Source organism: Oncorhynchus kisutch, linkage group LG9, assembly GCF_002021735.2.
Source record: "Oncorhynchus kisutch isolate 150728-3 linkage group LG9, Okis_V2, whole genome shotgun sequence".
NCBI classification, from domain to species: Eukaryota; Metazoa; Chordata; class Actinopteri; order Salmoniformes; family Salmonidae; genus Oncorhynchus; species Oncorhynchus kisutch.
The window spans coordinates 8428248-8500336 of NC_034182.2; the positions used below are offsets into that span (position 1 = coordinate 8428248).

Sequence of the window (72089 nt, forward strand, 5' to 3'; positions counted from 1 at the left end):
CAGGATACTCCTGCTCCGCCCTGAGAAGGACAAACCGCGCTCAGGTACATTATCGCTTCTGACACATTACGCTGGCTGATAAGATCCCTGGAGCTGATAGCGTCACCTTGCCACAGAAGAGGTCAGCTAAGCAAGAGGGAAAACTAGCAAAGACTGCCGCTAAGCGACTTTTCTAAAACACACTAACGTGACATTCTGGAAGGAGGAGCATTGACTGATTGACTGGTTATATATATGTTTATATATTTATTTATTTGAAAAACTAAAATAACGTTGTGCTCAGAGGAGGATGATGGGAAATAGATTCTGAGACAGCAATGCTACGGAGTGTATAAAGTGTGTTTTGGCATCTCCACAAGCCCCCTTTGTGTGAAAATCAGTGGCACTGACGTGAAAGCCACTATGGTGATGAGCTACAGCACAAACAAAATATATATGATGTAGTATAACAGTAATGATAAACTGGGTGGTTCGAGGACTGAATGCTGATTGGCTGAAAGCCGTGGTATATCAGACCGTATACCACAGCTACAACAAAACTTTTATTTTTACTGCTCTAGTTACGTTGGTAACCAGTTTATAATAGCAATAAGACACCTCAGGTATTTGTGATATATGGCCATTATACCACGGCTAAGGGCTGTGCCCGGGCACTCCGTGTTGCATTGTGCTAAGAACAGCCCTTAGCCGTGGTATATTGGCCATATACCACACCCCCTCAGGCCTTATTGCTTAATTATACATAAACGTGTACAATCATTTGTCATTACTATTTAACAAGCTCTTTTCAGTCACCATAAAATAAAGAATCTCAGCCCCAACACCCACTCCTTCCTGTCAGCGGTGTTGAGTCAGCGGAGTCAGCGGTGTTGAGTCAACGGAGTCAGCGGTGTTGAGTCAGCGGTGTTGAGTCAGCGGAGTCAGTGGTGTTGAGTCAGTGGAGTCAGTGGTGTTGAGTCAGCGGAGTCAGCGGTGTTGAGTCAGCGGTGTTGAGTCAGCGGAGTCAGCGGTGTTGAGTCAGCGGAGTCAGCGGTGTTGAGTCAGCGGAGTCAGCGGAGTCAGTGGAGTCAGCGGTGTTGTGCTCTACAGCACCAGTTCCAGATACTGTAATTGGTATGTCTCTGTCTCACCTCTCCAATCACACCTGACTGACTCGTCTCAGTGAAGAGACAAGAGAAGAGGTGATGAGTTAAGAGTCTTTCTAAGAGTCTACCTACAGTTCCCCTTTTACATTTCTAAAGAAGAAAATAAAATAGGTTTGGATGAATTAGGGGGGAGCGTGCTGAGGAAGGGTCGGTTTGTGAGGTGAGCCTGTGACAGAGAGAAAAGTTCAACTGTTCTGTTCAGCGGTTACAGGACAGGCTCTGTCTCAGCCTCGCTGCTGTTGTTCATGTCAAATCTTGCCTCATCGGTTACACCACTTATGGTATGGAATGTTTCTCGCTGAGTGTAGTGTGTGTGTGTGTGTGTGTGTGTGTGCGTGCGTATGTGTAAGTGTGTGTGCGTGTGTGTGTGTGTGTGTGTGTGTGTGTGTGTGTGTGTGTGTGTGCGCGCGCGTGTGCGTGTGTGTGTGTGTGTGTGCGCGCGTGCGTGTGTGTGTGTGTGTGTGTGTGTGTGTGTGTGTGTGTGTGTGTGTGTGTGTGTGTGTGTGTGTGTGTGTGCGCGCGTGTGCGTGTGTGCGCGTGTGCGTGTGTGTGTGTGTGTGTGTGTGTGTGTGTGTGTGTGTGTGTGTGTGTGTGTGTGTGTGTGTGTGTGTGTGTGTGTGCGCGCGTGTGCGTGTGTGTGTGTGTGCACGCGTGCGTGTGTGTGTGTGTGTGTGTGTGTGTGTGTGTGTGTGTGTGTGTGTGTGTGTGTGTGTGTGTGTGTGCCGTGATGGAGAGTGAGTAAGTAGTGAAATATTTTTTTTGTAACAATGTACTAGTATGATTCACACAATGCAATAGTAAATCAAATCACAGTGTATTGGTCGCTACACAGATTTGCAGATGTTATCGCAGAAATGCTTGTGTTTCTAGCTCAAAACAGAGCAGTAATACCTAGCAATACAAAACAATACACACATCATCCAAAAAAGTAAAAAGAGAAAGGAATTAAGAAATATCAGAACGAACAATGTCAGAATCCGAGGAGCTGGAAGACAGAGTACATTACTTACTAAAGACATTCTAGAGAGTTTGTAGAGAAATGGGTATTGTTGCTTTAAAGCTGGTGTGTCAAACTAATTCCATGAGGGCCTGTGTCTGCTGGTTTTGGGATTTTCCTTTCAATTAAGACCTAGACAACCAGGTGAGGGGACTTCTTTACTAATCAGTGACCTTTATTCATCAACGAAGTCCAAGGGAGGAGCGAAAACCGCAGACACTCGACCCTTCATGGAATGAGTTTGACACGTGCTTTGAAGTAAAAAGAACACGCTCCATTTTTTTCCCTTCTGATTACAGTTTTTAACAATCCCTTTGGCACTAATTTCAGAACCTTGTGGTCCTTTTTCAAAACACTAGACACAAAACTCAAAACGGTCATCACTTGTAACACAGGCTGTCCAATGTTCAAAACATTGCATTGTGCATTCATATCTTTAAAGAAACCTTGCACTTGCAGAATCATTGGGTCAAATAACTCATTTATCATGAAATACCATAGGAACATTAATTTAGATCACCCACACACAAGATACCGATCGTTTCACTGTGTAGTTGTTCATACAATCATTAAATATTGTAGTATAAAATGTGATACATGTTTCATTATGCTACTACATGTAAATACATCACTGTAAAAGGACTAGTAGAGAGAATACTACAGACATAGTGGAATCATTGAACAAAATATGAAATATTTTGATGAAATACTATAACATCACAACATAGGTTTCTTTGAATCAAAGCAAAAACAATTAGCTACAAAAAAAAGAAAAAACAGTTAAAGGTCAACTGCAGTGTTCCTCACCTGGCTTACTGTAAAACATCCCTGCAGTGTTCCTCACCTGGCTTACTGTAAAACATCCCTGCAGTGTTCCTCACCTGGCTTACTGTAAAACATCACTGCAGTGTTCCTCACCTGGCTTACTGTAAAACATCCCTGCAGTGTTCCTCACCTGGCTTACTGTAAAACATCACTGCAGTGTTCCTCACCTGGCTTACTGTAAAACATCCCTGCAGTGTTCCTCACCTGGCTTACTGTAAAACATCACTGCAGTGTTCCTCACCTGGCTTACTGTAAAACATCCCTGCAGTGTTCCTCACCTGGCTTACTGTAAAACATCACTGCAGTGTTCCTCACCTGGCTTACTGTAAAACATCCCTGCAGTGTTCCTCACCTGGCTTACTGTAAAACATCACTGCAGTGTTCCTCACCTGGCTTACTGTAAAACATCACTGCAGTGTTCCTCACCTGGCTTACTGTAAAACATCCCTGCAGTGTTCCTCACCTGGCTTACTGTAAAACATCCCTGCAGTGTTCCTCACCTGGCTTACTATAAAACATCACTGCAGTGTTCCTCACCTGGCTTACTGTAAAACATCCCTGCAGTGTTCCTCACCTGGCTTACTGTAAAACATCACTGCAGTGTTCCTCACCTGGCTTACTGTAAAACATCCCTGCAGTGTTCCTCACCTGGCTTACTGTAAAACATCCCTGCAGTGTTCCTCACCTGGCTTACTGTAAAACATCACTGCAGTGTTCCTCACCTGGCTTACTGTAAAACATGACTGCAGTGTTCCTCACCTGGCTTACTGTAAAACATGACTGCAGTGTTCCTCACCTGGCTTACTGTAAAACATGACTGCAGTGTTCCTCACCTGGCTTACTGTAAAACATCACTGCAGTGTTCCTCACCTGGCTTACTGTAAAACATCACTGCAGTGTTCCTCACCTGGCTTACTGTAAAACATCACTGCAGTGTTCCTCACCTGGCTTACTGTAAAACATCACTGCAGTGTTCCTCACCTGGCTTACTGTAAAACATCACTGCAGTGTTCCTCACCTGGCTTACTGTAAAACATCACTGCAGTGTTCCTCACCTGGCTTACTGTAAAACATCACTGCAGTGTTCCTCACCTGGCTTACTGTAAAACATCACTGCAGTGTTCCTCACCTGGCTTACTGTAAAACATCACTGCAGTGTTCCTCACCTGGCTTACTGTAAAACATCACTGCAGTGTTCCTCACCTGGCTTACTGTAAAACATCACTGCAGTGTTCCTCACCTGGCTTACTGTAAAACATCACTGCAGTGTTCCTCACCTGGCTTACTGTAAAACATCCCTGCAGTGTTCCTCACCTGGCTTACTGTAAAACATCACTGCAGTGTTCCTCACCTGGCTTACTGTAAAACATCACTGCAGTGTTCCTCACCTGGCTTACTGTAAAACATCACTGCAGTGTTCCTCACCTGGCTTACTGTAAAACATCCCTGCAGTGTTCCTCACCTGGCTTACTGTAAAACATCTCTGCAGTGATTCTCATCCACATCACAATGGATGTTTTCATTAGCCAAACATCTTGAAAGAATCTTGTGGCATGGCGAATCCAGGCCTGACACTGGTCTGCCGTGATGTCATTGCATGCGTCATCCATGGCCTAGAGAAGGGTGGCTTGTTCGTGAGGGCGCCTATCATATACCTTCCACCTCCATGTGGAGACAAATTCCTCAATCGGGTTAAGGAAAGGAGAGTATGGGGGTAAGCACAGGGTGGTAAATTGTGGTTGGGCCTGAAACCATGCTTGCACCATTTGAGCACCTGACATTATCCCACACAATGACACAGGTCATGCCATCAGCTCTACAGACCTGATTTAGCTCATCAAAAACAGTTACATTCGAACAGCGATTCATGTGGCTGCCTGCAACTCAACATATTGAGTATATAGTGTAGAGAGCTTTAGTTGTTGTTCGACCAAACATTAGAACGGACAAGATGCATAAGCTAAGCAACTTTGACCCTGGTATGATTGTTGATGCCACACATGGTGATTCCAGCATCTCAGAAACAGCTGCCTTCCTGGGATTTTTATGCACTACAGTCTCTAGAGTTTACAGAGAATGGTGCGAAAAACAAAACACATTCAGTGAGCTGCAGTTCTGTGGGAAAAACACCTTGTTAATGAGAGAGGTCAGAGGAGAATGTCCAGACTCATTCAAGCTAACAGAAAGGCCACAAACGTTCAACTAACAGCTGTTTAAAACAGTGGTGTGCAGAAGGGCATCTCTTAACGTACAACACCGTGAATAATTCAGGCTGTTGTGGAGGCAAAAGTACTAGATAGGTGTACCTAATAAAGTGGCCGGTGAGTGTACAGTAATGTAAAATCTGAAAACATGGTCTGGAAAAGTGGTACATGGGACCATAGAAACAGTGTCTGATAAAGAATGATGATGGAATATTACATCCATAGATAATGTAGTCCAATTGGTTCATGTTCCACAGTAATTGGTGTCAATGGATCTCGTTATCCTGAAACTTTCATGATCTAAACATGGAATATTGTTTGTCAGTTTCCATAAAATTATGCATTAAGAGTAACGCAACAGTTACTTATCATTTTGAGCAGTTGTATCAATTGATAGTGAGATCATTGTAATGACATGAATAGACAGTCATCTCAGATGTAATGTGTGAATTGCATTTTGAAATGGTAATACTTTGATGTCAAGTTGTGTCATTTTGAACAGGTGATTTTAGTTTAATGAACTAATGATCTTAGCTTTATGTGTATTGTATCCAAGCAATTGGAAAAAGTGTTAAGAGTTTTGAAAAATGTGCATTTTGATCATTGGTTGTGAGTTTTGTGTCTAGAGTTTTGAAAAATGACATCAAGGTTCCGAAATTAGTGTCAAAGTCATTGTAAAAAACTGTAATGGTCATTATAGATGTGATTCAAATCCTCTTGGCGGATGTATTGGCGCTCTACAGACATGGTCCCTATAGAAACTAGGCTGTCTACCATCATCTGTATGAAAATGATCCAAATATACACAGGCCAAAAATCTGTCCCCATACACTGCACAGTGTGTGTGTGTGTGTGTGTGTGTGTGTGTGTGTGTGTGTGTGTGTGTGTGTGTGTGTGTGTGTGTGTGTGTGTGTGTGTGTGTGCGCGCCAGAGGACCTATAGAATGTGTATGTGAATGGATTGTCTGTGTGTGAGCGTGCATGTGCCTAAAACTGGAAGGGAATAGGTCATGCTAATGGTGCATTTACCCTCCAGCGAATGGGAAGCACATCAACCAATGACTCCTATTTTAGCATTCCAGTACGTACCAGTAGCTTACTCTGCTCTCAGAGTCCCTTTTCCCTCCAGCACACCTGTCTTCTCCTCGCCAGGTGTGTGTGTGTCTATTCTTCCCTTTATCTTGCAAGTCACAAAGGGCCCGGATTCCTCCTTTTCTTTATGTTCCCTTATTCCCAACGCAGCAATGCAGATTGAATCAGGTTTGGTTTGCTTTGCTAAATATGAACAAGCGTCCCTCTATAGTGTCACTTCCCCTGCTGGTAACCTAAATCTGAGTCACAGACCACCAAACCCACTACCACCAACCACCACCTGCACTCCTCTCACCTGACCCCTGACCCCTCCCCTTTTACACCTGTCTCCACATCGACAGCGAACAGGTAGCAGGTTGAGTGATTGTGGTCATCGTCGTGGTAGAGATTTAACTACCGGCTGGTGTTCAGTGCCCGGCGACCCCCCACGACCCCAAAGCCTCAGTCCCCAGCTCCAACCTGCACTGTGAATGGGGCCTTAAATGGAGTCATTATCCAGTTGCACAACCTCCAACTAGAGGGTCCCAGAGGGGCTCCCCTAAGGGATAGAGGGGGTGTCCATTATGGGTCCTCAGCCAGTGTGGAGGGTTGAGGGGGAGGCGTCCATTACGGCTCTGGGGGACCTAATGGGCAGATGGCCAGATGCTACAGGACCTGTCCCTCATATCACATCAATTCCACCTTTCATCCCTGGTCCCGCTAACCCTCACGAGCTCAAACCTCTTCGGTCACTCTTACACAGAACCGGTCAAGCAGAGAGAGATGAGTTGAAGAGGAGCGGGAGCGGGGAGGAGGGACCCCCCAATGCTACTGGCCAGTCAGCTGTCCAGGCTGGGCCTCTAACTCACCTGTCCAGGTAGATACTCCATCTCTCACAGGTACCCTTACAATGGCTGAAATGACATTCCGAGATACGATGCTGAGTTCAACCAGAGAGGTATATCAGGCCACAGGAATGTAAGACTAGATCACTGGGATGTCCCTGAGACAATTAATGAATCACTCTGTCATCCCATCTAACTGTGCCTTCTGCCTACCTATGTGATTCCTGACTGACAGAGCTTTAGAATAAGCTAGAATGTCCGTTGTTGATTTTACATCCTGAATACGATCACGACTCTCTTCCTGGAAGCAACAGGAATTACCCCAAGTCAAGGAGGTGTGGAAAAATCCACTATGTTTTTAGCTGTTGGTGTGTAGTTAACGTGTGTGCCCGTAGACGCACACAGGCCCTATTGCTCAAGAGGTTAGCAAGGCTCAGACAGGCTGTTCACTCATACAACCATCCATGCGCACACACACGCACATACACAAACACAAACACATACTCATCCCACCCACACACACATACACACACATCCCACCCCTGCACACACAGGCCTATTGTGAAGCCACAGAACAGAGACAACAAGCTGCTCAAAAACACCCAGGGGACACCCAATTTACTAGTCAATCAATTTTACTCCCTGCAAAGAGACTGAGACCTGCCACACACACTCACTTCAACAGACATTATTCACACACACATACACACACACACACACACACACACACAGGCATATAAACACAGACGCAAAAACACACTTTAAGACACACTTTAAAAAAACACACATGCATGGTAAATACACAAACACACAAGCCACACACGTACACATTAACGTATGGAGCTGTGAGTCGCATGGCCCCCAGGGGACAGGCCAGCCAGCGTAGATATAGGATTACTAGGATTGACGTTTCAGTCTTTCCATGGTGGATGTTAAAATCCAATGAGGGGCCCCTAAGTGGATGCACTCACATGGAGAACCTGCTCTGGGGCCACTAATTAAATCCAAACAGCCTCTGACATTGATTTGAGAGACCATTACAGTCCCCATATGGCCATAAGACTCCCATAACGTTCCACTGCCGTTTTGACATAGTAGAATAGAGTAGGATACTACTATTTCAATGGAGGAGACACAACACCATGAAAAAAAACTTTCAGCCAACAACATCAAGGAATGGGTGAGGGGAATGAAGAACACGTTTGTGACATTTTTTATTTGATTTAATTTAAAGTCTGACACAGATGCCCTAACCCCACAACCCTAGTCAAATCTAGGCCTATAGGCACGTCGGCTGTATTTCTATTGGAAAGACATGATAGACAAGCACTAACAGGAGAGTCAATGGTGACCAATGAGGCCCAGTCACAGAGGTCCACCCATTATCATTAAGCAGGCTAACCATCCATTAGAACACATCTCCACCTGTATTTAAAGAGGAGGGCGGAGACTAAACAGACAGTCTTCCTAGAAGTGGAGTCACAGAGGTTCACAAGGTGAGGACTGAGGGTTGAGTATCGTTTCACAGAAAGAAACTGTAACTACCTGTGTATATCCGGGATCAGGAGGGGTGGGCGTGAGATGGCGCAATATACGTGTTAACACTACAGGTAGTTGGTGGATTCCATAGAATTACCATGAGCGAGAGAGAGAGAGAGAGAGAGAGAGAGAGAGATAGAGAGAGAGAGAGAGAGAGAGAGAGAGAGAGAGAGAGAGAGAGAGAGAGATGGACAAAGTATCAGACTCTATAGCCTCCATAGCTTTCTCATCACTCAGAAGTAAATCAGAAGTAAGTGACTCCGGGGTTCCCGAGAGGCGCAGCGGTCTAAGGCACTGCATCTCAGTGCAAGAGACGTCACTGTATTCCCTGGTTCAAATCCAGGCAGCATCACACCTGGCCCTGATTGGTAGTGCCATAGGGCGGCGCACGATTGGCCCAGATTTGGCTGGGATAGGTCATCATTGTAAATAAGAATTTGCTCTTAACTGACTTGCCTAGTTAAATAAAGGATAAATAAAAGCCTATTTCCTGTTGCATGGATGATCTTAAAAATGAGAAATCATCTGCCATTTGATCAGAATTGTGGCAAAATGACACTAATGCTAAGATGTTTTTTACCTCGCTTGGCCACAGCAGGCATTTCATTACCAGATTCAATTTCAGGGCATTACAACAACAGTGGGAATGAGGGACAAAGGGAGCGAAGAGGGAGAGAGGGAGAAACGGTAGCACTGGAGGAAAAGCACCTTCCACAGTTTCCGTCTGAGGGCTATAATTACCTGTGCACTGACAGCCCCCTGTTAAACAATGTCACAGGAATGATTGCTCTTTAAACCACTGTTCCCCGGAAAAAAAAGCCCTTATGGGTTCTGGTCAAAGTAGTGCACTATATAGGGAATATGGTGCCATTTGGGACGCATCCTGAGTATAGAGAGAGAGAAATCTAGGTACTCTACCTGTCCTGTAGAACATTTGCTAATAAGCCATAAATATCCCCCCACCCCACCCCCTTTCAGCAGAGCATCGCTGCCTGCAAGGCATCTTGGTCCGGGTGATGGAGAGTTCAGTTTCCCTGCCTGTCTGCCAGTGAGCTGAACCTTCGCTGTGCTGTTGAAGCATATAGCCTACAAGACCAACAGCATGGAATACCTGTGTGAAAGAGAAAATACGAAACTGGGAAGCCAGTAGCTAGTTTGCTGGGAGCATTTGAGAGTACTAATGCAAACGTTGTGTTGCTGTTGAGTGTTGACTCACAGGCGCCTATTGTCCATCTCATTGGAAATTCACCTTTGGATGTGATGTCATGAGCAAATATAAAAGCGCTCATGGAACTGGTCTTAATGCAAATCTGCTACAAGGAAACTGTAATATGAAACGCTCGACCCATTCTCTCCCAGCCTCCAAGTGAAAGACAACAAACATGTTTCAAACAATCCCCTTCCTCCCCCGCAGCTAATAAACTGACTTTTTGCCAAACATGTAGCCCAACTATAACGGGCTGTTTCACATGAACAATTATGAAGACATCTGTTTCAGAAAAACATGGTAGTCATACCTTTCAATAGATGGTAACATTTCAAACGAAATACCTTACTACACAGAATGCCTTTGTCTTAGTAAGTGGACACAAGGCCTAAAGACACGCAGAAAAAGAAGTTGAGAATCTTTAGCCGTTCAGTTAAAGGAAGGAAAGGGGATACCTAGTCAGTCGTACAACTGAAATGTGTCTTTTGCATCTCTGAAGCAGAGAGGTGCGGGGGGCTGCCTTAATCAACATCCATGTCACCAGCGCCCAGGGAGCAGTTGTTGATGCTTAACTGCCATGCTCAAGGGCAAAACGGTTACTGGCCCAACGCTCTTAACCGCTAGGCTACCTGCCGCCATCATCACACAGTGTATCCAAACAATGGGACAATGGGGCATCCCCTACGTTTGAGGACAGGTCTGTTTGGGTTGGACTGGGAGTGCTGTGACTGCATTCTCCCCCTCCGTAACACCACTCAACTCTAACAGCTGCTTAATCCCCATGCGTACAAAATACTGACAATGGCAAACGGCCTGCCGTCACCGCCAGACGAAGCCAGTGAACAGAGAGAGCTGCAAAAACATCTGGGCTGTCCGACTATATTTACCCAATGGTTCTTTGGTATGTGGGACTTTTTCTGTTTTGCTTCTCAAGGCCAAAAATTACAGGAACAATTTCATCAGTATGGAATTTTTTAAAAGTGAAAGAGAAAGAAAGAGAGAAAGAGAGAGAGCGGCCGAGGGAGGGAGGGAGGGAGGGAGGTGACGGTTTAAAGAGGAGGAGAAGTAAACGATAGAGAGCGATGGAGAAGGAGACAAAGGGTGTGAGATGAGGAAAGGCCAAAGAGATCTCTGGGAAATTCTGTGGAAGCATTTTCTAGCTTTTCCTCATCCACCTTTCTCTCTCTCTCTCTCTTTCCCTCAGGCTGTTCTAAGCAGCTCTCCCCTGCATGTCCGGACAGGCTCGAGTCAATCCCAAGTGAAACATGTCACCTGAAACCAGCCCCCACCCCCCTCCCTCTGCCTGTTCCCCTTCAGCTTACCTGCCCCCAGGCACTCCTCAGCCTCCACCTGGCTCGTAGAGTAAGAGCTAAGAGTGGGAGAAACCACCGAAGTGTTCCGCCACATTGTACAACTGAACATAAACAAGAAACATTTCAGGTTTTAATAAGGTCAGTTATTAGCTTCCTAAGCTTAAGGCGATAGGTTACGTCATCTCCCATGGTTTGAGGGTGGTGCCGTCCCAGGACAAACTAGAAATAATGAATTGAGATACTTCAAGAGTGGGAAGAGGGAAAAGTTATTTGGTTTTATGGTGGAGCTCAGGAAAGAATGATTGAGGATATTTGGGAATAAAGCCGTGACAGATCATCCTTAATGGCTTGGCCACAGAAGCGTTAATGCAAAGGCAATGTGATTGCCTTTCAGACATTGAACAACAACAACAACAACAAAGAAAGAGAGGGAGAACCAAAGAGGAGGAATGGAAGAAAGGGAACAATAGAAGGAAAAAGCTCATTTATCCTGTTATGGTGGGATGTGTACAGGACAGGGTGCCAGGGCAGTGGAGAGCAACAGAGCCACAAGGGAGACTTGAGCCCAAACTGCACCCAACAAAGGACCCCTCTCTCCCCCTCTCCTCCTCCCCTGACTGTTCCCCTATCCACCCTCAGGCCTGCCAACACCACCAGCGGCCAGCCTTCTCAAAGCAGCCAAAATATAACAACAACCAACACCAGCAACAAAAACAACAAACGACTTACACATTTGACAGTAAACTAGTCAGGGAGGCCTAATTCCTCTTCCAAGAGGTGAGCTTTCCCCCTATCCCTCTCCCCTTACCCTCCATCCTCACCCTATCCCAACCTGTTTATCCACTGTGAACTGTACTGTTTCTGACTGCCATTAGACCGAGGCACCTGCTGCTTCCTGGTTCACTGCTAGCGATTGGGAGTCGTTTAAATAAACAAAAGCTCTCTCGATTGGCTCGGGTGTTGACAGGAGTGCATTCCCGCTTTTCAACCGCTCCTCTCTTACACAACCCAGGGTGCAAATCTAAATCTAGAGAAATACTACAGTTAAGTGGTCTTCTAGTGTCCATTTCTAGTTTCCTTGAGTAGACCTATGAGAGTGCAGTCAGGGGTCAAGAAGCTAAAGATAGAGGGTACAGCCTTGTGCTGTGATGTAGACTAAAGGTCAAAGTCTGGTATAGGTAGCTCCTTGGCGTTTAGGGAAGCACTTTAGCAAATTAGAGCCTAAAGTCTTTCCTCTCTGAGTTCAACCCCCAATTTGCCACTAACTTCCTATGGAGAGGGTCACTGCAGTGTCCCAGCCAAGCACTTTGGATAGTTCATTTACCTCCACTCTGTCAAATCACTCACTACGTTGATAAATACTCAACCCACCTGATCTCTGGTACTTCACAGGCTATAACAAGGTACTGAGGCCAAATTGCATTGGACCATGTACCCTATTTTTTATGGCGGATGATTGTTTGTTTATAGTACCCTTTCCTTAGTATTAGTTGTAGGATTATGTCCCACCCTTCATTATTGTCCATATCTCCATAGCAACAGATGTCACTCCCCTCTCTCCCCCTAATGTCTCATCACTGTACTGTTGCCCACTGCCCACCTGAGCTCAGCAGGTAAGTCAAGAGATGTGGTTCCTTTAACAACTGGTCCAGGATCAGAGGTTACTGAATACCTCTAACGGAACGTTACAATTCAAGTAAAGGAGATCTGATCTGAGGCCAGCCTTAACCCATCTCCAGGGAGCTGCTGCTCTCTTGCTGTGTAGCAGGCAGCGGTCAACCCAGGCCACCATTACCTCAGGAAAGAGCTTTTTCTATGAAAACACGAGCAGTCTCTGCTCCCCGCCTCCAGTCCAAACACTCACTGGGATTCCAGAGGGACATGGGTGGGGGAGGTGGGGGGGGTGAGGGGTGAGGGTGGGAGGACGTTTTTGGGCAGGACACATTCAGACAGCAAGTCCACTAAGCAACCCCGACAAAACTGTTCTAGAACAAACACAGAGACTCACAAAGCTAAATATGTACACAAACACACACTTCCTCAGCTAATATTGAAGAAACACAATATACAGTATCAATATATCTATACGTGTGTGTGTGTGTGTGTGTGTGTGTGTGTGTGTGTGTGTGTGTGTGTGTGTGTGTGTGTGTGTGTGTGTGTGTGTGTGTGTGTGTGTGTGTGTGTGTGTGTGTGTGTGTGTGTGTGTGTGTGTCTGTCTGTTGCGTGTGGGTGGGGGTAGGGAAGGAGGGAGGTATGAGGGTTGCACTAATGTGTTTAGTCACTTCCCTGATCACTCCTGTGACTTCCTCAGGTGCTGTAGTGTAGATAACTACTCAAGATCCCAGCATGTGAGTAAACCGACGTCCACAGCAGGATTACCATATTTATTTAATAAGGCTTGTCTGATTGGCTGCTGGGAGTCAATGACATGTGACATCTCAGACTGAGTTGGAACTATCGCAGAGTTCTATGTAAACAGCCGCAGGCTCTGGGCAGTCAATGAACACACACAGAGGTTACCCTGTTAGTTACACTTTCTGTTGGGAGTATATACACACACATGCACACAGATAGCAAGAAAGTCTTGATTTAATGTCTGCTCTGAAAGGCCAGTTTATTGAAAAACACACTGATTACCTCATCATATATTAACATAAGACCAAACTATATGATCAACTTAAAATAGCTAAGATATAATACATTGACTACACACAAGTTAATACACATCCACCTGTGCACACAAAAATCCTGTCTAATTTATCTAGCCTCCGTTCACTCACAGAGTACGTGGTAATTAATGCATACCTAAATGTTGATAAAGAGAGGCGCTGCCAGACACTCCACACACATCAAACACCCCCTCCCAGGTTGGCCGTCCCATGCCAAGATCCTATCCCTATCAAACACAACTTAATGGGTGTCCCTGAACAACGCTGCCAAACCAACACACAACCAATGAAGAAAACATCAACATCAATGTCTGTTTGCTCTGTCTGTCTGTGGGGTTGTGACTGGCTTGAAGGTTTCATGTGACTGGCTTGAAGGTGTCATGTGACTGGCTTGAAGGTGTCATGTGACTGGCTTGAAGGTGTCATGTGACTGGCTTGAAGTTGTCATACAGGTGAACGTTGAATACACCACAATATGAAGGACCTGGCTTATGATGGGAAATTCTGGAGGCGGGCCCATGCAAGTGATGTTTGTGGTTTTTACAGGTGAGGATGGGTTTGAGGAAGGCTCTGAGAGACGGGTGTCCTTTGGGGTATATCATGCCGGTACTGTGAGGAATAGCTAGATGGGCTATGCGATCCTACACAGGCATTGACAACATGGAGGGAGTTGAGCTGGAAGGATGAGTTCATAAATGGCACTTTAGGTGCCAATGCTAATAGGAAGATTCATCAGGATTTGTGATGTATGTCATGGGATTAAAGGGATCTAACGTGTGTGGGGGGGAAGGGGCTATTGTTGTCAGGGGTTTGCCAGTGTGTGGTTTTTACAGCTGTTGTGTATTCCTGTTTGAGATGTTCTCAGGGACAATGGAACTCATGTTCCTCTTTTCTGGCCTGTTTGGAGCCGTAGGCAATACTCTCCACCTGACAGAGATGGGATGGAAAGAGAGAGAGAGAGAGAGAGAGAGAGAGAGAGAGAGAGAGAGAGAGAGAGAGAGAGAGAGAAAGAGAGAGAGAGAGAGAGAGAGAGAGAGAGAGAGAGAGAGAGAGAGAGAGAGAGAGAGAGGGAGAGAGAGAGATAGAGAAAGAGAGAGGGAGAGAGAGAGGGAGAGGGAGAGAGAGAGAGAGAAGCACTGGAGGGAGTTAGACACATCTCACCTCAACCCACATTCTCCCCTAAAATACTGACTTATACCCCCAGGCCCCCACCATCTCTTTCCCTCTCTCTCCTACATGCCTACCTCTCTGTTTTTCCTCCCCTCACCTCTCCAGTCGTCACTCACTCCCCCTAGCACACCTGTCAAAGACCAGGGTGCATTCCTCTTAGGTGCTCACCAGGTGAACTTGTGAACTTTAACACGATGCCACCTCCAGTGTTCCACAAGACGCCGTTCCCCTCAGGCTACCCTCTCCCCTCTCTCTCTCTCTCTCTCTCTCTCTCTCTCTCTCTCTCTCTCTGTCTGTCACTCACATGTGGGCCTGCTGCTCCTCCATCTTTAACCCTAGTCTACAGCCAGGTCTCAACTTCAACAGCCTGGGGTAGCACCGTGGTGTAGCCGGAGGACAGCTTCTGTCCTCCTCTGGTTACATTGACCTCAATACAAAACCTAGGAGGTTTGTAGGCCTCACCCCCTTCCATAGACATACATGGTAATTATGACAACTTCTAGAGGACGTCCTCCAGCCAATCAAAGCTTTTGCAGTATGAACTGACATGTGGTCCATCCAATCATAGAATTAGGATCAGAGAATGAACCTAGTGTGTTGTATTGGGATTGTGTCACAGAGCACTGTGGGGGTTCTATGTGTTGAGAAGCTTGCTGACATTGTTGGATAGAGTTTAAGAGTGAGAGTTGAGCATATATATTTTTCAATTCAAATGAGTTTTTTCAAATTACAGGAGTCGGAAAAGGTATATTATCAATTGTTTTCTTGGTTGTAGAACTTTATTTTTGTGTCCAGTTAGTGCAATTTATTTTAAAATGTTCAAAGTTAGCCCTGCTAACTTCAGTAGCTAGCTAGCTACCAGCGTGAGTGTGCAGTTTTCTCCGCCAGAATGGTAGAATGGCCAACGCTGCCGGAAATGTTGTTGACTTTTTGTTGAAGAACCCCTTTCATCATCTGGGGTACACGGAAAAGGTGTGAATTTAAACAGAGGGTCGACCTCTGCCTGAGATCAGTTTCATGAAGAAGGATGAAAAGATGAGGGTATTCAATGCCAATTGGTATCAAAAGTATAGCTGGTTAACAGGGAGCCTTTCATCAAGCTGCCTGTATTTGGGGCAAAAGGTAGCCTAGTGGTTAGAGCATTGGGCCAGTAAACGAAACGTTGCTGGATTGAATCCCTGACCCAACAAGGTAAGAATCTGTCGTTCTGCCCCTGAACAAGGCAGTTAACCCACTGTTCCCCAGTAGGCTGTCATTATAAATAAGAATTTGATCTTAACTGACATGCCTGGTTAAATAATATCAAATATTGCTGGCCTTGCCTGTTTTTTGGAAGGTCTGAGCCTTGGTCGAAAGGTGGGTACATTGATCGTTCAGCTAAACAGCAAAACAAAAGCAGGGATCTTATAAATACTCACATATCGAACTTTCAACTGTCTTTTCCGAATGATTTGATAGATTCCATCGCATCATCCATTAAAATGTAGATTAAAGAGAGAGGTTGACGCAGCACTTTTTTTTTGCGTGCGCTCAAGGAGGCTTTCCACTTTCCTCCAGTATTTATTTAGCAAAGATGACAACACACAATCACTCCGGACGGACCCAAGCAAAAACACACCTAAACATTTGAAATCTGACATGCTGTATGGGATGAAAATGAGACTATTTTTTCAATCTGATCAACTGTAGGCTACTAATAAGAACAGCCTCATAATGTTACATCCTGTGCGCCCTGTCCATCTGCTCAGGGGAAACTAATTGTTATTGTCATGTATTTATAGTCCATGTATGTATCAGCAGAAAATGTGAATGTGATCAAATTTAGTCTATATTCAAAATGGGGCTGGCTAGGCTGCCTACATATTTTTTATCCAAAATTATTCACTGGAATTAATCAATCAACATAATAGTGATGACAGATGTGAGTAAATGTTTTATAAGGCCTACAGTTGCATAGGCCTGCATGACGCAAACATGCATGAAGCAAGCTCAGCCCTGTGAGTTCTGTTGTCTATGTTTCTGGGTAGAGGAAATCCCTCTCCTACTCCAGTCTAAATATAATTTATATGAACAAATATAAGGTAGCTGCAGTTTGACAGGGGTTTCATCATACCTTATAGGGTCCAGAGTTTTCCTAGTTAGGTTAACATATAAGGAAAAACTCCAGGTCCTAAGGTGCCGACATTCTGCTTGCAGTTGTCAGTTATCGTCAGGTATGTAGATCATCAGGGCTTTCTTCAGGAACGTTTTTTGGGCTACCTTGATGTGTCAAGTGGGCAAGACACTCCGTCTGTGTTTGACTTCATAGAGAAACTCGTTGCCCAAACCTACGGTGGCACAGCTGTAATGGAATGTATGTGCTTTTTGTATTTACAGCTAAGGTCCTCCTGTTCCCTGATTAAGAGGTGATGACCACTCCACTCCACTACCATTGTCAACTCTCTCATGACATGAATTGAAGCCATGTCTCATGTGCCCGCTCATCTACTGGCACATTGAATGTTTCCTCTCCAAGCACTGTGAGTACCCCTATCAATTTTATCTCATTACTGTATGTAGAGTCAATCACATACACAAACACACATCAATAATTTTACTCCTTGCTTGGACTAACTCATTCTTAGCTCTTTTGTGTGGTGTGTGGTGTGTTGTGTTATTGTTTTTTGTCTTCCCAGTCAAATCCTGTCCTGCACTGGTCAAGCCTCTGAACACCTCAACTCACGCCTCATACCCTCATTCAATCACTGCTGTGATCCCTTTCCAACACGGTGGAAGTAGCCCTCTCATTCCCATTCCCCATAATATTGTACTATAAATGTATTTATTAAACGCTTTAGGTTCAAATAATATTTGAAACACGCTTCGTTGTCTCCGTGCGTTCCGCGATTGTACCGTGGGTCTGCCATCTTCCTCTATTTTCTTTTTACGTCACCAGCCTCCACTGCCTTGCACACACACCCACGCGTACACACATAGCCTCACACACACACCCACACGTACACACACAGCCTCACACACACACAAACGTCTAGAGATTTTTACTTGGTAGGTTGGCGTTTCTCTCATCGAGCAGGCAAGCTGACTCACTGCAGTCATCGGTTGTGTGTGGGATGATGAGGGTTTAGGCATGTTGTCTGCTAGGCCGGCCAAAGGAGCCTGAAGGCACCTCACAAAAGGAGATAATTATCTTTTATCTGCAATGTTGTGACGGGAGATTATGGTTCAAATGTACGATTGTTAAGAAGACAATGAAGCACATGGCAGCCCTTTACAAAGTGGTGAAGGGGACTTGAACAAAGCTTGTAGGAGTGAGAGAACTCCCACAGTAAGACATGCATTCATCACATGTCTTGGCTAGAGTGAAAAAAAAACATTTTGGAGGGGCTAGCTAGAACAATCTTCATAGGACATGTGAACCCACTGCCACCTGCATTATCAGTTTGTTACAAACAAGTATCTTCATGCATGTTTCCTTCGCTATTCATAAATCACATTCCTTTGGAGTGATCGGGAGGGGACATGGTTGAACTGATGCCAGTGTGATGGGGTGAAGAAACATTTTTAAACCAAAGCCTTTATGTTTTCCCTGAGGTCATGCCTTGGTGATGTGGGCAACACAATGGTATGATGTGAGGAACCATCAAAAACAGTACCTGACTCAATGTAGCCTATTGAATAACTTTGTTCCCATAGGAATTTCAGGTTTGGCAGTGGCACTTGATATTACAGAACAGAATAGGTCTACATAGCAGTAACACAATTCCAATATCTGCATATCTACCATCTACTGCTGGCATCAACAAAAAAACATGTTATGTTATGGCTTTCATAGGCCTATAGCTAGCCTTTAGGCCTACATCCATGTTCATGGGCATGGCCTAAACTAGATTGATGTATAGGAAAACTATTTGTTTACTTTCATCTGGTAGTAGATAATTAAGCAACTATACAACATCTACGCTGTTATACTATAATTTCTTAACTCTAGATTTGAATTCATTCAATTGACCTCAAAAGTGCTGAAATATGCAGTTCAATCGCAGGAAAAGCCAGCCAGCTGAGGCATTTTGCGCCTTTTACACCGGCCGTGCACGTGCTGTAACCAGCTCCCGAAAACTCAAGGTGCCATTCTGTCTTCTCCCTACAGTTCTCGGTCATTAGCTTCGCCCACGACTGCATCATGTGAACTACAATCCCTGCGCTGTGTTTTAATGGTTTCGAAACGTCAATAACCTTCGCTTGCGATATGGCTTTCGAAAACGTTATCTTCAATCCTTCAAATAAAAAAATAAACACCGACTGTAGCGGTTTTGCACAGATCCATACAGCTATGGGTGCCTCCATCCGACGACGCTACACTTCCGCTACACTTCCTGAGTTACAGTTGCACACAGGTGTTCAGAGCTAGATAGCTAACTAGCTAACTAGTCTGTTTGCCATAGACTAGCGCTGTAACATGGACATATGGCCGTGTGGGAACACTAACCCTTCCAAAACCGTTCCGCAAGCGATGCGTGTTAATGTTCAGACTGAGCGTCTGGGATCTTAACAAACCTCCCTCCTACAGAAGACTCCTTCGTCCTCTGAATCATGTGTAATGTCATGGTGCTATTTATTGCGTTGGTTACTTTGGCGTAATACTTGATATGGGCAGGTTCATTTATTCCGCTTCAGTGTTTGTTTGGTTACACCGTCAGTTCGTTAATTAGGCTCTCGGAGAGACAAAACGTTTGTTCGCCAAACTTTATTGTACTTCATTTACGATGCCTGTTAATTATTGTACATTTCGCAAATCATTCGAATAGTTTATTAGTCACTTTAGGAATGTTAATTGCCAGCTCGCACAAAAATTGGGCTTGTTTGAGTGGTGAGGCTGAAACAACCGACTGCTGACGAAGGTCGAGGAGTGATGTCGGGGGAGGTGCATCTGCTGCCGCTGAAAGTTGCACATGCATGTGGTTTTCCAACAGCAAGGCTCAGTGTAACATGGCAGTGTTTTGTTTATAAAAGTAATAAACGTGTCTCCAACCCCCATATCACACACTCACACCCTGTAAGTATATGTGTGTACACTGTACTATAAATTGGGGAGAGAGAGCCTCAAATATCACATTAATTTGTACATATCCACGGTATATTCGACAATGCAGGCAATAGCTGCAAGTTGCAGCTGGTGAGGAGCAACTGCAGAAAAGTTGACTGCAGTAGAAACTTCATGACCTTTGATCACGTGGTCGTTGTAAAGTTCATGCAGTTGACATGTAGGCACAAGTCAGACACTTTTTATCCCCATAATGCAACACACTTTGAAAGACGGTGGGAAATGATGGTGCGCTTCCTGGTGCTAGGGGGAGGGGAGGGGACGAGCCTTAATTGGGTGCCAATCCATACCTCGTTTATAGGGCGCCAATGTTGGCACAGTTTCTCCCTCTCTTGAGAAATGAGTTGCTACGACCCAATCCAGGTATGACCCGGGGGGCTACTCGAGAGGAGCTTACCAAGACTGGGTACCCAGATCTGTCTAATGAGAGTAGAAGACTACCAACTGGTAGTATGTTTCAGACCTTCAGAACTAGAGGAATGGGATAGACTGCTACTTACTTGCCTGTCTGTCAGCCATTAGTACACAAGATTGTTCGTCCTCCCCAAATAAGGTGCCACCAACCTCCTGCGATTATGGAGTCAAAATTAAGAATGATGCAAAAGGTTTGCCCTGGTGGAAAAACAGCTGAAACACCAATAGCATAACGGCAAGACCACATGCCATTTGGCTAAACAAAAAGCCGGTAGGCTATAAAAAAAGAAACATGCCAACTGTATGATTTGAAACTGCTAAAGAAAACCCCTATACTGAAAACAGGTTATACCACAATATACACAGTACAAATACATGAGAGAGAGGTTTAGAACCACTAACACCAATTAGTGTGGATATAATGTCACTCAATACCCACACACACAAACACACACACACTAACTCACTCAGTCATTCACTCAGTACACACACACACACCTCACCCAGAGCTTCCTCTGACCTCCAGTGGACCCCGGTTCACCCTCTGTGTACCCCATAGATGGTCACACCTGGATGGAAGGCACTGGAGCATGGCATGGGGCACAACATATGTCAGATTCATCCCTAAGAGGAGCTCATTAGTGAACATCAACACCTGCCACGACACATCTGCCTCCGTCCCTAATCTACCGGAAAGTCATCCCTAACTGCACAGAGAGAGAGAGAGAGAGAGAGAGAGAGAGAGAGAGAGAGAGAGAGAGAGAGAGAGAGAGAGAGAGAGAGAGAGAGAGAGAGAAAGATGAGTAGGAAAGATGAAGAGAGATAAAGGGAGTAATAAGAGAGTGCTAGAGGAGGAAAATAAATGAGGGAGGAAAAGGGGAGTTGTGGCCTATAAGACAGAAGAACCATCATGTGAGAGAGTGGAGAATAGGAAAGAGAGGGGTGGGAGTAAATCTGTTTATATTACTACCCTGTGTCTGTCAGTGGACTTTCAGTCACCCTTGGCAGACACTCATAGCACGGCGCCAAGGTGAAAGGTTGACCAGGGTACATGGGGTCCTGCCACAGGCCAAGGGTTCACCTCAATCCCCTTAATACACACATACACACACAGAAACACACACACACACACAATTCCCATCCTCATCCTACATTCCCTCCTTCAATTTCGCTGTTAAAACACAGGAGCAAATCTCCTGATTGGACACAGTGGCTCAGAAACAAATTGTGGCCAATGGCTGGTAGACTTCTGTTTGACCTCGTTGAAGTGTAGTCAAAGAAAAGGTCAGTACAGGGGGTGGAGCTGGACTAAAGACTGGAACGTGTGCTTGTATTCTCTGAATTGCCACTGCGTATGTCTGTTTGCATAACATGTCTGTTTTTACAAATGAGTTGATCCAGGGAAAGGATCTACCTCTAGATGATCCCATTGATGCTATTTGGTTTCACTTCCAAGTTAGAAAAAAATGTTTATGTGTGACTTACAATATATCATTACTATTTGAACATTTTGACAGTGACCGAGGACTACAGTACTCAGTATTAGATAGTGGTAAGTGGAATCCAGTTGGGTGAGTATAATGCTAGCAAGCTTGGCTGGAAGGATGCTAAATCCTGTCTTAAAAAGTCAAACACAGAACAGATGGTGTGCTGTTTGAATTACGTTGAACTTCAAATCGAACCCAATGCCCTCTTTAATAGAAATCATATGATTTTCATACTTTTTTAAATAAAGAAAATAAGGATTTTGAAGGCCATTAACCCTATTTAAGAATAAGGGCATGTTTTTGCTCTGGATATTTAATGTACCTAAACCGATACTACAACATCCTTGTTCCTCAATCACATAGCTCTCGTTCCCTCTGGCAGAGTACAGTGGGATTAAAGTCAATACAGTAGCAGTAGCAGCCACTAATAACACTGTTGAGATGGCTTCTTCTTACCATGGTTCATGCACTCTCAATTCCTTGTTTCTCAATCAATTTAGTCTTCTTTTTCCCCATAAGGCAATGTATGTACAGTATATTAATATGTGTATTTGAATATGCTTTACACTTGATGGGGAAGGAGAGGGATATAGAGGAACTTCAGCCACAATGCGGTCAATTCTGCGTTCGAAACCGACGCCGAGTTCCTCTTCAAAATTCCAATTCAAAAACAGTAATCGTTTTCAATGATGTATTGCTCTTCAGCACCTACAGGTATGTGGCGGACTAGCGGAATTGCTTGTGACAAAATAAAATCTTTCTGATGTTGCTGTGTAGGCTACACATGGGTTTGGTGTGTTGATGATAAAATGTACTGAAATAGTTGTTCCAACCAAATATATTGTTTAAGTCTCTGTGATTGATGTGTTTTCTATTGCTGTATCATGGCTGTGTCTGGTAATATTGACATCATGTAGTCGACTTCCATAAAAGCACATGGGCGCTAAGAAACTACAAATGTGTCATGTAAGAATTTGAGAATTCTTATTCTACATGAGGATCTGAATTCCCCAGATTGATTTAAATTAATTCCCTAAATTGTCTGAGACAACTAATCACCCTCACCAATCAGCTTCATACTGTAGAACTGTGGAATTCTGAAGGCACATTCTCACTTCACATGCTCTCTCCAGAAACATGACTAATTCCTAATAACGAGCGAATAACTACAGGAGAATTTCTGCCAAGCTTTCTGTTCCATTATGACCCGATTTAAAGTGCAGGTCAGTTGTGATGGTGAGAATGACTGTGAGAGTTAGCCTGCCTGTCTAGCCATAAAACGGCATGTGAGCCCTCCTACAGCCACAGTGCCACTGTTTATTTCTGCACTTCCTGTTTGTCCTTCACCACAAGAGCTGTCAGTTTCTGCTGTGAATGCTGGGTAAAAATGGCCGGGGGTGTTGCAGACAGGTCTGGGTTGGGTGACGATGTGTCAAACATCACACGACAACATCGCACCAGAGAACGAAATAAGTATCGCAACCACAGGCTAACATGTCAACAGAGATTAAACTAGTTTATTCTTTTCAAAGAAAAAAAAAATTACGAAACAAAAAAGCAGTCATTTTTTACACTAGTGATTATTATTCAACTTTTACAACCATTCAGTCTGCATAACATAAAGAAATAATTCTACATCTTTGTTTCTTTCGTATTTTTGGTACTCTGAATTATACATACAAATAACAAATACAGGAACTTTTTTCACAATGCATATAATCTGTGGGCCGGAAGAAAGTCTTTCAGGTGATCCAATGTGGCAGTGTGTGTTTGTGTGTGTATGTGAAAGTATGATATGTGAATATGTGTTTGTATGTGCTAGCATGTGAACACAAACCAACAGCCCGAGACCTATAGCACATCCAAAAAAGAGACGCCTGCAGTCAGAACAATAGACTCTCTAGAAGCTTAATGCAGTCAAACACGTTTTCCAGCAGGCGAAAGTGAAGGCCTGTCCTTTTCTCTGTCCTTTCCTCTCCTCCCTCTCATCCCTCTCTCCAGGAAGCAGAGGCGTCCTCTCTTCCTCTACTCTCCAGCGGCAGTGTCTCTTCTTGCCTTGACTCGTACCCTTCTGTCGTTAGCTGCCCAGGGGCATTTTACTTAATTAAAAAGTCTTCATTAAATGTACTGTATTTCATACAATTTGTACAAATATATTCAAAGTTCATCTCCTCTCGTCTTCTCACGGCTCAGGGGTGGGGTGGGGGGGGGGGCTGTCATACAGGTGTGTGAAGTAGGGTGGGAAGGTTTGTTTATCATCTTTGCTTTTCCATGAAAAATTGCATTTTTGCACACACATGGAATTCCGGATTGGGGGTTATCAGCTGGGAGGACACAGTCAGTGAGTGGGTGAAGCTTCAGGATTTTTTTCTCCCAGGCCGGAGGACAACAACGGTCTTCCCAGGAGTCGGAAAACCACAGTCAGTGAGTCAGTCTGCCAGGCTTTGAGGATCCCAGTAGATACACTTGATAAAGATTAAAAAAGAGACAACTGAACAAATGCAAGGACCCATAAAGCCTGTCTCCCTCACACCGAGGTCAGATCATAGGAGGCTTGGTGATGGAGCAGAGCGGTTGGTTACGGGCAGCAGGGAGCAGTTTGGTTGTCTTTCAGCTTGGGATTCAGGTAAGCGAAGAGAACTGGGGGTAAGAGGATGGTGGGGGGGAGGGGTTAGTTGTTGATTGAGGGGTTTTGGGAGGTGGGTGGTACCGTTGGGCTCTTCTAGCCCATGGCAGAGACCATACTGGAGTGGGGGTGAGGGGCGAAGGAGGAGGGGTGCATGGGCGTGGGGGTGGACAGCATGTGGCCGGAGTGTGAGAAGGGGGGGAAGGAGGACATGTGGCGGGACAGAGCGGCGGGGCTGAACGAGCTGCTCTTCTCCATCAGGCTCTTGGAGAAGTCGTCCATGCTGTCGTGGGACTTTTTGCTCTTCTTCGACTTGCTGGACATCTTCCTGTTCCTGGTCTGAATGCCCTCCTTCTTCATAGTGAGAGGTCGGTTGATCTGGGGGACATGGGGTTAATGCACCAGGGTTAAAACAAGCAAGTTATTCAATATTCATATTTCATAGGTAAGTGACGTCAAGGAGTTACTTAAGTTGAAGGAGCAGAAATAGGAATTTGAGTCAGTGTAGAACTGAGCCGAAATATCAAAGAGCAGCGTTCATGCTTTCTGATGGACTTTGATGAAGCGGAAAAAACGCTGACAAACAAAGAAAGTAAATAAAAATCCAAGCATTGAGCTCTGTTTATCAGTCGTATCTTGGAAAGCGCATTCGAATTGTGTCAATGCATTTGGACCAACAAACAAACAAAAAACAAAACAAATCAAATTGGAGAGGGGCGACACAAATAGGTTTCTAAATTCAAAAGAGGTCGAGCTCAGGGTTTGGGGGACACTGTGATATGTAATGGAGTCCCATTATAGAATAAATGTGTCTGTCCCATTGTTAGCGGGAGGGGGTGGGGGGGGAGTAGTGTGTGTGTGTGTGTGTGTGTGTGTGTGTGTGTGTGTGTGTGTGTGTGTGTGTGTGTGTGTGTGTGTGTGTGTGTGTGTGTGTGTGTGTGTGTGTGTGTGTGTGTGTGTGTGTGTATGTGTGTGTGTGTGTGTGTGTGTGTGTGTGTGTCAGGGTGAGTCCACTTTTGGCTGGATTTAAACGCTGATTCCCTTAAGCTGGGCTGGATCTTAGGCTACTGCCATGCCAGGGAGAGGGAGACAGAGGGAAAGACATAGAGAGAGTTGGATAGATGGAATGAGGGAAAGCGCATGAGGGAGAGAGAGAGAGAGAGAGAGAGAGAGAGAGAGAGAGAGAGAGAGAGAGAGAGATAAATAGAGCCTGGCAGCCACCGTCCTAACCAGCCAACCAATGAGACACATGGCCATGACGACTATCGTCGCCGGCCAAGTCCGCCTCTCTACCCTCAACCCTCCATCGCAGCCTTCTGCATGGGCATCTGCTGGCCAAAATGGCCCGAGCTGACATATTCCTGCACAGGTTTTAGCTGGGAATGAGAGCCGGATGATGGAATTCCAGCTCAGGGCAGGATTATGAAGGAGAGGTGGATGAGGCCGGCTGCTTCCCTGATCTTTAGGACGGCTTCCCTGAGAAATGGGAACAGGGATTTCACCGCCTCACTTCTGTCACTTTCTCTGAGACGTTACTTGCATTTTTCGCTGACTACATTTTAGGACAGAGTGGCCCAGCTGATTAGCAAAGGGCAAAGAGTTACGGCCCCTGAGTGATGTGGTTTCACTGTCTCTACACGACGTCGGGTAAAAGCGAAGGGCTTCTTTGTGTTTCTAGCTGCTAGCTAGGCGTTGAAATGCAGCTCGCCCAACTAAAGCTGGCCAGGCAGGCTATGCTCTTTGATGCTCAAATGTATGCCATGCATCTCACATAGGAAGCCTGGGCCTTTGGGCTTCCGCCCCATTGCATCAAACAAAACACAACACACTCAGAGCTTTACTCAGTGACCACCACAGAGCATTCAATACATAACCTCATATCCTCTCCCCATACCTATAGTAACCTGAAAACAACCACAAACCTTATGCAATGGTCTTGGATAGACCACACTGCAAACATCCTTGAACGTTGAGGAACATTGATTCACATTGTCAAGGAGGGGGAAAAAATGATTTGGGTGTCAACACTGTCTGTCACATCTTTGTGGCAACAAAAACAATTCAAAAGCATCCAATAAATATGTCCATACAGGTTTACTGTAGCCTACAGCCTTATCAAACTGGAAAGGCTATCGAGGTCTCTGAGGTTAGCGTTAGGTTGCTGTCACTTGCAGCCACTGTGGCCACTGTGCAGGTTAGGAGTCATTGTGCACGAGGGGAGAGAGGCTTCGTGACAAGCGAGTGTAGTAGGATAGGCTATTATACACCCTTAGCGCGAGGGTAAGGGATACCCTATCAGACAAACTCTGGAGGATTGTTGTGGGGCAAGCTCTCTCATGTGAAGGTTGAATAGGCTATAAGTAAAGTTTAATAATAAGAATATTATTATGTTTCGCTAGTTAAATTACGCAGCAGATCTTCGTCTTGCTGCAGTGTGTGTGTGAGTGTGAGAGGGAGAGAGAGAGAGAGAGAGAGAGAGAGAGAGATAACTGGTCCTGGGGGTCTTCAGATTGAGGAAGTGAAATTATGTGATGAGACAGTAACCAGCACGCCCCAAAACGAATCAGGCGGATTGGTGGTCAGAGGGGGACTCCAAGTCCCTGGCGCGGATGTAACCAAAAGGCCTGAAATAAGATCGGTCTGAAAATTAATCGAATTTTAATTAAGCTCTTAATATTCAAAAGCCAAGCTGTAAGCACGCGGCTTAATTCGGCTCTCTCATATATTCATATATTCGTACATGTGACTTACTGCGAATAAATCAGATGAATTATATTTCTTATCGCTTGTGCCCCCACAATTCTCGATAGGGACGACTGCGATAAATATTTCAAGAACTATAGAAATTACAAATAAGCTTTGAATGTACAGAAAAAAGGGAGGAGAGAATAAATTAAAAGAAAGAAAAATGAGGAAGAAAAGAAAGGATATGAAAGACGACACATGCTTAGATAAGTTAGTAGATATCTTACTATAATGTAAAGGCTGTTGTTTTGCTTACATTGTGCAGTTTGTAGTATAGACCGCAAGCGTTACACACGGGGTCCCCGTTTGCGTTTCTTCGCCACAGTGTTGTCGTGCTCGTTTGACAGTTTGCACATGATGTTCCTGCCCGTCTTGCTGCAGACTGGTGAAAAGGAGATTTTAAAAAATGCATATCAGTCATAAGGCCTTTTCCTAGGTTATCAAACCAAATGTTGCATTTATAATGCTATTATAATACATTACTAACATATAGCTTTCTGCAAAGTTCTGTCTATCAACTTTCTGCAACTAGTTTTAAAATAAAGACAACATTCCAAAACAGCGCTACTTTGACTCGAGACTAAAAATAGCATCATGCGCACATGCCCTCTCAAGAGTAAATATTTACAGATTACATAAAAGCAGTGGCATGAAATGGGACCTAATTAAATCTGATTAAATGTCCCCGTTAAAGCGACTAAGTGCTTAAGTAACAGTAAGATAGTGTCTGCTCCTTGTGTTTAAATATGAAACTCAACAGTTTATTGCAAATAAACTACAATTCGTTTTACGGTGAGAGCATGATGGCGGACAGAATTATGTATTTTTAAAACAAATCTCCAGCCTCCCATGGGAGGAAAAATATATATGTTAAATCATCAATGTGTGCATAGCAAGATCAAACAATCATTATTCTGTTGTTTTTACATAGCCAATCATGTTGAGCTGTCAAGGGGGATTCACAATTTGACATGGCTAATGAATAAAATGGACAAAATGATATGCTTGTGGATGAAGATGGTAAACTTAAATATCGCAATATAAGCTTGAATATCGCCATACCGACCACATTGCCTATTAGCCAATTACAGAAAATTGTTTTTAAAAATTGGGAAGGGCTAATGACCTGATTTACATTAGAGATACGTTTCGACTTGCATGGGGAGAGGACTCTACATTCCCGTGGGTTGAAAGGCCTGCCTCAGACGCCAGTTTGCTGGCCGGCCTGACATTGATGTTATAATCTATAAAACCAATCGATAGACGAGATGACCGAATAGGACACAGTACCCGTTAACACCGAATGGGCTAAACAAAAGGCACTACACTATCTTTCGGAGGGATTTCCAATTATCTACATCTGGTGGTCTAATAACCCATGTTCATGCGTGACTTAAATAATGTAATTGCTTTGCACACCAATCTTGAGTTCCATTAACGCGAAAATAAACTGCTTGTGTACTAGAAAATGGAGCTCACTGTATCCATCTCCTGCCAGACTTCTTCTTCAGACTTCCCTCTCTCTTTTCTCTTTTCTTACTATTTTCCCTCAGTATTTGAACATTCTGCAGAGATTCCCTGAGTTCTGAGAAGAACAATCTAGAGTCGTGACTCCTGCGTGCCCTGGGCCGCTCCTGATTCGGTCCCCGGTTCCCTTCATGTTTAGACTGGGGAAGCGGGCTATGTTGTTAAAAGCGACTTATCTGCGCTGCTCAGATATCCGGCAGCTTTTTCCTGGGAAGTCGGGTTTTCACATTAGAGAGAGAAGGGGGATATAGGCTAGAGCAGAAGCTGGCTGGCTGCTAAACGAGCAGTCCACGCGAGGCGTCCCCTGCCTAGAAAGTGTTCGCTTTTAATCTAACCATGCAGGGAGATAGGGGAACTACTCTATAGAGCTCTATAGCTTTCTGGTGTTCAAAAGTTCAGGGGGTTCCTCTCCAAATACTGCAGGGTGCATGGTAGCCCATATCTCTCATCTAAACCATATAAACGTCCAATTCTAAGTATGCCATTTACAGTATGTCAACTGCAGATATTATTTCTATGCGGGCAGTGAGGACTTGGATGGAATCTTTTCGATTTGCCTCAATGCAGAATAAGAGGAATATATTTTCTCCTATTTTTTTCCCTCTAAGAAATATCAAACAGTAGGGCAATTGAAGCGGGAAAAATAATAATTGATGAAGCAAATCATTTAAAAAAATGCAAAACAATAGTAATAATAAATCTGCAGTTTGCTATTACTGTATATCTAAAAGAATTCGAGACCTGCACTTGGCGAGTCAATTTCCTGCAGCTAACACTTCTTCCTGGGTAGAGAAAGAGAGAAAGACGGAAGTGTCATCAATACAAAAGTGGCAGGGACATACCAGTCGTCGCTTGGGTTTGATGAGGGGCCGATTCTGCCCGTTCATCTTGTGATAGAGTCCGCAGGCGTTACACAAATAGTGACCAGTGCCATCCCGCCTCCAGAGCGGGGTCGACGTAGCTCCACAGTTAACGCACTCTCTACCTTCTGAAAGCAGAAACGATACACAACATGGAGAGAGCGCCGAGATCAGTTCGCCCCTTTTAAACTAAACATAGCATCTCACATCTGAAACACTTGATCCCTCAGGTCAAGAGGGAGAAAGGCTGTTATAAACATCGTAGAAAATGTCATCACACAAAATAATGAATTATAATAGTAGCATAACATTCATAGTACACAGTAATAATAATACAAAGTATACCAAGTATACCAGTAAACATACTACTACTACTACTACTACTGCTACTACTAGTACTATTAATAATAATAATAATAATACAGTGGGCCTATAACAATGCATTGAATATTCTAAGAGCAAAAAAAGCCCAGCCTCCGTTAGGCTACAACTGATATCAACATTTGACCCTGGAGTTAGTAGGCCTTTTCCAATTCCTAGTGTTCCGAAAATGACCTCATACAATACGTCTGACATCATACAAACATCTGACTATCATTGAATAAAGCAGGTCTATTATGGTCGATTACTGTCACAATGAGGTCACACATCATTTCATCAAATACATAATATATTAATACAAACTGATAGCCTATCTTTAGAAAAGGGCGTGCATAATCTATGGACTCAATCATGTTTTTGTGATTCAAATGTGCCCTCTTCTTTCTCCCACACACACAACCTCTCATTTCATAGTTGTGTATAGTAATAATAATAATATGTTATTGTAAAACAGGCGAATTCATTCATATGTAGGCCTATTTATTTGATTGGAATGACCACTGTCTTTCCAAACCAGCATTTGGGTTTGACTGGCACTTCTCTAGTGACACCGACAGGTGAGAGGCGCGTTAACAGTTTCATTAAGGTGGTCTCCTGATCCCCAGGCATATGTGGCCTCGCCACTGAAACTGAAACAACCGAGCAGCGCGGCAGGATTATTTGAAAGCATAGACGCGTATAGAGAGGAGGCCTTGCGCTGTGCCGTGCCTGTGTGCCTCTCCTCACCCGCACTTCCCCTTTCGACTGCATAAATCGCTCCACTTCTTCAGAGACTTATATGCGTCACTTCTGGTTCTGCCTTGTTAGATGTGATAGACATTCCATATACCTCAGCAGACACCGAGGACGTTGTGAATCAATAGTGGTTTTATAGTGGAGCCTGGCAAACGCAGCTAAACAAATGTATCCACTCCACAATAGGGCTCTGAGAAATAGGCTACTACAGGATGTTGAATTGCGCAAAGCGTGTTCCGGGGTTTATGTTTAGAAGACCACAGAGTTGACCTTTCTCCAATACTTATTTTCAACTATAAATTTGCAACGTAGACACATTCTATTAAATTACCTCATTAATAGATAACCTCTTTAAGATTAATTTTAGAGGATGTATCTTTACGCATATTACAGCACACACATGCTTAATCCACAAATTAAAATGATTCATTTTTTTGTAGTAATAAGTGAATATTATTCAGCATTGAATAAGCCTGATGATATGCATCGTCTAATCCACTGTTTTCTATATTTCTCCAAATGCTATGTGGCACTGATATTAATCTCATTACAGTTAACTGGTTTCTAGCAGAGCCTGAATAACCTTTTATTTTAATTACCCCCTCTTGCTTGGATAACATTCCGCCTCGCCAGTCGTTCCCCTCTGCCACGGAGAGTGCTCATTCGTGATTACCCCCTCTCAATGCAGCCCCGCATCCGGACTCTATCAAAGTTATTACTGGCTCTGCGTAAACAATACAACTGTCGCGTGCACCAGTCTGACAGTAATGGGATTATCTTAAACATATAAACTGGCGCGAGACAGCCATTCCGGCATGGAGGCCACGGTCACAGATTTAGCCTCTCTCTCTTTCCCTATGTGAAACATAGAACAACTGAAAACAGATCTGGTTTAGGCACAGCTTAAAACTATTCTGAACTCATCTGATTTAAGGGTACTAAGGCTGTTTAATCGTTCCCAGGACTCATTTCCTTTGCTTTGGAAAGTGGAAAATCGAACAATCTCATGTGGGCAAATGCACTTTGAATGATTTAATTCGCTTTCTATTAAAAGCAATGTGTTCTAACAAATAAGGGTGTTGATTGAATGCGATTAAAGATGTTTGTGTAGCCTAATAACATATAGAAACGTTATAACGTCCCCAATTAAAAGTGTTACTCAGTCAAATTGATGTAGCGATAGAAACCTGGACTATCCATGCAATATTTGTTTATTATTATTTAGAATGTATTATTATTGTTGTTGTTGTTATTGCTATTATTATTACTACCGCCAAGTGCTTTCCTTGGCACTGCTATTGTATTTTCCCCTCAAACGAATCTTGTGCACGAGCCCCTTTGAGACACATTTGACTTTCTATGGTCCTGCAAGGGCTGGAGAAAGGCCTTGGCTGTCACTCAAAGCTACATGGCATGCCAATATCCCCAAATAAGAGTTTTTTTGTGTGAAGAACGAAAATAGGTTCTGATTCTGAAACAGGTACATTGGGATTACACCTGGATGTCATCAATGCCATATATTCTAAGGTGAAATCAAATGGTAATATAATAAAATGCACGCCTACCTGAACATGACCTTGTTTTTGGTCTTGTTTTGGAACCATAACTAGAAGATGACCCACCTATCAGGCTACTTGGTGGGAAGAGGCCTGGGCCGTATTCGGGGACATAGGATGGGTATGTGGCGATGGGGTGATGATGGTGTGCGGAGGATTGCGCTCCGATTGAGGCCATGCTCCGGCTGTGAGACTCCAGTTTCATGCTCTCGGCCAGGGACACCTGGTACTTTATGCACTCTTTCTCCTCCTGTTGGCGACTGTTGCTGCTTGAGCCCGGAGTGGAGATGCCTGGGTCCGGGGACACGTCTTTCGGAGGAGTGGGGGGAAAGGTGAAGAGGTGCGGGCTGGAGTGGCCCCCGGACAGGGAGGAGGAGGACGCCGAAGGGTAGACAGAGAGACCTGCCGGGGAACCGTGGTGCAGTGAGCTCTTCTGGAAAGGACTCAGGTTCCATGGGGAAGTGCTGTGGTGCTGCATTGCTTTGCTTCCGTCCAGCCAAGGCAGAGAGCCGTGCAGTAGAGAGGGGCGACACACCTGACTACCTGTAATAGAAAATAGGATGATAGAACGGTGTCAGTATTTTTCTCGGTGAAGAAAATTACAATAAGCCTACATTCAATTAGCCTACTCTCACGATTTGATCACTTTCCCTTATGATCATTTTGTTGACTTTAAACAATATCTCACATGTATGCTGGTTTAAGTTTGACATCGCCATGTAGGTCTAGGCCTGCTATGAAAATTACACAATAATATCACTTCGTGACAAATTAAAGGTGCACCTCAGTCACTGGCAATTAAAAACGTTTAGTCACACGTTCTATTGAAACAAAACATTATAAATATGAGTGAATTCAGATGTGCTTTACCAGTGGAGAAACTGAAACTACAATGACTTAGACTTTTGATTATTTCCATTAAGAAAGGCGATCATGGAGAAAAAAAATGTTTTAAACATGCGCTATTTTAGTAAAACCACCCTCACTCTTCGGGGACACAAGATTAAACTGCACACCAGGCCTACACACCTGACAACATATGCTCTGACCCAAATTGCCCCTCTTGACTCCAGCCTGCTTAATTTTTTGGGGTCTAGCCGAAACCCAGGGCCTGAATGACTGTGTCAGAGCAGCAGTGTGAGTAGGACGCCAGTGTCAGTGCAGAGGGTTTGAACAGTGGTGTTTTAGCAAAGGAAGCATCGCTACAGAAAACGGGTCATCAGGAAGTCATGTCAATGTCATGTCAATAAATTAAACCAATTGCTCTTCCGCAGTTATTTTCTCTCCAAGAATATCTATAATTAAATGATAACTCATAGTTTACCTGCCATGAAATGTACACGGTTGTGTGGTGAAGTATGATAGTCTGAAATGACCAAATATATCGCATGGGGCCTTTCCAAATTCTCTCTGTAGGTCTACACATTCATTCGTTAGGTAACATATTTTAATGATATTAACCATGATACAAAAATACATGTCATATTTGACAATAGTAACGTGTTGTTCATCTGTAATTCACGTTAATTGAATTAATTTAAACATTTGTCATTGATTTCAAATAGCTCGACTGATATTTACCACCTTCCCTTCTTACATCTGATTTCACTGTGCTAAAATAGCACTGAACATAGAAGTAGAACAATGAAACAGAGTGGTCTTACTCACTGTTATAACACAGACCTATACTCACAACGGGAAACATATGAAACCAAAGGCACACCACCAGAGAGGTAAGCCACACATAACAGAGGACTGCATGGTTTCATATGGCCCTCGCATTTTTTAATTAGCAGGATCCGCTGAGGCTTAAACCTATTAGACAAATACTTCGGTTCAGACATTTTAAAATGTACAACCATCTGAAGACGAATTAGTCTTATGTTAGCTCTATCTGAGTTAAATCTGACCACACCACATTGAAATAAGAGGTCAACGTCTCTAATTCAATAGTAGCCTAAAACAATGCGCAATGAAGCAGTACTTACTATGTGGAGGAGGTGGATACCTCTGGACGGCTCTGACTGAGTTCCCATAGTATGGAGATACGTGGTTGCCCTGTGAGTCGATATTAAACAGTACATCCACATCGTCGGCGAGGGGATACTGCGAGGGGTCCATGTACGAGTGGCCGAGGCCCGGGTGGTGCGAGCCGGGATGCTGTTCGTTTAGCACCGATGGGTGGTGATGGCTCATCCATCGGGGTTGGTCCGCGGATACTTCCATAGCTTTTTAGCAAACGTTCATATACACCGGAGTTAACCGATTCAAGTCAAGTAAGAAAAAAATCTGTCCGAATTCCTGCTTTGTTTAATCCACAGTTTTCTTCGTTACCTTCGTTCACCTGGAGATGAAAAATAAAAATGTATTTAAAAATGACGTTGTTCCCCCTATGCTGTTATTTTCAGTCTATTCAAATGCGATTATTTGGCAGGGATTCACATTAAGGTGAATTTGCCCATATAATAAATAAAATAAAATTGTTCAAAACATACATTCAAAAAATAATGTTTCACTTGAATGTTGTCATAAATAGGTCCAAGGTCGTATCCAGTCCCACTCAAAAGTTCCTCAACTTTTCCCTGACAAAGTTTCTATATTATAAAGCCGATTCAACAAGTTGCAGAGGTATATGTTTAGACGCAGCCTTGTTTGCAGTAGGTGGCTTAGTGCAAACTGACTAGCACCGAACTCACAGATCAAATCTCTGTTTGTGCGCAGCGGCAACCCTCTCCGCTTACTTCGCTTCCCTCTCTCTCTCTCTCGCTCTCTCTCTAGCTCTCTCACCCACTCTCTCTAGCTCTCTCTGAACTCTCTCCGTCCCAGTGTGTGTATGTCTCTCTCTCTCTCTCTGTTTTTTTTTTACAGTGAAGGCATTCTTTCAGGATGGCGCCAGGCAGCTCAATGCTTGCAGACAGCTGGGGCGCGACGCAACTTAAGGAGGGTCTGTCAGTGTCATAAGTGGGGGAGGGGCCTGCCCTGCTCGCCCTAATTGAATATTGTGGGCCAGGAGAGATGACCAAGAACTGCTGCAAGGATTTTTCTTTCACAGACCCTGCAAGAGTCTCACCAATAGTAAGTACATTTAATTTCATATTCAGATTATTTATCTTGAAAGCAAATACCGGTACACAAACGCCTTCATGCCCATTATACACAATGCATTGTGCATTATAACTAAATTGTAACCCATAATAAAGTCATTTTTTATAACGAAATATGGACATATAGACTGTATTAAATATGTAAATATGAACATCTTAAATGCACATCTCATGAAGACAACATTAAAAACAACACATCTATTTAATTATATTACATTATTTTATATTCTAAAGTAGACTGCTTTTTAATGCAGTATCTGAATCAATGAATCCTGCTGGCCATAATACTATTTCCGGGCTTGTCATTAAAAATATACATAAATAGAAAGAGACAGCAAGTGAAGCCTGTTGCTCAATAACGAGGGACCAGTGGCAACCTGGCAGGTTGTGGGACGCCCATTTCCTTAAAATTGTGACAGTGCGTCCTCTCGCGGTGACAGGCGCGTTATTATAATGGCAGGCTACGACTTAACTCCCCAAATTGGGCTGATTTCCTCGCTTCACAGAGCAGGGGCGGGCGAGGACGCCAGAGCGGCTGAACTGCAGTCTGAAAACACTCCACTGCATTACTGCCTGGCTCCTCAGTTGACTTTAACAGACTGAGCGAGAGAGAGTATTTTCCCAGTGTATTAGACCTCTAGTCTCTCCCCCAACACACAGATAGACAAGCAGAAAATGCCCTGACATGTCATTATTCATTAAAAAAGACTGCATTAAATGTGACTTGATGCAGTCATTGGTTCTATAGTGTATGATCTTGAATTGACTAATTCAATAAATTCATACTGACACCATAGACCAGATCATCTAATTACTCCATATGCCAATGTCAGGTATGAATGCTGCAGTGTACTCTCGCCTTGTTCCACTTGATTGCACAGTAATAGGTGGGAGGGGTGGGCTGCCCCGTGGGGAGGTATTTTGTATCTAATTCCCAGTTTGGCTACCCCATACTCTCCGATTGGCAGCATGTCATTGTATAATAGGGGGCTGTTCTTTTAGGTGCTGCACAAAATACTGACACAGGCAGCCTCTGCGACGCCACTGGACGTGACGTCATCTCCAGAGTAAACAGCCAGGAAATGAACCCTCTCAGCAAGCAGAGCAGAGCGCGCAGGCTGTTCTGGAGAGGAAATGCGCGCGCCCTTTTCCAGTGAGTAAAAATATAATCATTTATAAGCACAATTTTGTAACCAGGTATGCTGGGCGTTAATTACGCATAAAAAAAAGTGAGTGAGTGAGTTGTATGCACACAGACATTACAAGGGGAGAAAAATAATATTATATTAATAGCCTTGCATAGAGCATAAAAATCGATACCATATCATTTTCCAAAGTGCACTATCACGAATGCAAACTGACACGAAGGAAATGATACATAAAGAAAAGAAGTCAGAGTCTCCATGGGAGCATTTGAAATTCAGAGCATGACCACAACAATAACTGCCACATCCATCTTATTGCAATGAGGTAGGCCTATTTTACAGAATAGGATAGCTATATTTGTGATATTTGTAGATGGCCTTTTAGTCTTTTGGAGGTTGTGCATTTTACCACCGCCGTTCTCAGTCGGGTGCATGGAGTTAATGTGTGAGAAACAGAAATATTGCTGATTTGGCAAAGCACGCTTTTATCCCTCTCCAGGATACCCAGAGAGCATGTCTCACTCAAGCGAACCTGAGACTGAACCTGGATGGAAACTGCTGTACCGCCTCACATCGAACAATCTCACCGCCATTGTCGAGCTGTCAACGGACTCGTGTAATTATCCTCTTGAAAAGTATCGCGCTCCATTATCCACCAAGTAGGCTATGCGTTATAGGTGCTCCGAGGCAACACATGACGGTAAATGTAAAAATCCTGATACTGGTTTTTTGTTTCTTGTCTGGATGCCTGGAAGCTTACAGAGTGGGACATCTCTCAAGACGTGATTTCCCAAGCTTCAGTGTCAAGAGGGAAGGAGAGTGGAATAAAAACTGGTCCCCTTTAAAAGTTGTCATTTGTAAATCCCCACCACTGTCACAGCAGAAGGGGGGGGGGGGGCTGTGTGTGTGTGAGTGCGCGTGCGTGTCTGTGAGTGCGTGCGTGATAAAATAACCTAAACAAACCAAATAAAAAGCAGATGTCTAGTCTACTACACGGCGTCTGATTCATAAATGTTGGTGGTAGTATGGTGGCTGGTAGTTTTGCCTGGTGGCGGGCACAGCAGAAGACTGGGGAGATCATTTGTGCGCGATTATGTCAGGGAACGCTGATTAAAATCAGAAGACATCACACATTTCACCGAGGGTGAGAATTTAAGACAGCGCCGGATTATTTCATTGTCAGAGTGAGATGAACTTTATAGATAGCACCTCTTTGTTTACTGTGTCCACATTTTGCCCCCCCCCCCCCCCCCCTCTAACTGTAATTATGAAAAATGTATTTCCCAAGGTTGTAATTATTAGGTGGTAGTTATAGTCTTATAATAATAATACATATTATTAGAATAACAACAATAATAGTAGTAATAATAGTTATAATAATCATAATAACACTACTACTAGGCCTACACTACTACTGCTACTGCTACTACCACTACTACTAATAATAATAATATGCATATTGATAATACCATATAGGCTATTCAAGTTATTACTATAAATTTTATCTATTACATTTTTTTTATATATTTTTGGTTGATCATATATGTGTGTCCAACCATTGAAGCATCATCATTAAAACAGGGAGATAAGCACATTCTAAAGCAATCTTCCCTGACGCTCTTGCACTGTAGCCCAGTTTTGGGCAGATGAAAAACAGGGAAGGCCCAGAATTTAATTAAAGTGCCGGCATCTGGCTTAGGAGACTTTTGATGGGTTTAGATTTTACAGTTTCATTCTAATGTTGCAGGTAAAGCTGTCCAAACAGCCGCGAGGCGCGGATCCAGGGTGAACCAGAGGACACCGCCTCGGGCAGCGGGCCTCGCCCGGCACTCTCTCTACGCGCTGGAGCTACTTCACTCCAGTCACCACTGGAATACATTATTATTATCTTCATGAAGACGGAGACATTTTTTTTTAAAGCGAAGGAGAGAGAAATGCAGTCGGACTTTCATGTGTGTTACAGGATCATTTAAATGTAATCAACGAACAGCAATTTATTATTATTACTATTAATAATGATAATAATAATAACAATGCTTTTCATATATGCTGAAATAGAAAACAAAATACACCGAAAACAGGCATTTTCAAATAATTCAAAACGATATCATGCATGACAAAATGTTAAACCTCGAGTTGGGGCGTGTGGCATATAGCCTATAAATATAGGCTACAGGTATAAGATGACTAATGCCACAATATTCTCTGATCTTTTCAAGAACAACGCTTCTTGTTGTACTCAATTAACTATGTGAACCAGTTCAGATTCTTAGAACCAAAACGAGGGCGTGAAATTATTCTCGGTGTGAATGAAACTTGAAAAATGAGGTGTATTTCTTAGAATGATTCAAATGAGAAAAGATTTTGGAACATTTTACCTCGAGTACAGATTATGTTTTCGGTAATGCTTTAGCTTCAGTAACAAGAAAAAGATATGAAGGTACTCTATCAATTGAGTGAGAGAGATGCTTATCCGTGTGATCGCTGTTCACCTCCTCTCTCTTAACTGCGGCATCGCCAGGCCCACACCGCCTCCATTTGGATGCTACTGTTTTCGGTTACTCTGCTTTAAACAACATCAAATGTAGTGCTCTTATGGCGTATTTTACCAAATAAATCCATTGACAGTTATTGAATTTGTTCACCCCTTTTTTACATTACAAAGTGTTATTGCTAATTAGCATACATATCAAACACGTCTAAATAAATCCGACAGATAGCTAACATCATTTGAGAACTTCATAAACACACAAACGAAGAACTTCGACATATCAACATTTCAAGCCACACTCAGTGTGCTGTCCATCTCTGTCGTGGTCTGATTTGGAGATTGGTGCAGATTGTATCCTTATTTAAAAGGTAACCCACCTCGTGATTATGTGAGTGGCCAGCCTCCCTATCTTCAAAACACAGCTGTTGGGGAAGCATTCAGCATAAATCAATAGAACGGCGCGCGATTTCCCAGCCCGTTCTGAGCTCTGTATGCAAATAACCGCTCGAGCTCTGCCCATGATAGCGCGACTGTGATGCCCTTAATTTCGTATCCTATTCATTCTATGTAACAGCTCATCTCCAAATCAAGCCATATCGACCACAGACGTGATGGAAAAGGTTGGAATGCAGCCTCAGCAAATTCAACTCCTTTCTTTTATGACCCATTGGCGAGGTAATCAGATCAATTTCATGGGTTAAGGGATTCTGCCTGTCACCAACTCAGGTGGTAATAGATCATTAAAATCCTTCATCTTCTCTATTTCGGGAGGCGCGAGGTAGGTAAAATACTCTCAGAATCTAGTGCGTTAACTGCAATAAATTCCAAAGCAATTTGGAAACGTGAAAAACGAAAAAAGGAACGATTTGTTAAAACGATTATTGAAGACCACCTAAAGCCTATTTACAGTATATATATTTTTATTTTCGAAAACTACTTTAGACTGAATATCCCCCTAACCAAACGCCTGTCACAAACGCAGCCAAACACATATAGGCTACAGTAAAAACATAAGAGACAACAATGGCGTCGCGTGTGTCTTTTTAACCACTTTTCTGTTTGACAGACATGCAGAAAAGCTCTACACATGTTGAGAAAACGGAGCTGTTTAACCGGCCTCTGCAATTCACTAAACAAAAAGCATGTGTGCCTTTTTCCCAAAGATGCACTACAAAAACGATATATTCGAAAATCGTTTTTAAAGTCATGGAACAAACTTGCTCATCAATTCATTTCTGGACATACGCCTGGCTGGACAGAAAACACAGAGGGAGGCTGGAAGGGACTAACTAGTATGTACCTTTAAGAGCTAGACTTTGTGTTCTTCGCTGAAGGACAGCCAGACAGACAGACTTGCTTTATAGAAATCTAAATATTTACTGACCTGTGGAATAGAGGTTCGCGGTCGTTTTTTTTTTCTGATCGGCTGCAGATGTGAGGAAGGAGTGACATGGAGATCGAAGCGCCGATGGCATTTAGAGAGAGCGAGATGCGTAGGGGAAAAAACCGAGGCGCGCGCGCCCTCAGCCCAGAGTCACTCACTCACACACACACACACACACACAAACACACGCACATACACTCCTACAGGCCAACCAAAGCATCTGTACATTCAGATCAGAGCTCTTCCGGGTCGGTGGAGTCTAAGGAGGAAAAACATAGTTAGTCTAACCGATTGCCCATAGACCACTATTAGGACATTTTTCCACTTTATGAGTTCAGAGAGGTGGACTGCTGTTTATGGCGCATGTAGCTGTTGTGGTATTTGGTCGGCTCGTATTTTTAGCATCGGTAACACTGTCAAAGTAGCCTATAGCTTAGCCTTGTAGCTAACTAATCATGGGATGGTATAGTGGGCGTTAGAAATCACGGAGCACGGCATGCTTTAAATTGCTCATTATTTCTATCTGTGTCTAGTATGCGTGAATTTCAAAAAATAAAAAATAATATTTGATTGCAACTCCCAGTAATCAATATTTGCGTGTCATCGACCATTTCAATATATGTGTAAAGAGGTACTCAAGTACGCGCGTCCACACACATATATACACAAACACACTTCTGAATATTCTTTTGTTAGGATGACATAGGCTCAGTAAGCCTATATTTTACTATGGCATAGGCCTATACTACTATAGGCATCGTCACCAATGGATATTAGGATTATGGTATTCATGATGAAGCTAATGGACATTGTTTCTTTCAAAATATTCAGAAATAAAGTACCTTCGTTAATCTATTAATTTCGATCTTCTAACACTGATATTTAACACATTTTAATTTTCTAAAATAAAGTTGCAGAAGTGCACATCCATAATATTTGTAGCCTACTGAATTTCCCCATTAAATGTATCAAATGGTGTAAAAAAAAATGTCATTCAGGCCTATAGATGTACAGTATCTTAATAATATAATTTAAACTATTAATAAAAGGTCTACATATTTTTTGTGAAAACTAAAAAATGGCATAGGCTATCCACCAACATACACCTACATATCTGCTTACACAGATACCATGTTTGAAATAGACACCAAATAAAACTGATCCATCTTCCGTCTACCTCCTCTAAAATAGAGAGAATGAAGAAAGAGAGAGAAAGTAAGAGAGAGCGAGAGCGAGAAAGAGAGAGAAAGAGAGAGAGAGAGAGAGAGACAATTCTGCTGATGCTGGAGGCTTGATATCTCACGTTGTGACTTGACTCTGAAGGAAAATGTAAACTGATCACACCAAAATCTATCTTTGGAGAAGAAATTCAATTAAGGTAATAAATTAAAGATAATTGGCACAAGCGTCGATGTATAAACTTACGGAAGCAACCAGCCAAAAATGTGTCTTCTAAAACAATGAATAATTCAATGTTTTCATGGCAACAATCGCTTTCATTTATAGAATTAGTATGTCAATATTTTAATAGAATTACAAAATAACACATCCAGATGTAAATTATTTAATATGCTTGCATTAAACGTAAATAAAGTGCTTATTAAAAAATAAATGGCTTCAAATTTCAATATAAAGGTGTTGGTAATTATGTTTCGATGATAAATGATGCCTTCGATATAGTAAAAACAAAGGTCAAATCGCTGTATATTCCGTAGATGATTATGACTTATTGTAAGTGCAATACAAATATTATTAACGTTTGAAGAAATAACATCTCTGAAGAATTAATTAGCTTCATTCATTGTAGGGATATAATTAAATGTGACAGGAAAAAAATGAATCCCCCTTTCTCCTATCAACCATTTGCAAACAGAACAGAAATATGTGACGCAAAATAAATTAAGCCTTCTAAATTAAGTATCCATGATCATGTTTGTGGGGTGTTTCTCCTAAACGAAAAGAAAACCGATTTTCTGAGGCACACAGCTTCACGAGGCTCCATTTTGATTCTGGGGACATTGTTGGTCCAGTTATGTCTGTGAGCGCGAGCACGGCCAAGTCCAAAGTCACTCTCCTCTTCTCTCCCGCGTGCACTCTAGTAATGGCATGAAATCGGGTGATTAATGTTGAATTTGACGTGAGCTCCTGCGTGACAGCGTGTGCTGACAACAGCTGAGCGTAAACCTTCCGGTATAATGCAAGTAGGCTACACATTCGTGTTCTTGCGCATTGTTTATTTATTTATGCCCCTTTTTGGTATTTATAACGATGAATCTTATCAGCAGATAGAATGAGGGATTATGATATCATGTTCATAACCCGATTAATGTTGGCAGCATAGAACAAGCTGGCCTGTTTAAACACTTGCAGCCTACATGCGTCCAAGTTAATTGTTTGGATACCTTTTCAGCTAGATTTTCATTTGCGCGTTGCCACTGGAATGTATCATGTTTTTGCAATCAACTATTACATTTAGTGATTATATATGCACATATTGGTCTTATCTGCATTGGGCTACACATCGCATTGTTGTGTTATTGTCGTTGTTGAACCTACACATAATAGCATTTATGTATAGCCTACTAAACCCAGATAGGGCTAATGTCCATACCTGATCAGTTAAAATAGATACACTCAAAGCTATCCCAATTAAAGGCACCTTGTAACTTAAGGTTTCAGCCAACCATAGCCAATTGCTGCTTATGTGCAAATGTCAAGGGTGACCTTAATGCGAGACAAAACGCCTCCTAAATCCATAGGCCACGGTGTTTCATGCATCTCCTTATTTATTTTCTCCGTGTGTTTTATTATTCTCCTCCTGTGCGCCTTCCAAACGTAAGCCAGTGTTGTTGTTGTTGTTTTTTTATATACGGCGGATTCTTCTTCCCTGCGATTTTATTTTAAAATATTAGGCCGAGGTGGGGAGAATTATAAACGACTCCTCTCTTATCTGCTCCCTTCACGTATCCAGGATCACAGAAGCTGATTAAGAAAGAAGTCACAGCCAACGCCGGATTCATAATGATTTGGAATAATGAATCCTTATCTCTCCTCTGCAGATTACCAGCCTTTCAGCTCGCCATGTTTTGTTACATGGGATAATTTATTGCATCTAATACATCACAATGAATCTGATGGGGGAAAGTGATGGCCAATGTTAGGAGAGTAGCTGCTTTTTTATCCCGGGGCAATGAAATGCCTTTACGATTTTTAATTGGTAAAATATAAGGGGGATCTGATAAAAAAAAAATAGAACTGCAGAGGTATAATCTTGCCTCCTAGTGTTCCAGCGCCACTCTGCAGCATAATTAGTGTGTCAATTTCAACCTGAAATTAACAGCATCGACCTGCCATCGCTGCTCTAGCCAGTGGAGCCAGCGAGATCCTAATTTTGCATGATTTATTTTTCACCAAGAAGAGATAATTAATCATAAACAGTGAAAACAGTGCAGTGAAGTGGAGATAACAAAATATTTGCATCTAAAAAGATTCGATGAAGCTAATTTGTTTTCACACAGCCCCCCGCCCTCTCTCTCACGAATCTCCCCCACAACCACCTCCCTCCCTCCACCTCTCCATCTAACCACCTCCGAGAGATTTTTAATTTTCTATGATTAATCCTAGGCGAAATATCATTCATCATTATAAGTTGGAAAACGGGGCATGTAGCAGGGTGTAAACATTGAATATGTTGGGACTGTAATTGCTGGATGGGGATTATCTTGGGCACGGTGGTGTCATTGTTCTTGGGTAGTATGCCACCCTATTGAAATTATGACGGTGGGGTGGGGGGAGGGGGGGGCATGGGCAAAGTTGGCTGTACACAGTGTATAGGACTAGCTATAGTAGCTAGCAACATGCTATAGGAAGCAGACATTTAACTTATGTTTTCTAATAAGAATATGATGGTAGCCTAATACTTAACTATAATAATGATAACTAGCAATTGACCGTGGTTTGGGTTATCTTTGTTGAATTCAAATAATAATAATAATCATGTGAAAGAAATTAGTTTTGTAGCCATTTGGCACTTTGCCCGCATCGGATATCTGGATGGTGCATGTTTTAACGGGAACGCTCACTGCCTTGCCAGGATACATTTGCATCATATTTGCAGCTGTAATTAGCTGATGAGCATCTCTCTCTCTCTCTCTCTCTCTCTCTCTCTCTCTCTCTCTCTCTCTCTCTCTCTCTCTCTCTCTCTCTCTGTCTCTCTCATTTAATTTATATTCTCATTACGCGTTTGTATTTTTCCGGGCCCCTGAATGTCTCTCTGATCCCTCATTTTCTAATGTCCTGGCAAAGCCCCCCAGATGTTTATCAGTCTTATATTCAGACAGGCCGCCACCTCAAACAAACCCACCCGCCATAGGGGATAGATGGGCAGCCTGACACTCAAGCAGACAGGCAGGCACCCGGGCCCTGGCTAATAACGCTACAGTAATCCTGCATGGATCTACCCAGGCCAAGTCGAAGGGCTGCAACGGTGAGGTGTTTGGGGACAAAGCGACCAAAATTAAGCGTATTATCGCATAGAACGCTATGGGAAATCACCTCACGCATTGTGTGAGAAAATTGTATTTTAAATGTTGTGTTTGTTTTGAAATAAGAAGGGTGTTGTGAATGAAAGAGATGAACAGAGATGAGAAAGAGGGAGGCGAGGTGGGTAGATAATATAGATGGGTGGATTAGTTAATGAGATTGAGGACAGGGGAGTTGGAGACAAACAGCCTGTTAGGAGGAATATTCCCGCGAGGGAACGAGCACAATGCAAAACGGCCCTTTATCTGCAGGGGAATGTACTCATCCTTTAATAAGGGCTCGTTTATTAAAAGCCAGTCGCTTAACCTCCTCACGCAAAATGGCTTTTCATTCTGAGCATCCTTCCCATCCCGACCCCCCACATTGACGCCGCCGGATCCTCCTGCTCGAATACAGAGAGCCACATATCTTGATGTAGATCACCTGTTTATTGTAACAATCAAAACAATGCGTTATTGGGTTTCGCTGGCCCCCAGTTCCTCTATGATATACCAATATTTATCCACAGGGTGATAAGGAAACGCAAGGATAGCAAGACAACCTCGGGATTCCTCCGCGTCAGGAGCCTTTGTCTATACCATCTCAACGATTACACATATTTCCATCCCGTTTCCTATTTATTCTTCCGTTCTCCCTTTTTAAAAACTTCTCATTTGCTTAATTGTGGGAGATTCGTTTAAGCGTTATTACGGGGCTACCTACGCCGCTTAGTCAATGGCTGTTTGTGTGGTTCTGAGGAGGCTGAAAGAGAAGGCAGAGGGAGAGAGAGGGAGAAAAAAAGAATGAATGAAAGACTAACTTTCCCCCCCTCACAATCCATGGAACAAATAGCTAACATTTAACGTTTACACCCTGCATGGCGACTCACTGGCGCTCCAGGGCCGAGCGAGCCAGGCTAAAGTGTCCCGAAAGCCTTTGGAGGGTGTAAGTCCCCAGCTATCGGGTTCTCCAGATCCCCCGCGCGCACACGGCTTCGGTTTCAGGCCGGACTTGTCCGCGTTCTGCTTTGCTGCCGCGCGCCTTTAAATGACTGTCAAATAGGAAAATATCAAATAGCATGAGGTCAAGCCAATTTGGGAACGTTTTTTTTCTTCAGCCCCCCCTCGCTCTGCTTATCACTCTGCCCTCATTCTTGCTGGCTGGGTAATGTGTGCATGGCACGGTGGAATGCGGGTAGTCGAACAGTAGGCTTGGGAGGAGAGCATTCACTCAGTGTGCTAGACTCATAACCTTTCCATTTGTGAATATGAGCCATGCAGAAGAAGAACAAGCTGTTATGTCCCCCATTTCAGGTAAAGGTGAGCGGCATCATTGGTAAATATAACTACTCGCGATGTATCTGATATTCGATATATCGAAATGGAGAACCGGTATAAGAGCATTATATCTCTCATTATCTTAACTACTTAGGCTACACATTGAATTTGGAAATGTACACATGTGATTAGGATCTACATTGCTCTGTCCACAATAGCCTTCTGGAGAAGCACTGCATGACGCACTGGAATACAACATGATGAACAACCCCTTTAATCTGGAGAGAAATGTGTCTAATCTAAAATATGCATTGCATTTAAAATGGGTAATTGAATACATCCATCGCCTTAAATAATTAAAATATAAACTCGACCACCATTAAATGCTCTAAGAAAATTGAATCGTTTTTAAACCTAAAGTTCCTCTTCTTTAGCCTATTGGTTTATTAAAGCCCTAATTCATTATCAAGCTCCTAAAAATATAAAATGGTCGGTGGCACCTTTGCCTGTCTAAATATATGCTGCTTTTCATAACACAATTTTGTAATAGAAAAATTTGTGAGTTGGTTTTTGATTGACACAGTCCCCGGGATCATGTTTAATCCCTGCTTCACTCTAGCCTTTTCATAACTCATTTCTCTCCGCGAGATGGGGACTCAGATGGTTACCAGGGCGACGGCGATAGCGGCTAAGCCATTTCCATGTCTGTGAGGGAGGCCACTATTCCGCATGCATAGCCCATTTGCAACAGAGGTCGTCACAAAGTCATCCACAACCCAACGCACATTTATGATGACACTTTCTTCCCCCCACGTCTCCCTTTCTCTCTTCAGAGGGGAACCGGTGCACGCGCGCACCAACATCAGCATCTGATGAAGTCCCCGAGAAGGGTGAAGATGTACTGGCCTTTCTGATCAAAGCACCCTCTAATGCTCGAGGCTGGCCCCGCATAGGTAGGTGCCTTTATGCACCTACATCCCCCTCCGCCCCCTCCCAATACCGCTGCAGAGAGACATTCCTTCACTTTCAATCAAAAATACTGCATAGAGTGTGCGCGCACACACACACCCGCAGTCGGTATTTTGACATTTTAAATCGACTTTCTACTTCCCCTCTGGAATTATGCACTCTGCAGGATTCTGGGGTTACTGCTGAAATAGAATAAGCTATAGGCTCCACCGAGTGCTGCGGTGTCATGCAGGAGAGCATGATAATGCGCGCTATCCGTCTCGCAGGGAAGTTTTTACGCATCGTGTAGCCTAATGTTGCAGGCGATGATTAAGTCGATGTATTTATTTATCGATGTAATCAGCAGACAGAAGTCCAATGGTAACCTCGCCAATTTCCAATGCTGTAAAGGCTGAACAGCAGCGCCACAGTTCATCTTGTTCCCCTCTTCTCTCTTCCCAATCAACTCATCACATCACCTGCCTGCTAGTTCACCTGGCCTTCCTCTTAGCTGACACCATCCCTGAATGGACATCCACTGATGTAGCCTTCCCCCAAAGTCTTATAAGAGAAAATGTAACAGTTTTATATGATAGCATCACTATTCTATGTCAAGTGCACGCTTTGGAGAAATCAGTGGCCAACCTGAAAAAGTTAAGATAGCTCACATATGCATAAAGACCATTTAACACCCAAAAGCGCATTTATGATCTGTTCAAATGAAGAAAACAAACGTTATTGCAAATAATTAAGCTTTGAGCGAATAAACTACGAGGACATGTTCATATGCCCTTGGTTAAATAGTAATGGGTTAATAAAGTATCTCTCTCCTGCACATTCTTGAAGAAAGTTTGCATGTCGCCTATGAGGGAGCTTATATTAAACCACACACATCCGGCAGGTTTTATTGGATATGCAAACATTCCTTAACTAGCAAATATTGTAATTGCAGATGGTGCTTTAGGCTGGGTATAAAAAAAACGCTAAATAATTAAATGCATTTAAAATAGATATTCCAAATGCAACTGCCCCGGTTTCACATCCCTTCTAATTGCTTTTGAAAGCCTGTCTTTAAAACAATTGGTGAAGTGGAAGTACACAGACGATACGCCCAAGTGTGGCTTACAGTACCACTCCACACTGCGGATAAAACACAAACTGACGGAATATTTTAAATAACTGTTGTTGAACAATTTTGTGGTGCACATTTTTGCGATCTCTAAAAAGCAAAGAAGCTTTAGATAAGTGAAAAGCAGACCTACGTTGTTAGTGAATCAACATTGACATTTTCAGACATAAAAATCAATCAATCAAATCTTCACATAGATCAGAGAGATTAAAGACAGATTCATCCCTGTTGGATGTAGTTTCTGTTTTTATTAGGCTATCCAATAGATCCAAACTACTTATTTCTTATTACAGTAGGGTAGTGTGCAAATATTGGATTCCTACAGGGGGCGTGTTGTTGTCTAAATATGCTATAGAATATTATACAGACGTGATGGAAATGGCATGTAAACTAATTAGTCATATTTGTGAATGTGTCTGCGTATTAGCTTTGTGTAGAAAGGTTGAGCTACAACTACAGGTTACCAACGGATAATGGCTACTGCTACTGAAATAGACCATTGTCCCTCTAAATAAAAGACCAATACTGTCTCATTTGAATTTAGGCACAGTAAAACAATCAAAAAGTCAAGAGTGCAGTAAGAGAATTAACGACATTTATCGACAAAGCAAAGTCATATCCAGTTTATCTATCTCGCCCAAATAAAAGTAGATACTTTCAATAAAAAGGCAATACAATTATGTTCAAGTAATTATATTTTAATTTACCTATGGGCTTTTTAAGTACAATAATTCTGTAAAGTATGTTACGTAGGCTTATTAAGGCATTTCAATCGGTTTCAGAAATGCCATGCCAGTTGTAGAGTAATAAGATTTCATAACTAGAAATATTCCGTGAGATTGAATTTAGGGCTATTTAAAACATCATTATACATTCAAAACGTCCTGATATTTTCACAGAACAAACCGTATTTCATGATTCATGGGATAGGGCAAGACAGCCATAGCCTTTCAGTTATATTCTTCAAAACTCAAGGGGTATATTTCAGTGAATAAAAAATCAGAGGAATGAGAGAGGTATCAACTCAAAGAGAAGATAGGCTATTATTGAATATTGACTCAAGAGGTCTACTCATTACCACATTGCTCTGCTCTTATCTTCTCTAATTTCAAGCAGAATTGCCTTGTATTTCTTCCAATGAAAACAACAGGTGTTCGATAAAACAGAATATTAGCTTTTTTTGTCCGAGGCTGGGACAGGATGAGAAGTGAACTTTAAACCCGAGCCAGCATCATATAGCTCTGTAGTTAGAGTTGAGGATTAAGTCTGCCTTTAGGCGGGACTGCTAACCCAAACTGCTGCTGTCAACGTGGCCAGATATAGGACCTGAATGGCATACTGATCTGTTCTTTAAAATAAAGGCCTATAACCACAACCACTATCACTACTTTTACTATTACTACGACTTCTGCTGTCATTATTGCAATCGGAATACTGTAAGAGCGTAGGTGAGAGGAGGGACAGGTAAAGTGCCTGTAAAAATGTACCCGATACATGAGAGAGACTACATCTAACACGATAAGAGGTGCTTACCTCATCCACTACCTCATCCTATGATTTCCACCAGCACAGCACTCACCACCACACCTTGCAATGAGGGAGATTAACACTTTTATGAGAGGGATGAAAGCCTGATATCTTAGGGAGAGGAGACCTGGGAACCAGAGAAAGTGAACAAGAGAGAGAGGGGGGGGGGGGGGCAGATTAAGACTGGAACAATGTAGATATATCGCCCAAAACCTTATTCCTTCTCTTAACCAGAAATGTCAATTTTCTGTTCTAACTTTATGGTGTAGTTTCCACTCATATAAAATACCAGGAACAAACTGTGATACGAAAGCCTGATAAAGCGTTTCTTTAAATCTGCTAAAACACCATCGTTGATGATGAGAAGCCCTGCAAGGGCCCTTGGTTCCGAGTGCCAGTGTTGTGCCTTAATCACCTACTGTACCCAACTCATGTGGAAAACATTTCTAATCACTCCTCTTACGTACAAGGCCAAACTGCTACCTTCTGTCTGGACCGGTCAAAGTGTTCCCTTTGAAATAACCAAACAAACGTCAGAAAAATAAAAGGCAACAATTCTCCTTTGATTTCTGTTATCCTATTGCAAAAATCTCACAGCTTTCAGGCCTGGTTTTGTCTGGATCTCTTTGTGATTACGTAATAACCAGTAGAACAGAGGGGCATTAGAACCACATGTGAATGGGGTATGGACAGGGGTTACTATGGGGACATGATGTCATGCCATGGGGTGATGTTACTGTGCTAAAATCATGAATGGGGAACGACTGAACAACAGACCCATATAAAGCACATACTGTGCATCAAAACAGCAACAAAAAGAACAGAACGTCTGCCTGTCCTTTCTCAGGTGTAGAAGTAAGGCACCTTCCCCAAACTGATACCATTTCTCTTTTCAAAGTTGGATAAACAAGAAACCCTACAGACATCCACCACTTGAATGCCACTCAACCTACTTACCAGATGCAGAGTAATTTAGATTTTAACCCCTGAATGCTTTACTGTATCATTTATAAGTAATGAAAATATAAAAAGTGTTTCTGTCTAAAGTAGCAAATTGTCACTCAGCACAGCCCAATTGAAGATATGCTAAAAGGTTTTTCTGTGTGTCTCGGGTAGACTGGGAGATACAGAGCAGATGATGTTTTATTAGCTGTTCATGGAGACTTCTTTGTGAGATGAACGTTAGCAATGTTCAATTGGCGCAGGACGGAACAGATTTCATTGTGTTGAGAAATATCAATGCAACGACAGTGTCATTTCTACAGAGCAGAGTGGGTTGAGATGGGGGGCTGTGTGCTCGCATGTTTGGTGAGAGGAGAGGAGGGTCAGTCTGTCCTGGGTTTCAACACAGAATCATGTCTGGTGAGAGGAGAGGAGGGTCAGTCTGTCCTGGGTTTCAACACAGAATCATGTCTGGTGAGAGGAGAGGAGGGTCAGTCTGTTCTGGGTTTCAACACAGAATCATGTCTGGTGAGAGGAGAGGAGGGTCAGTCTGTCCTGGGTTTCAACACAGAATCATGTCTGGTGAGAGGAGAGGAGGGTCAGTCTGTCCTGGGTTTCAACACAGAATCATGTCTGGTGAGAGGAGAGGAGGGTCAGTCTGTCCTGGGTTTCAACACAGAATCATGTCTGGTGAGAGGAGAGGAGGGTCAGTCTGTTCTGGGTTTCAACACAGAATCATGTCTGGTGAGAGGAGAGGAGGGTCAGTCTGTTCTGGGTTTCAACACAGAATCATGTCTGGTGAGAGGAGAGGAGGGTCAGTCTGTTCTGGGTTTCAACACAGAATCATGTCTGGTGAGAGGAGAGGAGGGTCAGTCTGTTCTGGGTTTCAACACAGAATCATGTCTGGTGAGAGGAGAGGAGGGTCAGTCTGCCCTGGGTTTCAACACAGAATCATGTCTGGTGAGAGGAGAGGAGGGTCAGTCTGCCCTGGGTTTCAACACAGAATCATGTCTGGTGAGAGGAGAGGAGGGTCAGTCTGTTCTGGGTTTCAACACAGAATCATGTCTGGTGAGAGGAGAGGAGGGTCAGTCTGTTCTGGGTTTCAACACAGAATCATGTCTGGTGAGAGGAGAGGAGGGTCAGTCTGCCCTGGGTTTCAACACAGAATCATGTCTGGTGAGAGGAGAGGAGGGTCAGTCTGTCCTGGGTTTCAACACAGAATCTAAATAATAGTCAGGTTCTTATACATTTGAGTAAATATGTTTCAAATATGTTTTTACTATCTATTATTTATTACAATAAATAATACAAATAGGAAGAAAATAAATAAATATATATTTGATATATTTCTGTTTACCAGCTCAAAAACTTCACACACAGACACATGTACACACGCTAAAATAGGAACCTATCAAAGATCTATAATAGGAACCTATCAAATATCTAAAATATGAACCTATCAAAGATCTAAAATAGAAACCTATCAAATATCTAAAATAGGAACCTATCAAAGATCTATAATAGGAACCTATCAAAGATCTAAAATAGAAACCTATCAAATATCTAAAATATGAACCTATCAAAGATCTAAAATAGAAACCTATCAAATATCTAAAATAGGAACCTATCAAAGATCTATAATAGGAACCTATCAAAGATCTAAAATAGAAACCTATCAAATATCTAAAATATGAACCTATCAAATATCTAAATTAGAAGCCTATCAAAGATCTAAAATATGAACCTATCAAATATCTAAAATATGAACCTATCAAAGATCTAAAATATGAACCTATCAAAGATCTAAAATAGAAACCTATCAAAGATCTAAAATAGCAACATGTGAAAGGCACAAAGTAAACACACAAGCAAATGTAATATGACAAACATACAGGAATATAAGAAGAGCACAAGCAGGTGTGTGATGTGACATGTGTGTGGGTACAGGTGTTACAGGTGATACAGATGACAGAGGTGACAAGTATAAGTGTGTGTGTGTGAGGGGGGGTGACAGGTGTGTGTTATAGAGCACGTCTGGATAGCCTATCACAGTGTACTGTGAGGTCTGATAGCAGGACTGGTGGTGCGAGGGGTGCGAGGGGTGCGAGGGGTCCCATGGGCGCAGCTGGGACCGTCTGCTCCAGATTTGGATACAGCTATAGATCACCTACAAGATCAACCCCTCAAGCTTAGTGCTACATCACCCACAGTTGTTATGACACCACCATGACACAATGCCTTACAAACTTAAATACACTTGAAGACGGAAGTTTGCATACACCTTAGCCAAATACATTTAAACTCAGTTTTTCACAATTCCCGACAGGTAGTCCTAGTAAAAATCATAGTCTTAGGTCAGTTAGGATCACACCTTCATTTTAAGAATGTGAAATGTCAGAATAATAATAGAGAGAATGATTTATTTCAGCTTTTATTTATTTCATCACATTCCCAGTGGGTCATAATTTTACATACACTCAATTAGTATTTGGTAGCATTGCCTTTAAATTGTTTAACTTTGGTCAAACGTTTCAGGTAGCCATCCACAAGCGTCCCACAATAAGTTGGGTGAATTTTGGCCCATTCCTCCTGACAGAGCAGGTGTAACTGAGTCAGGTTTGTAGGCCTCCTTGCTTGCACACACTTTTTCAGTTCTGCCTGCAAAGTTTCTATAGTATTGAGGTCATGGCTTTGTGATGGCCACTCCAATACCTTGACTTTGTTGTCCTTAAGCCATTTTGCCACAACTTTGGAAGTATGCTTAGGGTCATTGTCCATTTGGAAGACACATTTGGGACCAAGCTTTAACTTCCTGACTGATGTCTTGAGATGTTGCTTCAATATATCCACATAATTGTCCTTCCTCATGACGTCATCTATTTTGTGAAGTGCACCAGTCCCTCCTGCAGCAAAGCACTCCCACAACATGATGCTGCCACCCCCGTGCTTCACGGTTGGGATGGTATTCTTCGGCTTGCAAGACTCCCCCTCGTTCCTCCAAACATAACGATGGTCATTATGGCCAAACAGTTCTATTTTTGTTTCATCAGACCAGAGGACAGTTCTCCAAAAAGTACGATCTTTGTCCCCATGTGCAGTTGCAAACCGTAGTCTGGCTTTTTTTATGGCAGTTTTGGAGCAGTGGCTTCTTCCTTGTTGAGCGGCGTTTCAGGTTATGTCGATATAAGACAAATTTTACTGTCGATATAGATACTTCTGTACCTGTTTTCTCCATCATCTTCACAAGGTCCTTTGCCGTTGTTCTGGGATTGATTTGCACTTTTCACACCAAAGTACGTTCATCTCTAGGAGACAGAACGCTTCTCCTTCCTGAGGCGTATGACGGCTGCGTGGTCCCATGGTGTTAATACTAGCATACTATTGTTTGTACAGATGAATGTGGTACCTTCAGGCGTTTGGAAATTGCTTCCAAGGATGAACAGGACTTGTAGAGGTCTACAATTTATTTTAAATAAATCTCTTGGCTGATTTATTTAGATTTTCCCATGATGTCAAGCAAAGAGGCACAGAGTTTGAAGGTAGGCCTTGAAATACATTCACAGGTACATCTCCAATTGACTCAAATTATGTCAATTAGCCTATCAGAAGCTTCTAAAGCCATGACATCATTTTCTGGAATTTTCCAAGCTGTTTAAAGGCACAGTCAACCTAATGTATGTACATTTCTGAAACACTGGAATTGTGATACAGTGAATTATAAGTGAAATAATCTGTCTGTAAACAATTGTTGGAAAAATTACTTGTGTCATGCACAAAGTAGATCTCCTAACCGACTTGCCACAACTATAGTTTGTTAAGAAGAAATGTGTGGAGTGGTTGAAAAACAAGTTTTAATGATTCCCACCTAAGTGTATGTAGGCTTCCGACTTCAACTGTATATGAGATCAAATTGACAACGGTTAAAATACATTTGGCACTTTATTGTTAGCAATTTGTGAAAATACATTTCTCTACAATTGCAGTGGATGTAATAAACAATGTCATGACATCATATGATTGTGGTAGTCAAAACTTAAGTCGGCTCTTGTATGTGCAGCATCCCCTGTGTGGTTACCGAGTAACCACAGGTGATTGACAGGTCAGGTACAGTCGGAGCCCTTGTCCCAGAGATGTGATGGACAGCTGCCGTAGCCGTAGCGCTGACTCCCGGTGACCCCTCAAGTGACGGGTTGGCTCAGATGACTGGTCGGCTCTTTTTATGTCTTATCTGAGCGACGTCGTCCTGCCAGACCACCTTTACCCCTCCCCCCTCCTCCCCCTCTTCCTCCCCCTCCCTCATGTCCTGTCAGCTTTCTAACAGGCGCTCCCAGATAACGGTCCGTCCAGCATGGGGGGCTGGGGGGTTGGCCTGTTCAGGAAGCAACTCAGTGACCCTTTGGGACCAGAGGTTAGAGGTCAGGCTGGGTGGCAGAGCAGGGCAGTCTTGGCCGGTGGAGGTGGTGGAGGACATCAATAGAGGAGTTGTTCTGAAGTGTAAAAAAGGGAAAGGCTAGACTCACTGGGGTCAGTAGCCTCATATTCACCATGACAGGGCCACACGCTGCCTCTCCTCCTACACCTCTTTTCTGTCCCTTCTTTCCTACAACCTTCTGTCTTTATCTCAATAATAGCTTGTCTTTCCATATCATCATCTACTACAATAATCTAATACAATCACCTATTACAATCGTCTACTACTTTCATGTACCAATATCATCTACTAACATCACCTACCACTATCACATACGACTGTCACCAACTACTGTCATCTACGACTCTCATCTAATACTATCATCTACTACGATCACCTACTACTATCACCTACTACTATCATCTACTACCATCATGTATTACAATCACCTACTACTATCATCTACTACTATCACCTACTGCTATCAATTCCCCCTGTCATCACCTACTGTCATCTACTTCTATCACCTACTACTATTACCGACTACTATCATCTGCAACTATCACCTACTACTATCACCAACTACTATCACCTACAACTATCGCCTACAACTATTGCCTACTACTGTCACCATCAACTGTCATCTACTACTGTCATCTACTACAATCACCTACTACTTTCATCTATTACTATCACAAACTACTATCACCTACAACTGTCATCTACTACTACCACCTACTACTATCATATACCATTATCACCTACTACAATCACCTACTATTTTCACCTACAACTATCACCTACTACTACCATCTACTACTATCAGCTACTACTGACAGCTACAACTATCACCTACTACTTCCATCTACTACTATCACCTACTACTGACAGCTACAACTATCACCTACTACTATCACCTGCTACTATCACCTACTACTATCACCTACAACTATCACCTACTACTGACAGCTACAACTATCACCTACTACTATCACCTGCTACTATCACCTACTACAATCACCTACTACTGACAGCTACAACTATCACCTACTACTTTCACCTACAACTATCACCTACAACTATCAACTCCTACTATCACCTGCTACTATCACCTGCTACTTTCACCTACAACTATCACCTACAACTATCAACTCCTACTATCACCTGCTACTATCACCTACAACTATAAACTACTAATATCACCTACTACTATCACCTACTACTTTCACCTACAACTATCACCTACAACTATCAACTCCTACTATCACCTACAACTATCACCTGCTACTATCACCTTCAACTATCAACTACTACTATCACCTGCTACTATCACCTACTACTAACACCTACTACTATCACCTATTACTATCACCTACAACTATCAACTACTATTACCACCTACTACAATCACCTACTACTTTCACCTACAACTATCACCTACTACTACCATCTACTACTATCACCTACTACTGTCACCTACTACAATCACCTACTACTGTCACCTACTACTTTCACGTACAACTATCATCTACTACTATCACCTACTAATATCACGTAGTACTATCATTTACCACTGTCATCTACTACTGTAATCTACTACTATCACCTACCACTATCACCTACTACTTTCATCTACAAATAGTATCTACTACTATCAGCTACTTCTATCATCTACTTCTCTCACCTACTACTATCACATACAACTATCATCTGCTACCATCACCTGCAACTATCATCTGCTACCATCACCTGCAACTATCGCCTACAACTGTTGCCTACTACTATCGCATACTGCTATCATCTACTTCTATCATCTACTACTATCATCTACTGCTGTCACCTTCTACTGTCATCTACGACTGCCATCTACTACTGTTATCTACTACTACCACCTACTACTATCATATACTACTAAAATCTACTATTTTCACCTACTTCACCAACTGTTATCACCTACTACTATCACCTACAACGATCGCTTACAACTATAACCTACCACTATCATATACTACTATCATCTACTATTTTAACCTACTGCTATCACCTACAACTATCTAATATATCTATCGCCAACTAATATCACCAACTGCTGTCATCTACAACTATCACCTACTACGATCATCTACTACTATCACCTACTACTATCATCCACTATTGTCACCCTCTATTGTCATCTGCTATTGCCATCTACTACTGTCATCAACTACTATCACCCACTACTATCAAATACTACTATAATCTACCACTATCATGTACTATTATCAACTACTACTATCACCTACTACTATCACATACTACTATCATCTACTACTATCAAATACTATTATCACCTACTACTATCAACGGTTGTTTTCACCTACAACTTTCATCTATTACTATTACCTACTACTATCATCTACTACTATCATGTCATACTATCATCTATTACTATCAACTACTACTGACAGCTACAACTATCACCTACTACTATCATCAACTATTATATCCTACTACTATCAACTACTATCAACTACTTTCACCTACAACTATCATCTACTACTGTCAACTATAACTATTACCTACTACGACCTACTACTATCTCCTACTGCTATCATGTATCATCTACTACTGTCATCTACTACTGTCACCTACTACTATCAGCTACTACTATCACCTACATCTATCAACTACTACTATCACCTAATACCATCACCTACTACTGACACCTACAACTATTATCAAATACTGTCATCTACGATTATCATCTATTACTGTCCTCTACGATTATCATCTACTACTATCACCTGCTTCTATCACCTACAAAAATCATCTACTACTATCATCTACTACTATCACCTACTACTATCATCTACTGTTGTCATCTAATACTATCACCTACTAGTATCACCTACTACTATCATCTACTGCTATCATCTACTGCCTTCATCTACTACTGTCATCTGCTACTGTCTTCTCCTACTATAACCTACTACTATCACCTACTACTATCATCTACTACTATGACCTATGACTATCACCTACTAATTTCACATTCTTCAATCACCTTCTAATATCACCTACTACTACCACCTACGTCTATCACTTACCACTGTCATCAACTACTGTCATCTACTACTATCACCTACTACTGACAGCTACAACTATCACCTACTACTATCACCTACTACTCTCATCTACTTATTTAACCTACTACTATCATCTACTACTATGACGTACTACTATCACCTACTACTCTCACATTCTTCAATCACCTTCTAATATCACCTACTACTACCACCTACGTCTATCACTTACCACTGTCATCAACTACTGTCATCTACTACTATCATCTACTACTATCATCTTCTACTATCATCTACTACTATCATCTGCTACTATCACCTACTACTAACACCTACTACTATTACCTACAACTATCGCCTACAACTATCTCCTACTACTTTCACCTACTACTGTCACCTGCTACTATCACGTATTGCTATCATCTACTACAATAATCTAATACGATCACCTACTACTATCATCTGCTATTATAACCTGCTACTATCACCTACTACTATTACCTACTACTATCATCTACTTCTATCACCTACTACTTTCACGGACTACTATCACCTACTATTTCACCTACAAATATCATCTACTACTATCATCTACAACTACTACCAACTTCTATCATCTACTACTCTCATCTACTACTATCACCTTCTACTTTTACCTACTACTATCACCTACTACTATCATTGTCTACTATCACCTAGTACTATCACCTTCTACTTTTACCTACAACTATCATCTACTACTATAACCTACTCCTCTCACCTACTACTATCATTGTCACGCCCTGACCTGAGTATTCTTTGTTTTCTTTATATATTTTGGTTAGGTCAGGGTGTGACATGGGTGATGTATGTGTTTTTCACTGTCTAGGGGTTTTGTAGGTTTATGGGGTTGTTTACCATCTAGGTGTTTATGTATGTCTATGGTTGCCTAGATTGGTTCTCAATTAGAGGCAGGTGTTTATCATTGTCTCTGATTGGGAACCATATTTAGGCAGCCATCTTCTTTGGGTATTTCGTGGGTTATTATCTATGTGATGTTGCATGTTAGCACTCTGTTTCTATAGCGGTCACGTTCGTCTGGTTAGTTAGTTAGTTTGTTTTAGTGTATTTCGTGTTTTTTCCGTCTTCATTAAATCATGCATTCACACCACGCTGCGCATTGGTCCGCTTCTTACGACGATCGTGACAATCGTCTACTACAATCATCTACCACAATCACCTTCTATTATCACCTACTAACATCTCGTAGTACTATCACTTACCACTGTCATCTACTACTGTCATCTACTACTATTACTTACCACTATCACCTACAACTTTCATCTACAAATATTATCTACTACTATCACCTACTACTGTTAAATACTACTATCATCTACTACTATCAGCTACTTCTATCATCTACTTCTCTCACCTACTACTATCATCAGCTACTAACACCTACTACTATCACCTACAACTATTGCCTACAACTATCGCCTCCTGATATCATCTACACCTATCATCTACTGCTGTCACCTTCTACTGTCATCTACTACTGCCATCTACTACTGTCATCTACTACTATCACCTACAACTATCATATACTACTAAAATCTACTATTTTCACCTACTTCTATCACCAACTGTTATCACCTACTACTATCACCTGCAACGATCGCTTACAACTATAACTTACTACTTTCGCTGCTTCTATCACCTACAAAAATCATCTACTACTATCATATACTACTATCACCTACTACTATCATCTACTGCTGTCACCTTCTACTGTCATCTACGACTGCCATCTACTATTGTCATCTACTACTATCACCTACTACTATCATATACTACTATAATCTACTATTTTCAACAACTTCTATCACCTACTATTATAACCTACTGCTATCACCTACAACTATCTAATACATCTATCGCCGACTAATATCTCCAACTGCTGTCATCTACTACTGTCACCAGCTACTGTCATCTGCTACTGCCTCCTACTACTGTCATCAACTACTATCAACCACTACTATCATATACTACTATAATCTACCACTATCATATACTATTATCAACTACTACTATCATCTACTACAATCACATACTACTTTCACCTTCAACTATCACCTACTACTGTCACCTACAACTATCAACTACTACTATCATCAACTATTATATCCTACTACTGTCATTTACTACTATCACCTACTACTATCAGCTACTACTATCACCTACATCTATCAACTACTACTATCACCGAATACCATCACCTCCTACTGTCACCTACAACTATCAACTACTACTATCACCAACTATTATCATCTACTACTATTATCAAATACTGTCATCTACTACTGTCCTCCACTATTATCATCTACTACTATCACCTACAACAATCATCTACTACTATCATTGACTACTATCATCTACTGCTGTCATCTACTACTGTCATCTGCTACTGTCGTCTCCTACTATAACCTACTACTATCACCTACTACTATCACCTACTACTCTCATCTACTTATTTCACCTACTACTATCACCAACTACTATCATCTACTACTATCATCTTCTACTATCATCTACTACCATCATCTGCTACTATCACCTACTACTAACACCTACTACTTTTAACCTTCAACCATCGCCTACAACTATCTCCTACTACTATCGCCTACTGCTTTTGTCTTCTGCTATCATCTACTACTATCACCTACTACTATCATCTACTACTTTCAACCACTACATTAATCTACTACTATCATATACTATTATCACCTACTGCTATCACCTTCCATTTTCACATAAACTATCATCTTTTAACATCACCTACTACTTTCAACTACTACTATCATTTAATACTTTCACCTACTACTGTCACCTGCTACTATCACCTACTGCGATCACCTACTACTGTCACCTACAACTGTCACCTACTACTGTCACCTGCTACTATCATCTACACTATCACCTACTACTATCATATGCTATTATGACCTGCTACTATAACCTACTACTATTACCTACTACTATCATATACTTCTATCACCTACTACTTTAAAAGACTACTATCACCAACTAATATCAAATACTATTTCACCTACTAATATCATCTACTACTATCATCTACAACTACCACCAACTTCTATCATCTACTATTGTCATCTACTACTATCACCTACTACTATAATCTACTATTTTCAACAACTTCTATCACCTACTATTATAACCTACTGCTATCACCTACAACTATCTAATACATCTATCACCAACTAATATCTCCAACTGCTGTCATCAACTACTATCACCTACTACTATCATCTACTACTGTCACCTTCTACTGTCATCTGCTACTGCCTCCTACTACTGTCATCAACTACTATCATCTAATACTATCATATACTACTATAATCTACCACTATCATATACTATTTTCAACTACTACTATCACCTACTACTGTCATCTACTACAATCACAAACTACTATCATACTACGATCAAATACTATTATCACCTACTACAATCACCGACTGTTTTCACCTACTACTATCATGTCATACTATCATCTACAACTATCAACTACTACTGACAGCTACAATATCACCTACTACTATCATCAATTATTATATCCTACTACTATCAACAACTACTTTCACCTTCAACTATCACCTACTACTGTCACCTACAACTATTACCTACTACTATCTCCTACTGCTATCATGTATGATCTACTACTGTCATCTCTACTATCACCTACTACTATCATCTAATACTATCACCTACTACTATCAACTACTACTGTCACCTACAACTGTCACCTACTACTGTCACCTGCTACTACCACCTACTGCTATCACCTACTAATATCATATGTTATGACCTGCAACTATCACCAACTTCTATCATCTACTACTCTCATCTACTACTATCACCTACTACTATCACCTTCTACTTTTACCTACTACTATCATCTACTACTATCACCTACTACTCTCATCTACTACACTCATTGTATACTATCACAAACTACTATCACCTTCAACTATCATCTACTACTCTAACCTACTCCTCTCACCTACTACTGTCATCTACTGCTGTCATCTACTACTATCACCTACCACTATCACCTACAACTATCATTTACTACTATCAGCTACTTCTATCATCTACTACTCTCACCTACTACTATCACCTACAACTATCATCAGCTACAATCACCTATTACTAACTACTACTACTACTACTATAACCTACTACTGTTACCTACTACTATCATTTACTACTATCAGCTACTTCTATCATCTACTACTCTCACCTACTACTATCACCTACAACTATTGCCTACATCTATCGCCTCCTGATATCATCTACACCCATCACCTACTACTATCACCTACGACTATCATCTACTACTATCAACCACTACTTTCACCATCTATTATCATATAGTATTATCACCTACCATTTTCACGTAAAACTATCACCTACTACTATCATCTACTATCACCTACTAATATCATGTAGTACTATCACTTACCACTGTCATCTACTACTGTCATCTACTACTATCACCTACCACTATCACCTACTACTTTCATCTACAAATATTATCTACTACTATCACCTACTACTGTTACCTACTACTATCATCTACTACTATCAGCTACTTCTATCATCTACTTCTCTCACCTACTACTATCACCTACAACTATCATCTGCTACTGTCACCTACTACTATCACCTACTACTATCATCTATTTCTATCACCTACTACTACCACCTACTACTATCAACTACTACTTTCACCTACCATTTTCACGTACAACTATCACCTTCTACTATCACCTACTACTATCATCTACTACTATCTTCTATTTCTATCACCTACTACTATCACATACTACTATCACCCACAACTATAATCTGCTTCTATCACCTGCTACAATCACCTACTATCATGTACTACTATCACCTTCTACTATCATCTACTGCTATCGTCTACTAATTTTACCAACTACTATCACATACTACTATCATCTACTACTGTCATCTACTACTCTCATCTACTTCTATCATCTGCTACTATCCACTACTTCTATCACCTACTACTATCACATACTACTATCACCTACAATTATCACCTGCTACAATCACCTACAACTTTCATCTACTACTATCACCTACTACTATCATCTACTTCTATCATCTACTACTATCACCTACTACTATCACCTACTGCTATCACCTACTACTATCACCTACAATTATCATCTGCTTCTATCACCTGCTACAATCTCCTACAACTTTCACCTACTACGATCACCTACTACTATCACCTACATCTATCACCTACAACTATAATCTACTACTATCATCTAATACTATCACCTACTATTGTCATTTACTAGTGTCTTCTACTACTATAACCTACTACTATCACCTACTACTATCATCTACTACAATCATCTACTACATTCATTAACTACAATCACCTTCTACTATCATCTACTACTATCATCTACTACAGTCACCGACTACTATCATGTACTACAGTCACCTACTACTGTCATCTACTACTATCACCTACTACTCTCATCTACTACTATCAGCTACTACAGTCACCTAAAACTATCATCTACACCTATAACAACTTCTATAATCTACTACTCTAATCTACTACTATCACTTACTAATTTCACCTTTTACTTTTACCTACTACTCTCATCTACTACTATCACCTGCTACTTTCTCCTTCTGCTTTTACCTACAACTATCATCTACTACTATAACCTACTCCTCTCACCTACTCCTATCATCTACTACAATCACCTCCTGCAATCATCTACCACAATCACCTTCTACTATCACCTACTAATATCTCGTAGGACTATCACTTACCACAGTCATCTACTACTGTCATCTACTACTATCACCTACTACTATCATCTACTACTATCAGCTACTACTATCACCTACAACTATCGCCTACTACTGTCACCTACACCTATCACCTACTACTGTCATATACTACTATCACCTACTACTATCATCTATTTCCATCACCTACTACTATCACCTACTACTATCATCTACTACTATCAACTACTACTTTCACCTAGTACTATCATATACTATTATCACCTACTACTATCACCTACCATTTTCAGGTACAACTATCACCTACTATTATCATCTACTATCACCTACTAATATCATGTAGTACTATCACTTACCACTGTCATCTACTACTTTCATCTACAAATATTATCTACTACTATCACCTACTACTGTTACCTACTACTATCATCTACTACTATCAGCTTCTTCTATCATCTACTTCTCTCACCTACTACTATCACCTACAACTATCATCTGCTACTATCACCTACTACTACCTTTTACTATCACCTACAACTATCGCCTACAACTATCACCACTACTATAAACCACTACTTTTACCTACTAGTATCATATACTATTATCATATACTATTATCACCTACTACTATCAATTACTACTGTCATCTACAACTATCATCTGCTTCTGTCACCTGCTACAATCACCTACTACTATCATCTACTACTATCACATTCTACTATCATCTACTACTATCATCTACTGCTTTTACCAACTACTATCACCTACATCTATCAGCTACTTCTATCACCTACTACTGTCATCTACTGCTATCACCTACATCTATCACCTACTACTGTCATCTACTGCTATCACCTACATCTATCACCTACTACGGTCATCTACTACTAGCATCTACTACTATCACATTCTACTATCACCTACTACTATCATCTACTACTAGCATCTACTACTATCACCTACATCTATTACCTGCTACTATCATCTACCACTATCATCTACTACCATCACCTACTACTGTCATCTACTGCTATCACCTACATCTATCACCTACTACGATCATCTACTACTAGCATCTACTACTATCACCTACTACTATAATCTACTACTATCACCTACATCTATCATCTACTACTATCACCTGCTACTGTCATCTACTACTATCATCTACTACTATTACCTACTACTATTACCTACTACTATCATCTACTACTATCATCTACTACTATCATCTACTACACTCTCTACTGTTAAACACCCCCCCCCCTTTTTCTCTAATCAATTCATCATTAAGCATTAAATATATTGTATTGTGCTCATCTGAATGCCAGTTTGAACCCCCTGCACCAGAACACACACTGTTCACTTACACACACATATTCTACACACACACATGCACAGACATGCATAATTCACACACACACTGTAACTCAATGGCATAGGTGATTATGTTCTGCATGAGCGCATGCAACAGGTGTCTGAATAAGGTGAATGAAGATAGAATTCTGTGAATAAGAGAGAGGAGGAGAGAGACGGAGGCAGTAATGGACAGAAGAAAAGACAGGGTAAGAGAGAGGTGCAGTGTTGTGTCGATTAGTGGTTTAGAGGGGCAGGATACAGCACTGAGAGAATCAAACACTTCCTGACATTAAAGAGAAAGAAACAAGGAGACTTCCTCCCTCATATGCAGGTGGACTGATCAGGGAGGAACAAAAGACCAGGGAGACTAAACATGGAGCTCAAGAAAGTCCAAGGTTGAGTGTTTGTGTGTGTGTGTGTGGCTCCTCACCCTCTCCAGAGGGGGTAACACACACCACTGCTGTGTGGCGGGGGGTGAGAGGCTCAGTGGCGCTACCATGGTGCCCAGGCTGACTCCGGTCAGGAGGTTAAGTGCTGGAGTCACAAACACACACACACACACACACACACACACACACACACACACACACACACACACACACGTGTACACATTAAACACTAGAACCATTGACGGGAGTCTACAGACAAGGGGCCACCAAAGCGAGTCCCCTGACTCACACACACATGCACACACACATGAACGCATTCGCTCAGTCAATCGCTCACTCACTCAATCAAGCATGCACACACACACACAAACACACACACACACTGTCAACAGGAGCTCAAAGTGGAGTGCGGTACCCCAGAGTCTGACCACACAGGGCGGTGGGATTACCATAGCACCCTGAAACACACACACCAGGTAGCCCAGAGAGTGTCTGTGTGTGTCACACTCAATTTGTCTTGGCCCTCAGGGGGATTCACTATGTGAGAGACAGAAAGACGTAATATCATATACTGAGATCCAGACATACACATATCTCAAAATGGCTATGCATATACTACTATACGCTGTAAAAATGGTCTGTAGTAGAGATGGGCAGGGGTGTTGTATAAAGCTGTAGTATTGTAGTACTGTAATAGAGATGGGCAAGGCTGTAGTATAAAGCTGTAGTATTGTAGTACTGTAATAGAGATGGGCAAGGCTGTAGTATAAAGCTGTAGTATTGTAGTACTGTATCTGGTCTGTAGTAGAGCCAGGCAGGGCTGTAGTATAAAGCTGTAGTATTGTAGTACTGTATCTGGTCTGTAGTAGAGCCAGGCAGGGCTGTAGTATAAAGCTGTAGTATTGTAGTACTGTATCTGGTCTGTAGTAGAGCCAGGCAGGGCTGTAATATAAAGCTGTAGTATTGTGGTACTGTATCTGGTCTGTAGCAGAGATGGCCAGGGTTGAGGTATAACGCTGTAGTATTGTAGTACTGTATCTGGTCTGTAGTAGAGATGGCCAGGGTTGAGGTATAACGCTGTAGTATTGTAGTACTGTATCTGGTCTGTAGTAGAGATGGCCAGGGTTGAGGTATAACGCTGTAGTATTGTAGTACTGTATCTGGTCTGTAGTAGAGATGGCCAGGGTTGAGGTATAACGCTGTAGTATTGTAGTACTGTATCTGGTCTGTAGTAGAGATGGCCAGGGTTGAGGTATAACGCTGTAGTATTGTAGTACTGTATCTGGTCTGTAGTAGAGATGGCCAGGGTTGAGGTATAACGCTGTAGTATTGTAGTATTGTATCTGGTCTGTAGTAGAGATGGCCAGGGTTGAGGTATAACGCTGTAGTATTGTAGTATTGTATCTGGTCTGTAGTAGAGCCAGGCTGGGCTGTAATATAATGCTGTAGTATTGTAGTATTGTATCTGGTCTGTAGTAGAGCCGGGCTGGGCTGTAGTATAAAGCTGTAGTATTGTAGTACTGTAGCATGTGTCTTTGTGTCTGAGGTAAACCCCTGCTACTGCAGAGCCTTTGTTTCTCAGTGATCGGCTCTAATGCTGCAGCACTAATTGTTTAACACAGAAACACGTCTTTTCTCCCTTGAATGTTTTTGTTTTTATTGTCGCCGATGCATTTATTACAAAACCTTTGTGGATTTGTACACTCCTCCTTCACCCCGCTTTCCCTCGCTCTCTCTTTCTCTTTCTTTTCCTCATACTCCCTCCCTCCCTCTCCAAACTGCTCATTCCCAAAAAATGGAAGTGTGATCATCAGCAGAAAAAGGGATGTCTGGCAAGTTGCATCATTTAGAGAAACAAACCGTGTGAAACCGCGTTAGCCAGAGCATTAGCATACACAGTATACAGACAAACACACAAAAAAGAGGTGAACGTTACTCTCTTCTACCCGTGACGGAGGCTTCTAGAAGAAATAGCTCTGTGGGTAAACATGTGATCCCTACAGATCCAAACAAAAGGGATGAGCAATGGAGCTGTGTGAATTTGATCGTGTGTCTGTTGTTATGAGTGTGAGTGATGTGTGTGTATGTGTGAACAATATGTGTGCTGCAGAGTTCCAAGTGAACCATAGGACCAGGAAAAGAGGACGCCAGGCACCAATGTTATCATTTGCATCATTATAGCAAGCTGGTGTGAATAGTTCAGTGTTGATAAGCTATTTCAGAGGCTTTAATGTCCATGGAAGTTGCTAAGCTTCACGAAATGTGTTTGTTTGTGCTTGCGTGTATTGTTCTGAGTTTTTCATCACACTTGACAAAAAAGTTAGCTATATGCTGAACTTAATGTAGTCAAATTGAGTACATTACCTTGGCATATACTTTAGGTGTGTGTGACGCAGGTCTTTACAGTATGAGAGAGACGGAGAGAGTGAGAGGGAAAGAGAGTGAGAGAGAGAGAGTAGAGAGAGTGAAAGAGAGAGAGAGAGAGAGAGAGAAAGAAAGAGTGGACTCTGAGATTGGCCTCATGGACGATTCTTCACTGCTTCATCTCTGCCCCCCCCACCCCTCCTTTATCTCCCCCCGCACCTCACCTCCCCAGGAGGGTACAGCGGCCCTGTACGTCCCAGATAAGACCTACTCAGAAGGGGGGAGGTGTGGGGGTGAGGGGGGTGAGGGGTCACCACAATGGCTCGCTCACCGATAGCGCTATCAGCTTATGCTAATCACCCTGCTAAGTGTTTCAGGACGAGGGAAGCAGACGGGGCGTCATCCTAAAACACACGCCTCCTACTTAACCTGCACCGTATCGCGATGAGCCCCACTCATTCAAACAGGCCAACTCTTTATTTAAAAGAGACGACGTGAACGAGGGAACTAGACACAAAGAGATAGAGAAAGAGAGGCCCCCAAATTGATTAATCGTGTCACAAATTGATGTTAAGCGCAAGTCACAGATCTAGCCTCCTTTTGACCAAAATTACTTTTTTAAACAGTATTGTTCTGTCATAATGGGGAGGATAGGAGTGGTTTCAGGGGAGATTTGGATGTCTGGCGTGAATACTGAAGGAGTGTAATGGAATGTTAGGATCCATTGTTACCTTGGCTTCCTGCACACGACAGGTCGACGATGAAGAAGTCTTTAGGCCAAGCTCCCCAGACTGGATTCTAAAGATGAAAACTACCAGGACTTGACTTCTAAATGCACTAGAGGGAGAGAGAGATTGAGATAAAAAGTCAAAGAATGCTAAGTGACAAATGTAGCTTATACTCTATCAGGAAATATTGCAAGTGTATATCTCACCCCCTCTCATCCTCTCACTCCCTCACCCTCTCTTCCTCTGCATTTCTCTCCGTTACTGTTGTCTCCTTCTTCCTCCTTTTGATCGCTCCTCCTTATCCCTACTCCTCTTTCTCCACCCCTTTCTTCCCTTTCAGTTCCCCCACCCTCCTTCTATCTCTCACTCTTCCTCACACCTTTTTCAAATTCATCCCTCTGTCCCCTCATCCTCCTCTTTCTCCTCTGTGTACGACTGACCCTGGTCCTTCAGATGAGGTCACCATCTCTCCCTCTCTCATACCTACTATCACTGACTCCCATACTCTCCTTCCTCCATCCCTCCATCCCTCTCTCCTCTCCTATTTAGATGGAGGGGGCTTTGGTGAACCCTGGGGAGCAGAGGTGAAGTCCTCAGATATTAGTCCCCATTGTGGCCCGACTGAAAATGCATTGTGGGTGGATTTGTCCAGTTTTATGTAAAAGCAATACTCTTTTCACCTGAACTAATACAAGCTGTGGCTTAAGCCCCTTACTGCCATGTGCTGCATTTCTACCCTAATCTCTCTGGCTTCAGCTCCGTCCCCACATACCTCAGGGCACTCACTGATAAAGCCTTAACTCTATACTACTCTACAGTTCCCTTTCCTTCTCTAGCACTCCTCTCACTCTCTTCCCTTTCTCTCTCTCTCTCTCTCTCTCTTTCTCTTTTTATTCAGGACAACGGTGAAGCAGCCTAGCAAAAAATTCAAGTGATCAAGAGATTTAGGTAGAAGAAAGGAAAATCACTTCCTGAATCCCATCTCGAAGAGAAGATGAGAAAGAGTGAGGGAATAAGAAAAAAAGGAGAGAGATGGGGGGGGGGGAGGAGGATGAGGGGAATTCTCAATTTAGGAGTGTAAAGCAATCCCAACATGACGTCACACACCGCACGTACATTATAACTGCATTCTGTTGTCTGACTGAGCGAGGAGATTGAGCGTCAGGACAGATAGAAAAAGGAAAGATACGTTCAGAGTTTAAAAAACACACACAAAGGAATCTGCTGTAGACAGTAAGCTGGTATGTGAGTGGTGAAGTCGAGCAAAGTGAAGAGGGAGAAAAGTGTCCTCCATCCCCCTTTCCTCTCTCTTTCTTATTCTCCCTCTCTTCTTCTCTGATCCTCTACTTTTTACCTCTTCTTTATCTTGTAGACACGTCTCCACTGTCTTGTTCCACGTTCCTCTGAGTCCTTGCCCTGGAACTACTTATCAGGTAGGGTGGGGGTCAGCGGGGCAGTATTTAAGGGTACACACAGACTTCCTTTCCTCCCTGAGAGTCCAATATCCTCCTCCTTCACCCTGTCCTTGTCTCTTCCCCCCTCTCCTCTCTTCACCCCGCCTGCTCTCCACTCCTCTCTTTATCTCTCCTCTTGTCCTCGTGCTCGTCCTCCTCTCTCCTGTTCTCTCTGTTCCTAAGCCTCACATTCAGAGTGTGAGTCCATCCTACTTCTAACTACTTTCTTGTGCCTGACTTTCCTTGAAGGACATCCCCTTGCTGCATCCCTTGCATCCTTAAATCTATTCCTCTCTGTTGTCCTTCCCGTTCTACCTATGCTCCTCCATCCTTTCTTTCGCCATCACCTAACCCAACTTTCATTTTCCCCTTCTGCTACTTCATCCACCACCAGAGGACATCCCCTCTCTGTGGTAGGCCCTGGGGTGGTGTATGGGAGAGTCAGGTGAGACCTACCGATCTTGGGGGACTTGGTGTTAGGCCTAACAAGAGGGCCTTACATTTATACATGACATAAACACATGCGGTACGGTACACAGGCACACACATGCACAGAGACACACAGAAAAGGAAGTATTGATACAGGCACACTGTGTTGTTTTGTCAGCTCAGCAGGAGCAGGAGCAGCCTAGGAGGGGAGGAGGAGATGGTAGCACTACCCGGGATCGGAAAACTTCTATCAGGAGATAAAAGAAGGAGAACAACACCTTGGACAAGATAGGCCCATACATTTCAGCCAGGGGAGTAATCTACAACAGTTATCAAAGTATCCTTCCTAATATCTCCTCCAGCTTCTCCATTACCCCCTCACCACGCCCCTTCCTTACCCCCTCTCCTCCATCCCATTGTTAGGGCCGCCCCCCCACCCAGCAATGTGCAGCAGTGTGATACTGAGAGAGGGCAGTTGATCCCCACATAAAGACCTGCCCATAATCTCCTCCCATTGACAGGTCCACATACCCCACCCACTGTGGCAAACACACACACACACATATATAGATGTGCACATACACACAAACACCTACACACACACACACATGCACGGCACACAAACACGCCACGGCATGTCCCCACCATGCCACACACACACACACACACACACACACACACACACACACACACACACACACACACACACACACACACACATTCCTAGTGAGATGGATGCTTTAAAGCAGGGGCCGCACCCGGAGTGACACGCTCTATTATAAATAGCCTAATCTATATGGTAATACTGTTGTATTCTACAAGCACAGAATAGGGATAAGATAACATTGTGACTTCAGGGTTCGGACTGCCTTCTATGGTAATTGTTATCAAAGGTTATTCTGGATGACATCGGGGCTGTGTTGTGATTGGCTCTGGCCTGTTATTTATGATATGAATTATGATAACCATGGTGTCTCTTGTCCTCCGCCTCTCTGCCTCTCCGGCAGCCAGATACAATAAATTGCTATCGTTAATCACCTGTTCTTTGTTCCTCCATGATTACCCCTCCGCCACAATAAGAGTTTTATTTAAGGAAGAATATGGATTTGTCATCCACAATATTTGATGTCCTGACATTTCATTT

General features: G+C 42.5%; 1 protein-coding gene and 1 long non-coding RNA gene across 14 annotated transcripts; one reads left to right on the forward strand and one right to left on the reverse strand.

Annotated features, from left to right (window-relative positions):
- Nucleotides 1-23476: 23476 nt before the first annotated feature.
- LOC109882573 (transcription factor GATA-3) lies at nt 23477-40664 on the reverse strand. Of its 13 annotated transcripts, none has more exons than XM_031831759.1 (6): nt 40541-40664; nt 34405-34760; nt 32483-32959; nt 29626-29666; nt 27614-27739; nt 23477-24990 (listed from the first exon to the last, which is right to left on the reverse strand). In XM_031831759.1, the coding sequence occupies exons 2-6, from the start codon at nt 34640-34642 to the stop codon at nt 24709-24711; spliced, it is 1164 nt and encodes a 387-aa protein (XP_031687619.1). In that variant the 5' UTR covers nt 34643-34760; nt 40541-40664; the 3' UTR covers nt 23477-24708. The 13 variants fall into 13 exon arrangements, with proteins under 13 accessions (XP_031687619.1, XP_031687616.1, XP_031687613.1 ...); XM_031831756.1 differs by having other exon boundaries at nt 32426-32959; XM_031831753.1 differs by lacking the exon at nt 29626-29666 and adding an exon at nt 29727-29872 and having other exon boundaries at nt 40541-40663.
- LOC109882575 (uncharacterized) lies at nt 35285-39296 on the forward strand. Its single transcript, XR_002254030.2, has 3 exons — nt 35285-35491; nt 36523-36673; nt 38413-39296. It is a non-coding gene; the product is annotated as an uncharacterized LOC109882575 (long non-coding RNA).
- Nucleotides 40665-72089: the final 31425 nt, after the last annotated feature.

Excerpts from the sequence above, each read along its gene's own strand:
- LOC109882573 (XM_031831749.1), bottom strand. The coding sequence starts at position 34,642 with ATGGAAGTATCCGCGGACCAACCCCGATGGATGAGCCATCACCACCCA. Across the intron at positions 29,873-32,425 it reads AAAAACAAGGTCATGTTCAG|AAGGTAGAGAGTGCGTTAAC; the intron begins GTAGGCGTGCAT and ends TTCTGCTTTCAG. Across the intron at positions 24,991-27,613 it reads TATACTACAAACTGCACAAT|ATCAACCGACCTCTCACTAT; the intron begins GTAAGCAAAACA and ends CATGTCCCCCAG.